At 40.4% G+C, this 72089-nt stretch overlaps 1 pseudogene; it reads left to right on the top strand.

Moving 5' to 3' along the window:
* Positions 1-14093: 14093 nt before the first annotated feature.
* LOC141419475 (talin-1 pseudogene) lies at positions 14094-67671 on the top strand (annotated as a pseudogene).
* The last annotated feature ends 4418 nt before the right edge of the window (positions 67672-72089 follow it).

Genomic DNA, 72089 nt, shown 5'->3' with positions numbered 1-72089 from the left:
CTTAGAAGAAGTTGGTAAATTTTTAGGTGCATTTAATCAACCAAAATTTCATCAAGAAGATATAAAATACCTAAACAGATCTATAACAAGTAATGAGATTTAAGAACTAATACTCTCCCAACAAAAAAAAGCCCAGGACCTGAGTGATTCACTGCCATATTTTACCACACCTTTAAAGAAGAACTAGTACCAATACTTCTAAAACTATTCCATGAAATAGAAAGAGAAGGACCACTACCAAACTCATTCTATGAAATCAGTATTACACTCATTTCCCAAACTGGACAAAGATACAATAAACAAAAAAGAGAGAGAATTGTATGCCGATTTCATTAATGAACACAGATGTGTAAATTCTCAGTAAAATGCTAGCAAACCAAATTCAACAAATATCAAAAGAATCATACACCATTATCAAGTCATTTCAGTTCAGGGATGCAGCAATGCTTCAAAGTACAAAAATCAATATGTGTAATACAGCATATAAACAGAAGCAAGGACATAAATCACACGTTCATCTCTTTAGATGCAGGGGAAAAAGCATTTGATAAAATGTAACATCTTTTCATGACAAAAGCTCTGAACAAACTAGGATAAGAAGGAATGTACCTCAACATAATAATAGCTATGTACAACAAACCTATAGCTAACATCATACTAAACAGAACAATTGAAACCATTTCCTCTAAAGTCAGGAACAATTCAAAGGTGGCCTCTTTCTTCACTCTTATTCAATATAATTTTGGGATTCCAGTTAGAACTGTAAGACAGGATGAAGAAATTTTAAAAAGTGGTTCAAATAAGGAAGGAAAAAGTCAAATTATCCCTATTTGCAGCTGACATGATCTTATGCAGAAAAGACCCCCAAAACTCAGCCAAAAATCCTTTTACATCACAAATGCTTCCAGCAAAGTAGCAGGACACAAAATTAATATGCAAAAATCAGTAGGTTTTGTATACCAACAATAAAGAGAGTGAGAAAAAAACCAAGAAAACAATCCCATTTACACTAGCCTCAAAAACATGCCTAGGAATAAACTAAAGGAACTGAATAAAAAGCTCTACAATGAAAACTATAAACCAGCAAAGAAAGTAATCAAAGAAGACATCAGAAGATGGAAAGATATCTCATGCTCATGAGCTGGCAGAATTATCATCATGAAAATGGCTATAATACTAGCAAAAGCAATCTATGTTCAATGCAATCCCCATCAAAATTCCAACGACATTCTTCTTACAGATAGAAAAGTCAATCCTCAAATTCACATGGTATCAGAAAAGACCTAATGCTGTAGGTATCAGAATACCAGACCTCAAACTGTACTACAGAGCCATAGCAATAAAAACAGCATGGTACAAGCACAAAAACAGACATGAAGACCAACGGAACAGAACAGCAAACTCAAATAGAAGTCCACACAACTATCGTCATCTCATTGTTAAGAAAGGAGCCCAAAATAGACACTGGAAAAAAGAAGACAGTCACTTCAACAGATGGTGCTGGGAAAACTGGATATTTGTATATAGAAGACTGGAAATAGATTCCTGTCTTTCGGTTTGTACTAATACCAATTTGAATTGGACCAAAGATCTTAGTATAAGGTCTGAAACTGTGAAACTACCACAGGAAAGAATAGGGAAAACAATGGAACATAAAGGCATGGGAAATAACTTCCTGACTATAACTCTAATAGCTCAAAAATTAAGAGATAGAATTGACAAATGGGACTACTGCAAACTAAAAAGCTTCTGCATAACAGTGGAAATAATTACCAAACTGAAAAGATATCCCACAGAATAAGAGAAAATCTTTGCCAGCAATATATCTAACAAGGGATTAGTAACCAGAATTTATAGGGAGCTTAAAAACTAAACTCCCAAAGAATCAATGACTCAACAAAGAAATGAGCAAATGTTCTGAACATTTTTTAAAAGAAGTACAAATGTGCCATAAATGCATGAAGTAATGTTCAACATCTTTGGCAATAAGAGAAATTCAAATTAGAGCTACATTATAATTCCAGCTCACTGCAGTCAGAATGACTGTCAACACAACCACAGACAGCAAGAAATCTTGGCAAGAATGCAGAGGTAAAGGAAGTGTTACAAACTATGTTTGGTATGAAAAGCAGTATGGAGCTTCCTCAAACAACTAAAAACAGAACTACCATATGATACAGGAATGGCACTTGTAGCATACAGCTGAAGGAATGTAAATAACTGCACAAAAAATGCTTGCACACCTATTTTTACTGCATCACTATTCATAATATCCAAGCTATGGAAACAGGCCAGATGCCCTATGGCTGATGAATAGATTAACAAAATGTGGTGGAACATTATTTAGTAATAGAGAAGTATCAAATTATGTCCTTTGCAGGTAAATGGATAGAACTGGAGATTGTCATGTTAAGTCAAGCAAAATAGGTTCAGAAAAAGAAAGGTTGCATGTTCTTCTCACATATGTGGAAGGTAAATCCAAAAGATAAACATATACAAATACAAACTTGATCATATATATGTATATAGAATATGTTTGCCATAATATGACTGCTTGAGGAGTTTAGGCAGAGGTGGAAGAGGAAAAGAGAATGAAAGAGGGTGAAAAATATTGACATATAATGCATCTATGTAGGAAGAAAGTATAACAAAACACACTGAAATCTGTTGAGTAATGGGGGTAGGGAGTAGGGCATAAAGAAAGGAATAGGGGGGTATAATGTGATTATAGTACAATATATTCACAGGTGAAACACCTCCTAGACCAATGATTATACAGTTAAATTTTAAAGAAAGGAATGTAAAACAGGTTCTCTTTGGGGGGAGGGGAATGGAGAGATCAAAGGAGGGTGAATATGGTCAATGTACTATGCATACTTGTATGAAAATAGAACAATGAAACCTGTCAAAATCATTGTTAGTTTGGGGGAGGGTAATGAGGGAGAATGGTGGTGGTGTTGGGTCTGGGAACCTAAAGGACAGATGAGTGAGTCAGTATCCCATTCCTCATGGACAGCACTATGAGCCCTGTACCCTGAAAAGGAGATACATGGCCTCATAATTCTGTCATCCTGCACTCTGAGGAGGAATACATCTGCCACGGGGTTGATAGATAGGTTGTTCTCAAGGTTGTTTCACCCCAATAAGGGGCAAACAAACCAGCTCATCGAACAGAGCCTATGCGCGATTCCAAGGCCAATGGAAAGAACCCACCTAACCTTTACCCTAACCCAGAGTTAAAACATCCACAAAAAGCCCTAGCCTTCACCTGAGCAGGGAGCCACTGGTTTCTGAGCTCTTCTGCACTGCTCTAGCTGCAACTCTTTCTCTAATAAATCCTACTTTGTGTGCCAACCTTGTTGTCTCACGAGCCAATTCTTTGGCCCATGAAGGCAAGAACTCTAAACACCGACCCACAACAGTGGGGACGAACCTATCCAAGGTATATTGTAAACATATATGGAAATGTCATAATGTACAACTAATATATGCCAGTAAAATGTTTTTTAAAAGAACAGAGGAAAGGGGAAATTGGAGGAGGAGTAGACACTTTTTCCATCAAGCTCCAAGAATAAGAGTTTGGATAACAAAGAAAAGAGTACATACAGAATGCTAATGAAAGGAAGGGCACAGAGAAACACAGAAGAGTGACAAGATATCTGAAAAATATGGTAAGTTGAAAGGACAACAGAGAAACAATTGGCAGCACCAGCCCCAGCTCCCCCTGAGGAGCCAGGCAGCTGCCCCAACAGACTGGCAGACCTCGTTCTGTGACAATAATAACCAGCAAACCCTAACCTTAGTGTGGGGACATCATGGGACACTAATTTGCCCTGCATAACATATCAGCAGCAGATAAAACCATCCCTCATTCCCCATACCTCAGAGAGCTGTGGCAAGGTGCAATCTTGACAGGACCTCCTGATTGAGTTTGAAGTACTCAAGGGACCCTGAAAACAAGGAAACAATCATTCCTCATGGTGTCTTGATACACCTGGCTACAGAGAGGCTGTAACTTGCAGTGAGCTGAAAAGTTAAAGGGAGCTGAGTAGCGAATTGGTGACCCACTTAACTGCCTAGGGGAATGTCCAAAATAAAGCACATAGCTTTTCCTGGCAGAGAGGTCAGATCTCTGAAGCTCCTTGCAGGCAGGAGAGCTTGTAAATTGAGAAATTTGGGAGATTTGAAAAATCACAGCCCAGAGAGTTCTGGGCCTCCCAGGCAGTGTCAAGGTGGGAATCTGCCAGCAGAGGCAAACTTAGAGAGGGAGAGGGCTAAAAGGGGGCATTTGGAACATTCCTAGGAGGAAAACAGAAACTTGGGTGGCCTCACCCAATCCTGACACAACAGTTCCACTGAATAAGATCAATTTGAAAAAAAAATGCCCGTTCCTCACTGAGAACTCAAGTTATAGAAGCTGCTTGACTGCAAACAAGCATATAACTGAGCAACTCAGGAGATGTAAAAGGTTGCAGCCTGAGGAGTTCTAGATCTCAGAACCACAGCTCTCCTGTGGGAGACTGCAACCAGAGAGAGACTTAGAGAGGGTGACATTTTTGACTGGGGCAATCTGAAAAGCAGCAAAAAGCCCAGAGGTCTGTAGCTCCACCCTTTCAAGCTACCTGGGAACTGCTCACAGAATGAATGGCCCTGCCCCATTGGGTCTCTCTGCATTTCAGCAGGAAATAACTCAAAGGTCAAAGCTCTTTAGGAGAATTGGCCTGAAGAGTGTCAACTACCCAGTACCAGCTACCCTCCTACCCTCTTACCCTTCTCTGAGGCTAGTGCCCTAAGGTAGCAGGTACAACTCTGCCCTCCTGAAACTGTTCCTATAACAACCAGGCCAAGAAGGAGTAACTGGACGAATGTACTTCTCTCCAGCAAGAAATATGGTTTTTGTTTTGTTTTGTTTCTTTCCCTTCATTCAATGTGTTCTCATTTATCATTTTCTCTCCTTTTTTTCTTTCTTTCTTCTTCTTTAAGGTGGTTTCTAATTGTTGGAATTTTTTTTCTTTTTCTCATTTTTCCCTCTCTATCCCTCAAGCCACTCTCTATTTCCCTGTTATAAATTTATAGGGCTCTCTTAAACTACTATCTCCTACATCTATATCCATTTCTTTCCATCACCCCATACTCCCTCCTTTCCCCATACCCAACTTTATAATACTCAATTTACATTCCTTATACCTTTCAACCAGTGTTAAACTCCCAGATCATCCCCCTAGAAATCAGAGTTTTGTTCCCACACAACCTAACTAGGGAGATAGATAAAGGTTCCAGTTGTTCCTTTCTCATTCAAATATGTGGTTTATTGCTGAATTGTTTACCTTATTTCAGCAGTAGGTTCTCCACTCACTGGAGGATGTAGAAGGAAACTTAGGTCATCAGATGCATAAATTACAGCATAGAAATTTAAATATGAAAACCCAAGGCAATGTCTCACCTTCAAACTCCCACCACAACTCAACATCTGAATGGAAAGATAATGCATTGTTCAAAATGTCTGAGAGAGAATGTCTGAAAGCCTATCATCAAAAATGGTCAGAGACCTCAAAGAGGAATCAAATAAACAGATAAATGAAGTTAGGAAATTGACAGGAAAGTCAGCAATGTGGAAGAGAAATTCAGCAAGGAAATGGAAATTATGAAAAGTAGCCAAGTAAAAATGTTAGAAATGAAAATCTCAACAAATCAAATAAAAACTAAAGTGGATAGTATTATCAGCAAACAAGATCAAACAGATGAAAGAATATCAGAGATGGGGGACGAGACTGAGGAGTAATTGCATGCAAACAATCACAAGAAAAAAATGAATACACATGAATACAACATATAAGAACTTGGGAAAGAAATCAAAAGACCAAACCTAAGAATTCATGGGGGTGCTATAAGGAGCTGAAATACAAGCTAAAGGCATAGGAAACCCATTCAATGCAATCATAGCAGAAATATTCCCAAATCTATGTAACGGTATAGACACCCATGTACAGGAGGTATTTCAAATTCCAAGTAGACCAGAAAAGAACAAACTCACATCATATCAGAATTAAAATGCCAAATCTAGAGAACAAAGAAAGCATACTGAAAGTTGTAAGAGAAAAGCACCAGTTTACATACAAAGGTAAATAATCACCTCAGACCTCGTAGCATAATCCCTGAAAGCTAGGAAAGCATGGGGCAATATAATTTAAGCTCTGAGAAAGAATAACTATATGCAACAAAGCTGTCCTTCAATCTCAGTGGAGAAATAAGAACATTCCAAGACAAAGATAAGCAAAAGTCATTCATGCCCATCAAGCCTGCATTGCAAAAGATGCTCAAGGGAATAATTCACATGGAAGAGGGTGAAAAACAATCACAAATATGAGAGGCCAGGGAAAAATAAAAAAAGGAATTGATGAACTCATGAGAGCTAAAATGCAGCAAGCATGTTTCACACAGTAAACCAGAAAAACCCAAAGATGAACAAAGTTAAAGGAACAGAACAGTCAGCAGGAGGCTCAACCAGGAAAAAAAAATTAGAAACACAGGAGTCAGTAAATACCTCTCAATCATAGTAGCCCTAAATGTACACAGAGTTATCTCTCCTATCAAAAGGCACAGATTGTCTCATTGGGTCAAAGAGCAAGATATAACAATATGTTGTCTACAACAAACACACCACAACCAAAGATACACACAAATTGAGAGAGAAAGGTTGGAAAAAGATTTACCAGGCATGTGCAAACTGAAAGCAAGCAGGAGTAGTTATTCTCATATCAGAGAAAGCAGATTTCCAATCCAGCAAGAAGAACAATTCTAAATATATATGCACCAATCATCAGTGGTCCCAAGCTGATGAAATAAACACTTCTGACCTTAAAACAACAGATAGGTTCAGATGCAATAATACTGGGATATCTCAACATCCCACTCTCATCAATAGACAGAACATCCTGAGAAAAATTAACAAGCCAGAACTAAGCAATACTGTGGGTAAAATGGACTTAATAGACATTTTTAGAGTACTACTGAAAGGATGTGCCCTTTGCCCCAGCAGATCCCCATAGCAGAAACCAGTAAAACCAGCACAGGATGCCCCGTGCAGGATAAGATAAACAGGATGGGGGCAGGTGGAATGTGAGGAATGTGAGGAATGTGAGCAGATTGCGAAAGATGACTAGAAGTACGTGCAAGATGTGCCCTGCCTGCTTGCTAAATGTAACCGTGTGCGCGAATACTGACCCTTGAATCTATAGGCTAAGAAGTAATGTACTCTTAAATGGATAGGCTGGAAATGTATGTGGTGTTACAAACTCATTGGCTATGTACTGTGCGGGCTTTTGCTGTAACGGCCGGTAGGGGCCTATATAAGATCTTCCCTAAAGAGGCTCGGGGTCTTGTCTGCCCAATCGGACCTGTGTGTCTGTGTGGGAGCTTGACCCTGGCTTGCCAGCTCAATAAACTCTGCTTTGTTGATTGCATTCACACGTGACTCTCTGTCTCTCAGAGGAATAGGATTCTCGGTCCCTAACATTTGGAGGTCCCACCGAGATACCCTTTTTCGAGAAGGCAGACCGTCCACGAGAAAGCAGAGGTGATTCCAAGTCCTAGGCATTGGGAGAGTCTGAGATTCTCACTTGGATGGAACTAATTGGTAGATGATTGTTCCCGTTTGGGCCGCGGTGGGGATTTGGCCAATCCCTGGGGAGATTCATTCTGGGAATCTCGTTAAGGGGACCACGAGGTCCTGCTGGGAGAGGTTTTCCTCTCATTTGGGCTCGAGCATTTCAGGAATCCTAGCGCCAGGTGAAGAACTAGTTGAACTAGTCGACCGACCACCCGTCAAGTGGACGCCTTTCAGCCTGATATCCAAATTGGACGGTGAGGAGATTGAATGGGGTGCGCACCAGCGTGAGAGAAGGACCAGTCCAAGCGAGTGGTGGAGAGTGTTCTGTGTGTGTGGAGTTATTGTTGCTTTCACCCTTTTTGTTCTATCTCTCCTGGTGGTTGCTTCTCATCCCACAATGGGACAGGGACAAGCAACCCCAAAGTCTTTGATTCTCTCTCACTTTCCAGAAGTCAAAAAAAGGGCATTAAATGCAGGTCTGGTCATTAAGAAAGGTAAGTTCGACACCCTTTGTTCTGCAGAATGGCCCACCTTCGGAGTTGGATGGCCCATTCAAGGTTCCCTCTCCCTAGACCTGATCACTAAGGTCAAGGCTGTCGTTTTCTGATCAGGCAATCAAGGCCACCCAGATCAGGTCCCCTACATTTTGGTTTGGGAAGATTTAGCAGGGAACCCCCCCCCTTGGTTAACAGCTTTTCTGACTCACCCCTCCAGTTCGGCTCCCGGGGCTAAAACCCCAGTCACGCCTGCCTTGGTCATAAAAGAGGAAGAGAAACCTCCCCTTCCCACCCTGACCAGTCCTCAAAATAGGACACCCTCTTTACCACCCCTGATCTTACTGGAGAGTTCCCCCCTTTACCCATCCCTCGCAGGGGTAGAGGAAGATCGGCCACCCCCATACATGACTCCCCCTGGTCAGGCCAGTGCTCCGGAGGAGGAAATTTCCTCATCCTCCTCAACAGGACTGGCAGCCGGAGGAGGAATGGGTCGAAGAGTCCGCCCCCAAGGGGTATGGGAAAGGGAGGAAGAAGATGGGCCCTCCTCATCAACACATGGGGAGGAAACTGTCCCCACATTTCCAGTCTGGACGGTAGGCCAAGGAGGACCGGGAGGGGGGCAACAGTTTCAGTACTGGCCCTTCTCCTCCAGTGATCTATATAACTGGAGGATGCAGAACCCACCCTTTTCAGAAGACCCTAAGTGTCTCATAGATCTCCTGGAGTCCTTCATGCATACACACCGCCCCACATGGGATGACTGTCACCAGCTGCTCAATACTCTTTTTACGATGGAGGAGCTGGAGCGCATCCTCCACGAAGCTAGAAAGAACGTCTTGGGGGACAACGGGAGACCCACAACCCTCCAACCGGCCATAGACGAGGCCTTCCCCCTACGCCACCCTGATTGGGATTTCAGGACTGCAGAAGGTAGGGAGCGTCTCCGAATCTACCGCCAGACTCTTATGGCAGGTCTCCGAGCAGCCGCTAGGAGGCCCACCAATTTTGCAAAGGTAAAGGCAGTTGTCCAAGGGGAAAATGAAAGCCTGGCTGGTTTCTTAGAGCGCCTCTATGAGGCATACCGTCAGTACACCCCTATTGACCCCTAGGTGGAGATCCACCAGTCTGCTGTGGTATTCTCATTCATTAATCAGGCAGCTCCAGACATTAGGAGAAACTCAATAAACAGGAAAACTTAGGGGAGATGACCATTAGGGAAATGTTACAGATAGCGGAGAAGGTCTTTACCGCAAGGGAAACTCCAGAAGAAAGGGAGGAAAGGTGGAGAAAGGAAGACAGGGAAGCCCAGGAGAAATTGAGAAAGGAGGACAGGGAGTTCCAGGCTAAGGAGAACCGAAAGCAACAAAGAGAAATGGCCCGTATTTTCCTAGCGGGTGTCTGGGACCAACCCAGGGAAGGGGGACATGCCAGGACCCCGGAGAAGGAACAGTTTTTACTGTAAGGAGACTGGGCATTGGAAGAGAGAGTGCCCTAAGTTAAAGGGAAGAAGAGGGTTTGGCAGGAGACCGGGAGGTAACAGGGAAAGGGAACGAGCAGTGGAGCAGGCCAGAGTCCTCCTAGCTGGAGAAGAGGACTGAGGGAGACGGGGCTCGGACCCCCTCCCCGAGTCTTGGGTAACTGCATATGTGGAGGGGAAGCTGATGGGGTTCATGGTGGATACCGGTGCCCAGTATTCGGTCTTAAACAAGGCATGTGGACCTTTAAACAAGGAACGAACAAGTGTCGTTCAGGGGGCCACGGGTACACAGTTATGCTCATGGACTACCAAAAGAAAGGTAGACTTAGGAAAACACCAGGTCACACACTCCTTCCTTGTCGTCCCTGAGAGCCCCGCTCCCTTGCTCGGACGGGACCTGCTCACCAAAGTAGGGGCCCGTATCTATTTTAAACCAGATGAAATAATTGTGACTGATCGGGAGGGGAGCCCGATACACGTCCTGTCCCTATCATTGGCTGACGAATATCGACTGTTTGAGAGCCGACAGGAGCCAGGAGGGGACATAGCCCAATGGCTAAAAAGGTTTCCCACGGCCTGGGCAGAGACTGTGGGAATTGGCCTCGCCAAACACCTCCCTCCCATAGTTATACAATTGAAGTCTTCCGCTCTTCCCATTTGGGTAAAACAGTATCCTATGCCCAGAGGCTCGAAGAGGCATAGCCCCTCATATCCGCAGGCTAATAAAGGAAGGACTACTGCGGCCTTGTCGGTCCGCCTGGAATACTCCTCTGCTCCCTGTCCAAAAGCCAGGAAGTGGGGACTATAGGCCTGTGCAAGACCTGTGAAAGGTAAATGAGCGGGTGGAGGACATTCATCCCACTGTACCGAATCCCTATACCTTGCTCAGTCACCTACCGCCCTCACAAGTATGGTATACAACCCTTGATTTAAAAGATGCTTTCTTCAGCATTCCATTGTCAGAAATCAGCCAGCCGCTATTTGCATTCGAATGGCAAGAGGATGGGGGCCGGACCGGACAGCTCACTTGGACCAGACTGCCACAAGGATTTAAAAATTCTCCCACCCTGTTTAACGAGGCCCTGAGCCAGGACCTGGAGCCCTTTCGCCGGAGTCACCCGCGAGTCACTCTACTACAGTACATTGATGACTTACTGTTAGCAGCAGAAACCCGAGAGGAGTGCAGCGAGGCTACTGAACACCTGCTAACGGAGTTAGGTGAGCTGGGATATCGGATTGCAGATGGGGAAAGTTGGCTGACTGATGCCATGAAACAGACTATTTTGACTATTCCACCCCCCACATCCACTAGGGGAGTGAGAGAGTTCCTGGGCTCTGCAGGGTTCTGTAGACTCTGGATTCTGGGATTTGTGGAGATAGCCAGACCCCTATATGAGGCCACCAAAGAGGCTCTGGATTGGAGGTGGGGAGAGGAACAACAGCGGGCCTTTGACCAGCTAAAGGCCGCCCTTCTCCAGGCGCCTGCCTTGACCCTACCAGACCCCACAAAATCGTTCACTCTGTTTGTGGATGAAAAAAAGGGGGTAGCCAAAGGAGTCCTGAACCAACAGTTAGGTCCCTGGAAGAGACCCGTGGCATATCTTTCCAAAAAATTAGACGCAGTAGCATCAGGATGGCCCCCCTGCCTCCTCATCATAGCGGCCGTTGCCATGTTAGTGAGAGAAGCAGACAAATTAACCTTTGGACAGGCCCTCTGGGTCACGGCCCCTCACCCAGTGGAGGGAGTCCTTAAACAACCCCCTGGGAAATGGATGACGAATGCCAGGCTCACCCACTACCAGGGGCTCTTGCTGGATTCCCCTCGGATCACCTTCACAGATCCCGTAACTCTGAACCCTGCCACCCTGTTGCCCAACCCGGAACTACAGGCACCTGTCCATGACTGCAAGGAGTTCCTCTCCGAAGTTACCCAGGTACGGGTTGACCTAAAGGACACCCCACTGTCCGGCTGTAAATTAAACTGGTACACTGATGGAAGCAGTTTTGTCCAAGATGGAGTCCGAAGGGCAGGAGCAGCAGTGGTGGACCAAGAAGGGAACACAGCATGGAGCAGTGCCCTCCCACCCGGAACCTCAGCCCAAAAGGCAGAATTAATTGCCTTGGCCGAGGCCCTGAAAAGGGCAAAAGGAAAGCGAGTCAATATCTACACCGATAGCCGCTATGCTTTTGGTACCATCCACGTCCACGGAGCCATCTATCGCGAAAGGGGATTTCGCACAGCAGAAGGGAAAGGCTTAAAAAACCTGGCCAAAGTCCAGCGTCTATTAATAGCAGTGAAAAAACCGAAGGCAGTGGCAGTGATGTATGTCCCAGGCCATCAGTCTGCCAAGACTCCGAAAGCTGTCGGTAACAACAGGGTGGATCAAGAAGCTAGGAGAGCAGCAATGGTGAGTCCCTCCATGGTTGCGGCTATAGATGTGCCTGTCCCCGAGCTCCCTTCGCTACCTCCCCAGCCAGAGTACTCCTCGGAGGATTTCACTTGGATGAGAGCCCACTCCCTCACTAGAAAAAGGGAGGATGAGTGGAGAAGTGACTTGAAAGACAAGCTAATCCTGCCCGAGAAACTCGGCCAATTCCTGTTAGCTAACTTACATAAGTCCACCCACTTGGGGCGGAGAAAGTTGCTAGACTTGCTGACATCTACACAACTCCGATTTCCGAACCAGACCATGGCTGTCCGTCAAATTGTGGAGGATTGTGCTAGCTGTACAGCTATGAAACCAGGACGAAGGGAGGGGCACCACACAGGTATTCGGGAACGGGGGAGGGCCCCGGGAAGAAGCTGGGAAGTGGATTTTACCAAAGTAAAACCAGGGAAGTTTGGGTACAAATATTTGCTAGTGTTCATAGATACCTTTTCGGGCTGGGTGGAGGTATTTCCTACAAAGAGGGAGACGAGTCAGGTAGTGGCAAAAGCCTTACTAGAAAAAATCATACCCAGGCACGGGGTGCCTGAGGCAATTGGGTCAGATAATGGTCCGGCTTTCGTTAGTAAAGTCCTGCAGGGACTAGCCCAGGCTATGGGGGCCAATTGGAAACTACATTGTGAATATAACCCCCAGAGCTCAGGGCAAGTAGAAAGGATGAATAGGACACTAAAGGAGACTTTAGCCAAATTGGCCCTGGAGACTGGCGGTGATTGGGTGACACTCCTTCCCTTGGCCATCTTCCGAGTCCGGAACTCCCCTTATGTCCATGGGCTAACCCCCTTTGAGATCCTGTATGGGGCTCCACCCCCCATCATTCAAAGGACCTTAAGCCCAGGACTAGGTGATCTGGCCCCAAATTACCTGACTATGCTACAGGCTCTAGCTAAGGTGCAACAACAAATATGGCCCTTAATTCAAGCGTACCATACTACTGAGAGGGTCCCAACTCCGGAACATGGCATAGTCCCAGGTGACATGGTATGGGTTAAAAGGCATCAGTCCAAAACCCTAGAGCCTAGATGGAAAGGACCTTATGTTGTACTGCTTACTACCCCCACTGCCCTCAAGGTCGATGGAATTGCACCATGGGTACACCACTCCCATGTGAGATGGGCACTTCCTCAGGAGGAGCAGGGAAATTGGACTGCACGAAAGCATCCCACAAATCCACTCAAGCTCCGGCTGATATGAGATGCTCCGGAAAACGAAAACACCCCAGATGCTCCATAGCCCTCCTAGAATGGGATCATCACCTGGGTCCACTACACCCACATCAGGCCGGCAGACCCGGTAGCTGTGAAGGAAGACTTCCTGCCAACAAGAAGGGTGTCCCACCACAAGGACAATTCCTTCAAACTGAAACTTCAGCAAACTGGACCTCGGTAACCTTATTCCTTTTTCTAACCCTGTCCACCACTTGCTTGGGGCATACAAATCCACATCAGCCTTTTAACCTGACCTGGATGATTGTAGATGTATCCACAGGAGACATTCTTAACCAGACCTCCAAGGTGACCCCTCCCAGCACCTGGTTCTCAGAATTATACTTTGACTTAAGGGCCTTATTCACTGGCAGGGGACAATGGGATTTGCGCCAAAGTTACTTCTATGTCTGCCCCTCTCCCCAACCCAAACACAGAAAAAAATGTGGAGAAATCGCAGACTATTATTGTAAGTCATGGGGTTGTGAGAGCTCAGGGGACATATGGTGGCCACCCCCCAAACAGGGGGACCTTATTCAGTTAAGTAGAGTCTCTCAATCTGGTATTACATACCACCAACCTAGACCTATAAATAAGGGATGCCCAACTCCCCCCAATTGTAATCCCATTATGATAAATTTCACTGATTTAGGAAAAAAGGCGACAAATTGGTAATTGGGTAAATCCTGGGGAGTCAGACTCTACAAAACAAATCATCCAGGAGCCCTTTTTACCTTGCGGCGTGTGCGACAACCAGTCTCTACTCTAACAATAGGACCTAATCTCGTGTTAAGGCCTAATCCTGTGTTAAAGCCAGAGTTGTCTGAGGCAAAATTGGTTCCACGCACAACTCCCCGGATGCCCCAGAACACCACTCCCAATGACTCTCAGAGTCCCAAAGTGACACCCCCAGAACCCACAACCACCGTTCCCTTCACTGTACCACCTAGCCCCCTGGAGACCTTGCTGTTTGCTACATTTGAGACCTTGAATAGGACAGCCCCTAATCTAACTGAGGCTTGCTGGCTTTGCTACAGCCCTTCGCCCCCTTTCTACGAGGCTATTGGAATCAATTCCTCTTTTGTAGTTAACACTACTACTCCAACGGGTTGGGAGGCCCGACCCGCCGGCCTGACCATGGCTCAGGTCAGTGGCCAAGGGACTTGTGTAGGGCAGGTCCCAAAAGGAAATAAAAAATTGTGCCCTACTATAATTGAGCGCCCAAACTGGAATGCCTCCCATTGGATAACCCCGGCTGGAGGTGCCTGGTGGGCATGCTCGCTGAACGGGCTGACCCCCCACTTGGCTGGATCGGTCTTTAATGCCTCCCGGGAATTCTGCCTGATGGTGATAGTGGTGCCTAGAATCCTCTACCATCCAGCTGAATGTCCCATTCTTTACTGGTCCGACCGCCCCCGGGCAAAAAGTGAGCCCATTACCACCCTAACCATCACTACCCTATTTGAAATAGGTCTGGCAGGGGCAGGTACCGGCATAGCCTCTCTGGCCACTCAGCACTCCAGCCTCACCTCCCTCAGGGCGGCCATCAATGAGGACCTAGACCGTATTAAAAAATCCATTAGCCACCTTGAAAAATCCCTAACTTCCCTATCCGAGGTAGTCCTCCAGAACCGGAGGGGACTGGACCTACTGTTCCTTAAGAATGGTGACCTCTGTGCAGCTCTAGGGGAGGAATGTTGCTTTTACGCCGACCACACCGGGGTTGTTCGCGACTCTATGTCCAAACTTTGGGAAGGTCTAGAGCAACAAAAAAGGGAAAGAGAGGCCAGGGAAGGCTGGTTCGAATCTTGGTTCAACCAGTCCTCTTGGTTAGCTACCCTCCTGTCTGCACTAGCAGGGCCAATAGTAATCCTCCTGTTATTGGTCACCATAGGACCTTGTATTCTAAACCGACTTGTGACTTTCATCAAAAACCGAATTAACACTGTTCAACTTCTGGTCCTCCGCCAACAATACCAGGCTCTTCATCCCCTTGAGAATGATTCCTCAATATAGCCCCCCCCCAAAAAAAGGGGGGGGGAATGAAAGGATGTGCCCTTTGCCCCAGCAGATCCCCATAGCAGAAACCAGTAAAACCAGCACAGGATGCCCCGTGCAGGATAAGATAAACAGGATGGGGGCAGGTGGAATGTGAGGAATGTGAGGAATGTGAGCAGATTGCGAAAGATGACTAGAAGTACGTGCAAGATGTGCCCTGCCTGCTTGCTAAATGTAACCGTGTGCGCGAATACTGACCCTTGAATCTATAGGCTAAGAAGTAATGTACTCTTAAATGGATAGGCTGGAAATGTATGTGGTGTTACAAACTCATTGGCTATGTACTGTGCGGGCTTTTGCTGTAACGGCCGGTAGGGGCCTATATAAGATCTTCCCTAAAGAGGCTCGGGGTCTTGTCTGCCCAATCGGACCTGTGTGTCTGTGTGGGAGCTTGACCCTGGCTTGCCAGCTCAATAAACTCTGCTTTGTTGATTGCATTCACACGTGACTCTCTGTCTCTCGGAGGAATAGGATTCTCGGACCCTAACACTACTTTCTACAGCAGCAGATTACACATTTTTCTCAGCAGCCCATGGAACTTTCTCCAAGAGAGATCACATCCTAGGTCATAAAGCAAACCTCAATAAATTTTTAAAAAATCACCATAATTGCCTGTATCCTACTAGAACATAATGGAATAAAATTAGAAATCAATAGCAAGGAAAACCACAAAAATCATTCAAACTCATGGAGATTGAACAACATATCTTTTTAAATGTTTTTATTAGTATATACAGGGGTTTAGTATGTTAGTATATACGGGGGTTTTATTGTGATATTTCCATTTATACATATATTTTAACCCTATTTGGTTCATGGCTTCTATAAATATCTCTCTTCTCCTACTTCCCTAATTGAAATAACTTTGACTGGTTTCCATGTTCCATTTTCATACACGCATAGAAAATACTTCAAGCATGATCCCTGTCTTTCATGCTCTTCATTTACCCTCCCCCTCTCGCTAGTAACAAACCCTAAACATGACCTGTTTTAATTCCTGTCCTTAATTATTTTAAAGTTTTTTCAGTAAGTGGTGTTTGCCTTGATATTTTATCTGTAAATATATTATACCTTTGTCAGTCAAATCTTCTCTACTATTCTTCCTTACCCTTTCTCCCCACCCTGTATTTTTCAGTAGTTTTCAGTGCATTTCATTGTGACCTGTTCCTACACAGGTGTGACATATTTTGATATTACTCATTTTCTATCATCTTTTCTTCTTTTCCTTGTCACTTAGTTTCCTCTAAAAGGCACCATTTGTGGAAACATGTTTTAGATATATTTATATTTACATATATGAATATATAATCTATATTGTAGAGAAAATATATCATGTGTGTCAAATATATAATATATCACATATGTGATAATGCATGTAATCATTTTTTTGTATTCTTCCCAAATTTTCTAAGCGCTCACTTTATTTATTTATTTATTTATTTATATTTTCGTTGTTGTGCTGGGTGGGGGTACATTGTGGCATTTACAAAAGTTCTTACAATGTATCAAATATATCATACTTGAATTCACTGCCTCTGTCACTCTCCTTTATCCCCCTTTCCCTCATTCCTTGAATAGTTTCAACAAGTATCACATTTTTGCATTTACGTACACATGTCCACCTCCCCCCATTCCACTAGTACAAACTCCCTCCACCCATGGCAGGACCTATTCCACCCTCCTATTCTCCAATTTTGTAGAAGAAAATACAAGACAGAAAAAAATGACATATTTTCTTGTTTGTGATAAAGGTAGCTATACAGGGAGTTTCCTTGTGATATTTCCATGTATTATAACCCCAAGGGGTTCATCTTGTCTATTTTTCTTCATTCTTCATTCTACCTGAGTCCCTTTCTTATGGTGGTTTCAGACAGTTTAAGAATTCTATATTTATTCTTGTATAGAGAGCATATCAACCATAGCATCTTCTTAGTTTCTTTCTTTTATCCCGCCTCTCTCATATGTTACTTCATCTTAGTGTGACCAGGATTTTACAATATTGCTGTATTGGTATTAGGTCTGTATTCCACATATGAGAGCCTTCTGAGCCTGGCTAAATTCACTTAAGAGGATGTTTTCCAGTTCCATCCACTTACCTGTAAATGACAAAATTTAATTTTTTGTGGCTAAGTAAAATTCCATTGTGTATTAATACCACATTTTCTTAAACCATTTGTCGGTAGTGGGGCACCTTGGCATTTTCCATAGCTTAGCTATTATGAATAGTGCTGCAATAAACATTGGTGTGATGTGCCTTTGTTGTGAACTGACTCACATTCCTTTTATGGTTATGCTTGTTTTTATCTTCTCACTGTTGGGTTCTTGTAGCACCTACTGTTGTGTTGGTTTGGTGGTTATATACTCTTTTTGTTTCTGTTTATCACAGAAGACTTTTACTCCTCCATCAAATTTGAATGATAGCTTTGTTTGGGTAAAATACCTGAGGACTGAAATTGTTGTCTTTCTGTGCTCAAAATACCTCACTCCATGCCTTTTCTGCTTTTAAGGTTTCTGTTCAAAAATCTGCTGTCATCTTGATGGGTTTGCCTTTATATGTTGTTTGATTTTTCTCTTTTACAGCCTTATTCTTGGTACTAGTTGTGTTAATGATATGTCATGAAGAGATTCTATTTTGGTCATGTCTGTTTGGTGTCCTGGAGGGTTCCTGTACCTGAATGGGCATCTCTATCTTAAGAGTTGGGAAATTTTCTGTTATTATTTTGCTGACTATATTACATACAGCTTTGACTTGCACCTCTTCTCCTTCTTCTATGCCCATGATTCATAGGTTTGGACTGTTGATAGAATTGCTGAGTTCTTGCATATTCCTTTTGCAGCTCTTGAGTCTTTTTGTGTAAGAATTCTGTTTTTCCTTTAATATCTATTTTGCCTTCAACTCTTGAAATTATCCTCCCACTTGTTCTAGTCTACTTGAGTGGCTTTCAACTCTGTTTTTTATTTACTTAAAGGAAAGTTTTACTTCCAGAATTTCTGTTTGATTCTTTTATCTGAGATTTTCCATATCTCTGTTAAGCACCTCTTTCATATCTTGTGCTGTCTTCTTTATTTTATATATCCTTTTTAAAAAAAAGTCTCCTTTGTTTCATTTTGGAGTTTGTTGTACTCCTCTCTGAGTTCATCTAGTTTTTTCTGTGTCTTCTCAAGTTTTTTAATTGTGTTGTCTTGATATTCTTTGAGTTGTTTTAGTATGTTCTTCTTTAGCTTCTGTTCCAAGTCCTCCATAATTTCCTCTTTGATCTCCTTTTGGAGGTCCTCTTTGAACACTTCTTTAAGGTCCTCACTAAGCTCATTATACATACTTATCATCATTCTACTTTGGTCAGCAACTGGGTATTAATTTCCTTCACTTTCCACTAAATCCTCTATTGAATTATTGTTAGTCTTTTTAGGCATTGTATTCCACTACCTTCTTCTTCTCCCTCTGTTTCTATTTTGTGCCATGCTCCTGTGTTATTAATTGGCTAATTGGAGGTTTTAATCACCTGTTATCTGTCCCTTGACTTAATTACTAGGCTGTGACTGGTTCAGTCATTAGCTAGGTTGATGTGCTATTTCTGTTCACTGACCTGGTAATAACAAATTTACAGATTCAGTGTGAGACCAGTTATTTACATATGTATAGAGAACCTCTTGGTGATAAACAGTGGGTATCATGGGGTGACAATTGTTTGGATAGAGATAGATACTTAGGTATTTAAAGAGATGGCACTAAAGGGGGCAGAGAGGAGAAGATGGGGTGGGGGTGTAAGGGTGTGAGGTATGTGGGTGTTGGAATTAATAACCCTCCAGTGGTGAAAAGAGACACACAAGGGACAGGGAAAATCTGGATAAGGCAATTTCTTTTGATCAAAAGGGTGCAAGCATGTGCTCACTCCAGCTTAGCAAACACTCAAGCACAAAATGGCTGACCGTGGATCTTCCTTATATCCCTGACACAGTTGTACCTGCCCCTAACCTAAGATCTGTCCAGGTCAAAGGTTCACAATCTCACTCGATTGGTTAAAAGGCTTGGGGGATGGGTTAGGGCATACAGTTTGGCAGGCAATGAAGCTGTGCAAGAATCCAGAAGAAGAAGCAGGGACCCTTTAAACATGCAAGTCACTAAGATGGTGATCTGAGGAATTTTTGAGTAATCTAAAAGGGTAACAAATACTTTTATAGAAGAGACCATTTTCTTACAGGGGCTATATGGTAATAAGGCTCTAATGTGTTAAAGTGTAGTTCAGTTATTGTGGGGGAGGGTTCTTTTGTCAGTAATTGTGGAGGGATAGGATGCTTGGGGTGATGTATGAAATTGAGATAGTAGACTCTTCAGTGAGTGGTGAATGTGGAGGAGGTAGAGGAAGTGTGGGGAAAAGTAGGGGAAGGAGAGGTGGGGAAGGTAGAGAAGAGGGCAGAAAAAATAGTTGGGGGAGAGAAAAGAAAGTGGGATAAGAGAGTGCTAAGCAGATTGATATTTGGACAGTAAGGAAGAGGGAGATAGGTAACAATGCATTGTAGCACAAAAAGAGAAAATGAAGAGAATAAGAATAAAGATAACAAAATAATAGTAATAAAATTAAAAATGCTAAATAAAAAAGTGGAAAAATCAGTTCTCTGAAAGCTCTGGGCTTACTTTTTTTTTTACATCAAATCCAGGTGCTGGTACATTTGACAAGGGCTTTCTCAGGGTCCTTGTCCCTTCTCAAGGTTGGTATGCTGGGCTTTGTGGCAATGGATGTTGCCCTTACATGCCAGACAGCTTTGGGGAAAGTCAACAGAGGGTATTTTAGCCCAGGTGCTTCCTTGGTGTGATGGACCATCTGGTCCCATCAGGATTTCTGAAGTGGTCCTGCCAGGAGGCTAGTTTGCAAGCAGTCACTCATCCCTTATGCTCACAGGGTGAATTGCCAGTGAGCTTTATGAGTGCTCACTTTTCAGCTCACAACCAGATTCTCCAAGGTGGTCAAATATGTTTCTGGTTTCACCAGGCAGCAGCTGTGTTGCTCCACTGCCACTTTGGCTCTGGCAAGTCAGCCCCTCCCCCTGCAAGGTAAAGCAACTTGGCATTGTGCCCTGCCCCAGTCCCTTGAGTGAAGCTCAGAGGTCTGCTCTGCCCCCACTCTGGGAGTTATATCCCACGTTTTGCCCCATCCCCACCAGGAAGAAGTGAATTATGTTCTCCTTCTATGGCATTCAGTTTTGTTCCTGCGTGTTGGGGGGAGATGCAATCTGCCTATCAGCTGCACTGGATTATGCGGTTCCCTTGAGGGTAGGTGATCTATGGCACTTACGTGTTAGGGTTGCAAATTCACTGCAGCAGAGTTGGATCTGGGACTGCAAGGTGCAGGCAGGCTGTGTCCACCTGATACAGGTTCTGTACGTCGCAGAATCTATTTCATTTTGATCCACAGTTCTCTGCGTTTTCCAAGAAAAAGAAAGAAAAAAATAAAAAAGGGAAAAACAGCCAGCAGCGGCAGATTTCCCTTAGGCAGACTGGCAGCCATGGTGGTCCCAGCCCACACCAGCAGCTTTGCTGGGTCCAGCGTGAGCCGAGGCTTTCCCAACTGTAATGTGAAATTAAAAACTGTTTTATGAGTGAGTTGTTGAGCTTTATGTGCACCGTATGTGTTGGCCGTAACATAGTTGTCTAAAAAATCAGAATTACTGAAGTCTAGCTTCCATGAATCTGAAGTGTTTTTCTGAAATCATGGAGCTCAGTTTCTGCTTCCTTCAGCTATCTGCCATCTTGGATCTCCCCTAATGCTTATATTTGTATTTGAATCGATCTTCCACATATGAGAGAAAACATATTTTACTTAACATGTTGTTCTCCAGTTCCATCCATTTACTCGCAAATGACAAAATTTCCTTCTTCTATATGGCTGAATAATATTCCATGGTAAGGATGTGCTATTTTTTTTAAATCCATACATCACTTGCACAGCCATTGTTAGTAATGCTGCACTAAACATGGGCATGCAAGTGTCTTTATTGTGTCCTGAATTACATTCCCTTGGATATATGCCCAGGAGGAGTATTGCTAGATCATATGTAGCTCTATTTTTAGTTTTATGAGGAGCCTCCATACTGCTTTCCATAGTGGTTTTGCTAATTTACATTTCCACCAACAATGTCTAAGGGTTCCTTTTTCCGTGCATCCTCGCAAACATTTATTGGTGGTGGTGGTGTTCTTGATGATAACCATTCTAGCAGGAATGAGGTGGAATCTTAATGTGGTTTTGATTTGGATTTCCTTTATGGCAAGTGATGTTGAGCGTTTCTTCATGTGTATTTTGGCCATTTGTACTTCTTCCTTTGAAAAAAATTCTGCTCTGTTCATTTCCCCTTTAGTTCATTGAGTCATTGATTTTATGGGTGTTTAGGTTTTTTAGCTCCTTGTAAACTGTGGTTTTTAATCACTTCTCAGATGTATAGCTGGTAAAGATTTTCTCCGATTCTGTGGGCTATCTCTTTAGTCTGGTTACCTCTTCCTTTATTGTGCAGAAGCTTTTAGTTTCATGTAGGCCCATTTGTTAATGCTTCCTCTTAATTTCTGAGCCACTGGAGTTCTATTTAGGAAGTTATTGCCTATGACTATATGTTCGAGTATATTCACTACTCTTTCCTGCAGTAGTTTCAAAGTTTCAGGTCTTACATTAAGGTATGTGATCCAGTTTGATTTTATATTTTTGCAGATGAAAGACATGGGTCCATCTTCAGTCTTCTACATGCAGATATTCCATTTTCTCGGCTGTCTTTTCTTCATCATATGTTTTGGACACCTTTGTCAAAAACCAGGTGGACAAAAAACCAGGTGGCTGTGTGGATTTCTGTCTGGGTCTTCTGTTATGTTCCATTGGTCTTTGTGTCTATTTTTTTTTTTGCCAGTACCATTCTGCTTTTATTACTATGCCTCTGTAGTATGGCTTGAAGTTGGGAATTGTGATATCTCCAGTGTTGCTCTTTCTGCTCAGTGTTACCTTGGCTATTCGTGGTCTTTTGTGCTTCCCCATGAACTTTAGGATTGATTTTTCAATCTCTCTGAGGAATGTCATGGGAATTTTGATGGAGATTGCATTGAATATATATGTTACTTTCACTAATACATATTAATTCACTGATATATATTAATATTTTCACAATATTAATTCTGTCAATCCATGATCATGGAGGGGTGTTTCCATCTTATGATGTCTTCTTCAATTTCTTTGTATAAAGGTTTGTAGTTTTTCTTGTAGAGGTCTTTTATTGCCTTCATTAAGTTTATGCCTAGGTACTTTTTTGAGGTTATTAGAAATAGAATTGTTTTCCTAAATTCTTTCTCAGCCTGTCCCTTGTTTTTATTTAGCAATGCTAGTGAATTTTGAATATTGATTTTGTATCCTGTTAACTTGCTGAAGGTGCTTATTGATATCAGGGAGGTTTGTGGTGGAGTTTTTCAGGTCTTTTAGGTTTGAGATCGTGTCATCTGGAATTAGGGATAACTTGACTTCTTCCTTCCCTATTTGAATTCCTTTTATTTCTTCTTTCTCTCTTAATGGTGTGGCTAGGGATTACAAAACTATGTTGAATAAGAGTGGAGAGAGTGAACACCCTTTTCTCATTTCTGACTTTAGTAGAAATGGTTTCAGTTTTCCCCTAGTTAGTATGATGTTAGCTAAAGGATTTTCATATACAGCATATAGTATGTTGAGGTACATTCCTTCTATTCTTAGTTTCATCAGAACTTTTATGAAGAAATGCTATTGAAATTTGTCAAATGCCTTTTCTGTATCTATTGACACGATCGTGTGATTTTTGTCCTTGTTTCTGTTTATATGCGATATTACATTCATGGATTTGCATATGTTGAAACATCCCTCCATCCTGGAATGAAACCAACTGGATTGTGGTGTATGCTCTTTTTGATATGTTCTTGAATTCAGGTTGCCCGTATTTTATTGAGCATTTTTTGTGGTACTGGGATTTGAAGTCTGGGCCTCCTGCTAGGTAAGCAGGCACTCTACCACTTAGGCACCCTTCCAGCCCTATTGAGAATTCTTGCATCCATGTTCATGAAGGAGATTGACCTACAATTTTTTTTTGTGATGAGTGCAATACTGGCTACATAAAATGAATGTGATAGTGTTACTTCTGTTTCCATTAGGTCTGATAGAATTCAGCAGTAAACCCATCAGGCCCTGGCCTTATGTTTTTTCAGAGACTGTTGCTGCTTCTATTTCACTGCTTGCTGTAGATCCATTTATGTGGTTTGTACCCTCTTGGTTCACATTTGGTTGGCCATATGCACCTAGAAATTTATCCATTTCTTCGAGATTTTCCAATTTCTTTGAGTATAGTTTTTCAAATTATTCCCTAATGATCCTATGGATTTCATTGTATTTGCTGTGGTATCTCCTTTTTCATCTCTAATTTTATTGATTTGGATCATTCACATACTCCTTTTGTTTAGATTCACTGAGGGTTTATCAATCTTGCTGATTTTCTTGAAGAAACATCATTTTGTTTCATTGATTCTTTGTATAGTTCTTTTCATCTCTATTTCATTGATTTTAGCCCTTACTTTTATGATCTCTGTCCTTTTCTTCTGGGGAGTTCATCTTGTTCTTGTTATTTTAGGAATTTGAGATGCTGCATTATGTTATTTGTTTGAGACCCCTCTGCACCTTTTAATGTAGGCATTCATAGCTATAAACATCCCCCTTAGTGCTGTGTCCCATAGATTCTTGTAGGTTGTGCTTTCATTTTCATGAGATTCTAAGCACTTTTTAATTTTCTCCTTTATTTCTTCACATGCAATGCATTCATCAGTATCCAGGTGTTTGTGTATTTTTTGTTGTTTCTTTTGTTTTTGAGTTCTAGTTTTATTTCATTGTGTTCAGACAGTAGGCAGTGGGTTATTTTAATTTCCTTATATTTGTGAAGACTTGCCTTGTGTCATAAAATAAGACCTACTTTGAAGAAATTTCCATGGACTTTTGAGAAAAATATGTATTCCCTGCTGCTGGATGAAATACTCTGTAGATGTCTGTTAAGTTCATTTGGTGTATGGTGTCATTTAACTCTGAAGTTTCTTTGTTGAATTATTTTGCATGTGATGACCTTTCTATTGGTAGCAGATGGGTATTGAAGTCTCCCGCTGTCATTGTGTAGGATCCATCTATGCTTTTAAGTGCAGTAATGTTTGTTTAATGCAGTTGGATGCACTGATACTAAGTGCTTACAAGTTAATAATTGTTTTTTTCTTAATTAGTATGGATTAGCCTTCTGACCAATTTAAGTTTGAAGCCTACTTTATCAAATATAAGTAGAGCTTCTACTGCCTGATTTGGGGGTCCACTTTCTTGGGAAATCTATTTCTACTCTATCACCAAAAGTCCCTGTTGTCTTTGTCAGTGAGATGCAATCATTGTAGGCAATAAATCATTGGGTCTTCCTTTTTAATCCAGTTCACAAACCCATGTTTCGATTGGGGAGTTGAGACCATTGACATTCAGCATTAATATTGAAAGGCATGTGGTAATTTCTGCCATTTTGTTGCTCTGAGTGTGTGTGTGTGTGTGTGTTTGATTCTTTCCTACTCTTCATTTGTTTATCTACATATCTTTTGAGATTTATTTATTCTCATACTTTCATGGCTATGTTTATGCTCATATTCTTTGTGTAGAATTCCATTCAGTGTCTTCTGGAGTGCTGGTTTAGTGGTCACAAATTGCTTTAGCTTGTATATATCATGGAAGAATTTTATTTCACCTTCAATGATGAATGATAGGTTTGCTGGGTTGAGTAATCTATGTTTCAAATTAGTTTCTTTGAGTGGTCAAAACACTTCATTTTATTTCCCTCCTTGGTTTTAAGGTTTCTGTTGAGAAATCTGCGGTTATTTTGATGGTTTGCTGTTATATGTGTTTTGACATCTCTTCCTTGCATCTTTCAATAGTATTTCCTTGTTTTATTATACTTAATTTTTTAACTCTTATATGCCGTGGAGAGGCTGTGCTTTGGTCATATCTGTTTGGTGTTCTAGAGGCCATCTGGATGGGCATCTCTTTATCAGGAATTGGTAAATTCTCTGCTATTGTTGTTACTACTACTACTACTACTACTACTACTACTACAGTATTAGGATCAAATCTAGAGCCTTCTGCTATTATTTTGTTGAATATATTCCCTATACCTTTAACTTGCACCTCTTCTCCTTCTTCAGTGTTCATGAGTCAAAGGTTTGATCTTTTGATGAAGTCAGAGTGTCTTTGTCTGGTTCATTTGTACACTTCGTTCTTTTTTATATGCAGTCATCTCTTTTTCCTTACTATACTTTGTCTTCTAGCCCCAAAATTCTGTCTTCCATTTGATTCATTCTGCTGAGGGGACTTCCAACTGCATTTTAATTTTGATTTATGGAGCTTTTTACTTCCAGAGATTGAATTTTTTCAGGCTTTCTATATCTTTCTTGAATTCCCCTTTCATGTCTCGTATTGTCTTCCATAGTTCACTTAGGTGTTTATTTGTACCTTCCTTGAATTCACTCAGATGTTTATTTGTAGCTTGAGTTCATTCAGTTTCTTTGCATTACCATTGAATTTATTTAGCTGTTTATTCATATTCTTTTTAATTTCATTGACTTGTTTTTGAAAGTCATTAGTCATCAGCATCCTTATGAAGTTGAAAATTGAGATTTCATCCCTTTCACTATCCATCAGATCCTCATTTTTTTAGTGCTTGCTGACCATTGAAGGGTCATTCCCCATTTCTTTTCATATTTCTTATGCCTCTATTTTGAGATTTGTTCCTCTACAGTCAATTAGTTGGTTGGGGTTTTAGTCACCTGAAGTCTTTCCCTAGAGTTAATGTCTATGATCTTTCAGAACTGGTCATTGGCTAGATTGTTGTGTTACTTCTGACCACTGTGCTAGGTATATAACTTCGCATTGACAAATTTACCAATTAAATATCAAACCAGGTATTTACATGAAGTGGAATACTTTTGGTATATTATCTATATTCAGTAGGGGGTTAGAAAAATCAAAGCTGTTGGCATACAAGTTGAAATTTAGGAAGTATAAATAATGGGAGCAGGGGAGGAAATAAGGAAGAAGGAAGATGGGGGTTGGGAAGAAGTGGTGTGAAGTGTGAAGGCTGCAGGTAAGCAAGACCCTAGTGTGGAGAGATATAGTTCAATTGTTGTGGAAAAGAGTGCTATTATTATGGATTGCAGAAGGATAGAAATGTTGGGAGTAATACAAAGAGACAGACTAAACCACCAGGTAAATGGTTTGTAAATGAGAGCAGAAGAGAAGAAAATTTTTAAGAAAAAGAAGAAAACATTGCCAATATAAGATACACCATTTTTTATTATTATTCATTTATTCACATATGCATACATTGTTTGGGGTATTTCTTCCTCCTGCCCATGCACTCAGCCCCTCTCCCATCCTCCCCCCTCCCTTCCAGGCAGAACCTGTTCTGCAGTTTTCTCCAGTTCCATTGAAGAGTAGCAATAATCAATAATAAGAAAGACATAACATTTTGCTTGTTGAGATAAGGACAGCTACACAGAGAGATTCCTAGCATTGTTTTCATGTACAAATGTGTTACAACTCAGGTTGATTCATCTCTGACTGATCTTTACACCAGTTCCTGATCCCCTTCTCACGTTGACCTCTGTCACTTTAAGGTTTCTGTGTTAATTCCTCTGGAGTGGGGATATCAAATGCTTTCTTGTTTTGAGTTTTCTATCTAAACCCGTACCTCCCGTATATGTGCTCCCCTTATCATGTAACCCAAGTGCTACAACATTGCTATATTTGCCCTAGATGTAAAGACCACATATGAGGGAGAACATATGATTTTTGGTCTTCTGGGCCTGGCTAACCTCACTGAGAATGATGTTCTCCAGTTCCATCCATTTACTTGCAAATGATAAGATTTCATTTTTTTTCATGGCTGAGTAAAATTCCAGTGTGCATAAATATCACATTTTCTTGATCCATTTGTCAGTAGCGGGGCATCTTGGTTGTTTCCATAACTCATGTATTGCAAATAGTGCTGCAATAAACATGGGTGTGTAGGTGCCTTTGGGGTAACCTGTGTCGCATTCCTTTGTTTATATCCCCAGGAATGGGATTGCGGGACCATATGGCACATCTATGTTTAGATTTTTAAGAAGCCTCCAAATGTTTTTCCAGACTGGTTGCACCAGCTTGCATTTCCACCAGCAGTTTACAAGGGTTTCTTTTCCCCCACATCCTCGCCAACACCTGTTGTTGGTGGTGTTTCTATTCTAACAGGGGTGAGGTGGAATCTTAGTGTGGTTTTGATTTGCATTTTCTTTATGGCTACAGATGGTGAGAATTTTTTCATGTGTTTTTTGGCCATTTGAATTTCTTCTTTTGAGAAAGTTCTACTTAGTTCAGTTGCCCATTTTGTAATGGGTTCATTGATTTTGGGAGATTTTAGTTTCTTATGTTCCCTGTATATTCTGGTTATCAGTCCTTTGTCTGATGTTTACCTAGCAAATATTTTCTCCCACTCTCTGTGTGATCTCTTTAGTTTAGAGACCATTTCTTTTGTTGTGCAGAATCTTTTGAATTTTATGAAATCCTATTTGTCTATTCTTTCTCTTAGTTGTTGGGCTGCTGGGGTTCTATTGAGGAAGTCCTTGTCTATACCTGTTAGTTCCAGAGTGTTTCTTGCTCCTTCTTGTGCTAACTTCAGAGTTTCGGGTCTAATATTAAGGTCCCTGATTCATTTACTAGTAGAGGGTGATAGCATTGGATCTAGTTTTAGTTTCTTGCAGATGGATAACCACTTTTCCCAGAAGCATTTGTTGAAGAGGCTATCTTTTCTCCATCATATATTTTTGGCCCCTTTGTCAAAAATAAGGTGGGTATAGTTGTATGGATTCATATCGGTGTTCTCTATTCTGTTCCACTGGTCTTCATGTCTGTTTTTGTGCCAGTTCCATGCTGTTTTTATTGCTATTGCTTTGTAATATAGTTTGAAGTCAGGTATTGTGATACCGCCAGCACTGCTCTTTTTGCTGAGTATTGCCTTGGCTGTTCATGATCTCTTGTGTTTCCAAATGAACTTTAGGGTAGACTTTTCAATCTCTGTGATGAATGTCATTGGGATTTTGATGGGAATTGCATTAAACATGTACATTGCTTTTGGTAGTATAGCCATTTTTACTATGTTGATTCTTCCAATCCATGAGCATGGGAGATCTTTCCATCTTCTGTAGTCTTCCTTGATCTCTTTCTTCAGGGGTTTGTAATTCTCCTTGTAGAAGTCATTCACATCTTTTGTTAGGTTTACTCCTAGGTATTTGATTTTTTTTGAGGCTATTGTAAATGGAACTGTTTCCATGCATTCCTCCTCAGTTTGTTCATTGTTGGTGTATAGAAAAGTTAATGATTTTTGTAAGTTGATTTTGTATCCTGCCACCTTGCTATACCGGTTTATGGTGTCTAACAGTTTTTGGGTAGAATTTTTTGGGTCTTTAAGGCATAGGATCATATCATCTGCAAATAGGGATATTTTGACAGTTTCTTTACCTATTTGTATTCCTTTTATTCCCTGTTCTTGCCTAATTGCTCTGGCTAGAAATTCCAATACTGTGTTGAAAAGGAGTGGCGATAGCAGGCACCTTTGTCTCATTCCTGATTTTAGGGGAAATGGTTTCAGTTTTTCCCCATTAAGTATGATGTTGGCTATAGGTCTGTCATATATAGCCTTTACAATGTTGAGGTACTTTCCTTCTGCTCTTAGTTTTCTTAGAGCTTTTATCATGAAGTGGTGTTGGATTGGTGAAGGCTTTCTCTGCGTCCATTGAGATGATCAAGCAGTCTTTGTCTTGGCTTCTATTAATGTCCTGTATTACATGTATAGATTTGCATATGTTGAACCACCCCTGCACACTGGGGATGAAGCCAACTTGGTCGTGGTGTGTGCTCTTTCTGATGTGTTCTTGGATTCAGTTTGCCATTATTTTATTGAGGATTTTTGCATCGATATTCATTAAGGAGATTGGCCTATAGTTCTCCTTTTTGGAGGTGTCTTTGTCTGGTTTTGGGATGAGAGTAATGTTGGCTTCATAAAACAAGTTAGGCAGTGTTCCTTCCCTTTCTATTTCATGGAACCATTTAAGGAGGATTGGTATTATTTCTTCTTTAAACATCTGATAGAATTCAGCAGTGAATCCATCAGGTCCTGGACTTTTCTTTTTGAGGAGACTCTTAATTTCTGCTTCAATTTCATTTTGTATTATAGATCTATTCAGGCTCTTAATGTCCTCTTGGTTCAGGTTTGGATGTTCCTAAGTATCTAGAAATCTGTATATTTCTTCAAAATTTTCAAATTTATTACAGTATAGGCTCTCAAAGTAGTCTCTGATGATTTCCTTGGATTTCTGTGGTGTTTGTTGTTATCTCCCCTTTTGCATTTCTGATTTTACTGATTTGAGTTTTTTCTTTCCTCATTTTAGTCAGGTTTGCCAAAGGTCTGTGAATCTTATTTATTTTTTCAAAGAACCAGCTTTTTGTTTCATTAATTCTTTGTATGTTTTTTTGTGTCTATTTCATTGATTTCAGAAATATTTTTATTATTTCTGTCCTTTTCTTGTTTTGAGGTTTGCTTGTTCTTGTTTTCCTAGGAGTTTGAGCTGTAGTATTAGATCATTGATTTGAGAGCTTTCTGACCTTTTAATATATGCACTCGTGGCTATCAACTTTCCTCTTAGAACAGCCTTTGCTGTGTCCTGTAGGTCCTGATAGGTTGTGTTTTCAGTTTCATTAACTTCCAGGAACTTTTTAATTGCCTCTTTGGTTCATCAATGACCCACTGATCACTGAGCAATATGTTGTTGAGCTTCCAGTTGTTTGCATGCTTTTTACTGCTGTTTTAGTTGTTGATTTCTAGTTTTAATGCATTGTGTTCAGATAGAATGCATGGGATTATTTCCATTTTCTTATGTTTGCTGAGGCATGCTTTGTGCCCTAAGATGTGACCAATTTTAGAGAAGGTTCCATGAGATGCTGAGAAGAATGTATATTGTGCTGCGGTTGGGTGAAATGTTCTGTAGCCATCAGCTAGGTCCATTTGGTCTGTGGTGTGATTTAGTTCTAGAATTTCTTTATTGATTTTTTGTTTGGATGACCTATCTATTGGTGATAGGCGGGTATTAAGGTCTCCCACTATCACTGTGCTGGAATTTATATATGTTTTTAGATTCTTCAGAGTATGTTTGATGAAATTGGGTGCATTGACATTCGGTGCATATGGGTTGATAATTGTTGTTTCCTTTTGGTGTATTTCCCCTTTTATTAGTATAGAGTGTCCTTCTTTATCTCATTTGATCAATGTATGCTTGAAGTCTACTTTATTTGAGATAATTATTGCTTCTCTGCCCATTTATGGGGGCCTTTGGCTTGGTAGATCTTCTTCCAGCCTTTCACTCTCAGTCAGTGCTTGTTTCTTTCGATGCAGTGGGTCTCTTGTAGGCAGTAACTTGTTGGATCTTTCCTTTTAATCCAGTTTGCCAATTGGTGTCTTTTGATGGGGGAATTAAGTCCATTAATGTTTAGCATTAGTATTGATAGGTATTGCTGATATCTGTCATTTAGTTGTTTTGTTGTTTAAGGGTTTGATTGTGTGTAGCTGAATCAGTGTTACTGTCTACTTTCTTGTCTTTTCTTCTCCTGTGGTTTGATATTGCCTCCCTTTTCATGGTTTTGTTTGCTTTCACTTTCTGTGTGCAGAATTCCTAGGAGAATCTTCTGTAGTCATGGCTTGGTGGTCATAGATTTTTAGTTTCTGCTTATTATGGAGGACTTATTGCTCCATCTATTTTGAATGATAGTTTTGCTGGGTAGAGTACCCTAGGGTTGAACTTATTTTCATTTAGTGCCTGGAAGACCTCACTCCATGCTCTTCTTGCTTTGAAGGTTTCTATGGAGAAATCTACTGTGATTTTGATGGGTTTACCTTTGTATGTTATTTGTTTTTTCTCTCATACAGCCTTTAATATTCTTTCTCTTGTCTCTGTGCTTGTTGTTTAAATAATAATATGTTGTGTGCTCGTTTTATTTTGGTCAAGTCTGTTTGGTGTTCTTGAGGCTTCCTGTATCTGGATGGGCATAGTTTTCTCTAGACTTGGGAAATTTTCTGTTATTATTTTATTCAATATGTTATGCATTCCTTTTGCTTGCACCTATTCTCCTTCTTCCGTGCCCATGATTCTCAGGTTTTGGTCTTTTAATGTAGTCTGTGAGTTCTTGCGTGTTTCTTTCACAGGTCTTGAGTTGTTTGACCAATAGGTCTTTTATTTTTCCTTTAATTGCCTTTTCATCTTTGAGTTCTGAGATTCTGTCTTCTGTTTTTTTAATTCTGCTGGAATGGCCTTCCGTTTTGTTTTGTACTTCTGTTTCATTATTTTTTCTGAGGTTTTCCATGTCATGGGTTACTTCCTCTTTAATGCTGTCAATTTTCGTCCTTAATTTATTTATCTCTCTATTTATGGTATTTTTTGTTTCATTTTGGTTTTTATTTAGGGCTCGTATGATTTCATTTATTTGTTTTTCTGTTTTCTCATATTCTTTATTTTTGTCCTCTTGGAATTTCTTGAGTGCCTTTTGTGTGTTTTGGTCGACCATGTCTAGTAACATCTCCATGATATTGTCAGTGACTACTTGCAGGATTTCTTCCTTCAGGATGTACTTTGGGTTCTTTGGCATAGTTTTCTTTGTTTTGTTGAAGTCTGGATCTGGGTATCTGTTTTCTTCATTTCCCTTTGAATCCTGTACTAACTTATTTTTGGGGGGAGAATTGTTTCCAATCATTTTTCGTTTTCCCATATTTCCACTTGGTGCCATTTCTGTCCCTGGACTATGTGTAATTTAGTGTCAGCTGAGTTACAATAGTGAAACTAACACAATCAAGGAAGAAGGAGAATATAGAGAAAGCAAGAGAAGTAGAAGGAAAAAAACAGAAAAAAGAAAAAAAAAGCGAGTACCAACGAAATCAGCAGGGAGAGATGGTGGACGATCAAAGAGCAAACCAGACAGCCAAACCTTTAAAGGAAGGGAAATAAAAAAAATTTTTAAATGAAAAATTATATTAAAAAATAGAAAAAAAATTCACCAATTCAGGAACAGTGGAATGTCAGTCTTAGTAGTTCTTTTCTTACTCCTTTAGCATCTAGACCTGTCTGTGTCCCCTAGGCAGGTTTGGAGCCCTCCTGTGGCAGGTGACAGGTGAGTGGGGTCCTACAGGCCTGCGGGTGGAGGCCTGTCATTGAGGTGATCTAGCAGGCCTTTGGAGCATGGGCCTGGCGTGCCTGAAGGTCACAGGCCCGGTGGAGTGGAGATTGTGCGTGCCTGTGGATCACTGGCTTAGCTGGCCTTAGGTCATGGTCCTGGCAGAGATCGTGCTGTGCCTGTGGATCGCCAGCCCACTGAAGATCATGCCGGCCTGTGCAGACGTGTGAGACACTGCCCGGTGGAGATCGTGAATCTCTGTGGCGGAGATCATGCTGTGCCTGTGGGCACAGCCCACTGAAGATCATGCCGGCCTGTGCATAAGTGTGAGGCACTGCCCGGCGGAGATCGTGAATCTCTGTGGATCTCCAGCTTGGCAGGCCTGAGGGATGCGACCAAGCGGAGATCGTGCAGGCCTGTGCAGGTGTGAGGGTCACTGCCTGGCGGAGATTTGTGAATGTCTGTAGATCACCGGCTTGGCAGGCCTGGGAGGTGCAGCCAAGTGGAGATCGTGAAATGCCTGTGGATCACCGACTTGGCAGGACTTAGGGGAGTGCCCCGGCTGAGGGGAGATCATGCATGCCAGTGGATCCCCAGCTTGGTAGGCCTTAGGGGCTTGGTCCAGTGGAGATTGTGCAGGTCTGAGGGGTGGGAGTTTGGGGGAGCGTGGCCCTGGTGGGGCTGAGTAGTGGGCCCAAAGATCGGAGATCCCACGGCCTGAGGAGCAGCAGCTCCGCAGGAATATGGGGCAGGGTTTTGCGTGCAGTGCTGGCTGTTCTTTTAGTAAATTGTGGCATGGAGAAGACTTCCACGAGCTAGGGGTTCAGAGTGGTGATGTTTCAGCTCTCCTTGGTGCTTTGCCTCAGCCAAGCATGTCTCCAGTGTCTCAGCAAAGTCCTTGGTTCACGGAGCTCACGTGGGCTGCAGCTGTGTCCCAGTCACCATCTTGGATCCACCTCTAATCTTGTTTTACTTCTATTATTAAGCTTACTTTTAAAAATCTTAGATGAGAATAAAACTTTTGTGCTACAAGTTTTCCTTAAGAAACCTTTTTGGTGCATCTATGGGCAGGAGACTGGGGCTTGGAGAGGACGGGAACAGCGTGGATTCTGTTTAGTCATCCATTATCCAGGAGATCTGTCTCGGGATAGACAAATTAAATCTTTTAAAAATTCAGTATTTTCTCCATATTGAGGAGAAAATTGGATGTCTTCTGTGCTTTGTCCGTACACTGGATACTCCCCTCCAATCTCTAGTCCTCAGGTTTTTGTCTGTAGTTCTCCTGATTTATTTACTCACATGTCCCCTCAGGACCCTAGATTGCTTAGGAGTAATCTGGATTGGGGGTCTCTGAATTTGGGCAGCTGCTAGAGTGAGGTGGGGCAGTTCCAGGTGTGTGAATTAGGCATTGTGGGTTGACTGTGGTTTGTCAAAACACAGCTAGTGGGTTATATAGCACTCTACTTTTGGAGCCTTCACTTTTCCCTACTCAGGGAATTCAATGGCTGTTCTGGCATGTCCATGACAAGCTTTTTCTCTTTTTCCCAATTTCCACCCTGGCCTCCAATTAATATTTCATTTGGAGAGTGAAGGTTAATTGCTCCTGTCACTTGTTTATATGTGTATACTGCTGGGTTGATGGTAGGTTAAGGTTTCTAGCTAGCTAGCTAGCTCACCTAGGTGTACTCATTATTTTGGGTAGTCATCTGGGTGCTGAACTCCAGCCAGCAGGCCTGCTGGCTCCCCACCTCTACTTTGGATAGAGATGCTGAACTGAATGGATTCAGCACTCCCCTTTTGGTCTTGTCTGAGAGCCTTCTATCAGTCAGCTTAGCCAAAGGTTTTCTCAGAGGAGGGGTTCAGATGGATTATTTTCTGAGAGCTAAGCTGGCCTGTGCAGTAACCTGCTGGCTCCCTCTCTCTCCTATGGATAGAGATGCTGGGCTGAGTGGCTTCAACTCTGGCTGGGCCAGTCTGGAAGTGGAGCCTCCTTCAATCTGCTTAGGCAAAGGTTTTCTCAGGGGAGAAGTGTTCAGATTCAGCCTATTTAGCCACAAGATGTCTTGGGGATTGGAGAATTACCTCTTATGAGCTGAGCTGTCCTGTGCAGTAACCCTCAGGACTGAAAGCAGTTAAGTCACCTAACTCATTCACAGATCCATTTCTGTGGTATCAGAGAAAACACAAGTCAGTGGTTGGATACTGTTCCAAGGGCAAGGCTCTTTGCTCTCTATGTCATTGTTTTGCATGCAAGGTGGTTCTTGTGAGTGGGAAGCAAGTCAGGTCCAGGCAGGAAAAAAGCAAATAAAACAAAAACAACCAACAGAACTCAGGCAGGGGTGCAGGATGAAGCAGGTCTGAGTTCTGCCCATGTACCTGCAGAGGATTTGCACTTTTAGAGGCTTAGTTACAAGTTGGTAACTCTAGCTATGATCTGTTACTATATTGGCATCCTCTTTTTTTCTCAAGCATACTATTGTGCCCATCAAACCTTGAAGCCATGAACCTGAGGTTTTCTTTCAAGTTCCTGGAGAATTGGGGAAGGGATGACTGTCGACAATCCTCTATTTTGTGTCTCCTCATGTGTTCTCTTGAAATTTATTGTTTTCTGACCTCACATGTTTGTGTCTGTCTTTCTTCCTTTTGTCTATGTGTAGGATTCCTTTAAATGTCACCTGAAATGCTGGATTAGTGGCATTTAGTTTTTGCTTACTTTGGAAAGGCCTTCTCTGTCAATTTTAAAGGATAAATTGGTGAATATAATATTCTCACTTGGCAATTATTTCCTCTTGGGGCTTGAATTACATCATTTTAGCCTTTCCTGGCTTTCAGGGTTTCTGCTCAGAGGTCTGATATAAATCTGAATTTCCCTCTGTAAGTAAGTTGGCAATTTTTCTTACAGCTTTCATTATACTTTCTTTGTTCTCTAGTTTCTGTTTTACCCTCTCATCAAGTCTATTTGAGGGATGGTAGGGAGATGGGGGCAAGATGGTGGATCGGTGGCATCTATAAATCCCTGCAGCATCTAACTACCTTGAAGAAGGAAGACACTGGATACCCCAAAGGACACCTAAGAGGTCTCATAACCAGCAAGAAGCAGACCGCTCTTTGAATCCTCAAAGAGAGAAGCAACTAACTACATGAATAAATTACTCACAGGTCAAAATTACAGATTCCTTGCCCCTGAAGTCTCTGCGGTTCCACTCCTCCATGCTTCATGGTAAGTCCTGCTTCCTAGCACACAGAGACACCCTGAGCTCACCTCCCTTGTGCTCCATGACTTGTCACACCATGCCCTCAAATGCTGAAGAAATCTCACCCCTACACAAGCAGACCCCAGAACCCTTGCTTCTCTGCAGGCACCAGAAGGCACACACATGCCAGCTTTGTTTTCCTATGTCCCACAGCAGCTGCTTTGCTCAGCACCTGGAAGCCTTCTCCCCCACACAAACAGGCACTGGCCCCTGCTGACCCACGGGTGCCAGAAGGCACACACCAGCCGGCTTTGCTGCCCTACAGGTACCTGACAACTTGCTACTCAGTGCCGGGAACCCATTGCCACATGCAAGTGTACCAACACTACACACTTTGCTACTCTGAGGGGACTAGGAGGCCTGCTTCCTCACAGTGCACAGAGGCCAGCACTCCCCACTATGCCTGCCTGAGAGGTTCCACTCCCTCCTCACTTAGTAGGAGTGTCAGCTCCTCCACTGAGGGGAGGAAAGCAGTAATCTGCACCACAAGAACCTTGTGCAGTGTAAGGTGTCCAGCATGCCTCTCTCTGAGGAGTGTTGATGGAACCCCATAAGAAAAAACTGGTGAGGTACACGTGGCTGCCTTTGAACAAAGACCTTCCTGGGCTGTGTGAACACAGGACCCTCTACAGTGAAGCCCTGCAAGGAACTGCTGATGTGGGAGTCTTCTGTCCATGAGGACACCTAGCAAAAGCTTGCCTCTGAGCATAACTATAGACTGTAAGTACTGGGGATCTGGGATAGGGGAAAGCTGTGACAGATGATGTCTTTGAGACTGGCTACTTGACAAGAGAGCCAGCTTATATCTCCAAACACCCCCTTCTCCCCGCCAACAGGCACCACACGGCTCCAGAGACAAATATCCAATTAGAGTGGACTGAAAGACCCAGTCACGAAGGAGGAGGGGCATAAGTCACTCTCAAGAGCACCAGAAAATTTGCACTCTTTTGTTTGACCTGTTAAGACTGTGATGTAGATTTTATATTCATCTACTTGTATCTTCTCATGCTGTGTACTCCAACAACAGCTATGCATTTTTGCACCCCAATTTTCTCTCAAGCCCTGTCCTTCACCCTTCCCACTCTGGACCATCATCACAGGAGAGAATTTCAGTCACTAACCTTAAACCACATCGTCTCCCCCTTTCTATCATCCTCCCCAACTCACACTTTCCACCAAACGACAACCACGATCTCTCCTTAGGTCTTCATTTCCTCTTCTATTTTTCACTCACCCATAATCTTCCTTCACTATTAGTGGTTAAAACTGAATCCCACATCAATCTTTCAGTTTTGTTGTGTCCATATGTGTCTGTTTGTCTGTCCAACTTTCCCTATTGTTATCCCCTCCTTCTCACCAATTTCAGCATCTACTGACTCTCTTCATCATATCCCTGCCTCTTTATTCATCGCCTTCTGATACACAAGCTACCATCCTTTCCTGCTACATAAACATTTCATCTTATATAACCTTTCCCTCTGTCTCCCTCTGATCACCATCCCTACTACCTTTAGCCTTTCTGGACCATGGAGACACATACTTCCTCTAATTCACAATCAAGAGCCTGGAACAGCAGCGATAACTGATCTTCATGAGGGATTACTGTAATTTCAAGGCTGCAGTTTAACAACTGTAGCAGCTTTAATAGCTAACCCTCCCTACCCTAAGTGGAACAAGGGGTAGAGTCCAGCACCACAATAATAATAATAATAAGAGAATACTATCAAGCCTCTACCTCACCATTTACAGAAAAGAAAACACATCAGAGCTCAACCATGTCCAGTCCTGTACAATCGTTCATAAAACCCCAGCCACCAGGCACAAGTGACTGGCACCCCAATCACTTACTCATTTACCATATGAGTAAATCTCAATGCAGAAACGTGAAGCAGCAAGACAACAGCTCTCCCTCAAAAGCTAACTCTACAACTAGGGATGTAAATATCTGTGAAGAAGAAAAAATATCAAATACTGAATTCCAAAAAATAATGGTAAGAATGATTAATGAGCTCAAAGAAGAGACACAAAAACTAGTGACTGATTTCAAAGAGGAGATGAGTAAACAACTAAATGAGCTCAAAGAGAATACAAACAAACAGATGAATGAAATTAAGAAGACTATGCAGGATATGAAAGAAAAAATCAATAAAGATATGGAAGTCCTGAAAAATAATCAATCTGAAATAAACAGCACAATATCCAAAATAAAAATCTCAATAGAAAGCTTGGCAAACAGAGTGGAGCAAGTTGAAAATAGAATATGAGGAAAAGAAGACAAACTAGAGGAAGTAGATCAAACAGGAAAATGTCTCAAAAACATGCTAAGAAAATATGAACGGAACATGCAAGACATCAGAGACACCATGAAAAGAACAAACCTATGAATCATGGCTATAGAAGTAGGAGAAGAGATAGCCATCAACAGCCTATTCAATGTAATAATAGCTAAAAACTTCCCTAATCTCAAGAAAGAGAGAGTCATCCAGGTGCAGGAAGCTTACAGAACACCAAACCATCAGGGCCAAAAAAGAAATACCCCCAGACATATCATAATCAAAACACTCAACATTCAGAACAAAGAAAGAATACAGAAAGTTGCAAAAGACAAAAAACAAGTCACATACAAGGGCAAACCCATTAGAACAACAGCAGGTTTCTCAACACAAACTCTAAACACAAGAAGGTCATGGAAAGACAACCTAGAATGGTCTACCAGCAAAACTCTCCTTCCTAATTGAAGGAGAAACTAAAACCTTCCACAACAAGCAAAAACTGAGGGAATTCATGGCCAGCAAACCAGCACTGCTGAAAATACTTAATGAACTCTTACACACAGAAGAAGAAAGTAGAGTGAGACAGAAGAAAGAACAAACCCTTTGACCAAGCAGACCAGTAAGCAAGGAATAGGTAAAAAGTAAACAACAGGGGAATAACAATGACTGGAAACAGTACACACCCCTCAATACTAGCACTACATGTCAATGGTCTCAATGCCCCAATCAAAAGACATAGAATAGCAAACTGGGTTAAAAAAACAAGGCCCAACTATATGTTGCTTACAAAAGACTCATCTCGTTAAAAAAAAAAAAAAAACACTGCCTTCAAGTCAAAGGGTGGAAAAAGATTTTCCAAGCAAATGGACTCCATTAAAAGGCAGGAGTGGCTATACTCATATCTCACAAAATAGACTTCAGACTAAAATCAGTCAGAAGAGACAATGTAGGTCACTTCATATTAATTAAAGGAACAATTCATCAAGAGGAAATATCAATTCTTAACATACGTGCACCTAACTTAGAGGTACTCACCTACATTTTTAAAAAACACTAATAGACCTAAGCACACAGATAGACCCAAACACAGTGATAGTGAGAGACCTGAATACCTCACTGTCACCAATAAATAGGTCATCCAGGGCAAAGATCAACAAAGAAACTTCAGAGCTATGGAACACATAAGACCAAATGGAGATAGTAGACATCTGCAGAGTATTTCACCCAACAACCAGAAAATGCACATTCTTTTATGTAGCTCATGGAAACTTCTCCAAACTAGATCATATTTTAGGGCACAAAGTAAGTCTGGAAGAATTCAAGAAAATGGAAATTACACCCTGTAACATATCAGATCATGATGGAATAAAACCAGACCTCAACAACAAAAGAAACCATAGAAAGTATTCAAACACAAGGAAACTGAACAACACACAGCTGAATGACCATTGGTTGATTAAAAAAAAAAAGTTTGAAGTCTAAAAGTGCTTAGGTTCTAATGAAAATGAAAACACAACCTACCAGAATCTGTGGGACACAGCAAAGGCTGTGTTATGGGGAAAGTTTATAGCTATAAGTGCCTACATTAAAAAAACAGAGACTTCTCAAATAAAGAACCTAATGATGCACCTTAAACTTCTAGAAAAGCAAGAACAAATCCAACCTCAAACCAGCAGATGGAGAGAAATAATAAAGATCAGGGCTGAGATCAATGAGATCAAGACCAAAAGGTATACAAAGAATCAATGAAATAAAAAGTTGGTTCTTTGAGAAGATTAACAAGATCAACAAACCCTCAGTCAACATGAGAAAACAGAGGAGGGAAAAGACACAAATCAATAAAATCAGATATGAAAAGGGTGACATAAACACAAATACTAACAAAATCCAGAGGATCATTAGAGGATACTTTGGAAACCTCTATTAAGTAAACTGGAAAATCTAGACGAAGTGGATACATTCCTAGTTGCATATAACCAACCGAAATTGAACCAAGAAGATATTAACCACCTAAATTGACCTGTTACAAGCAATGAAAGTAAAGCAGTAATAAAGAGCCTCCCAACAAAAGGAGCCCAGGACTTGGTGGACTGACAGCTGAATGTTAACAAACCTTTACAGAAGAACTAATACCAATAATCCTCAAACTTCTCCAGTAAATAGAAAGGGAAGGAGCACTACCAAACTCATTCTATCAAGCCAGCAATACGCTCATTCCCAACCCCAATAGAGATGCAACAAAAAAGAGAATTATAGACCAATATCTTTAATGAATATAGACAGAACGATTCTCAACAAAATACTGGCAACAGAATTCAACAACACATAACAGCATACAAAACAGCCAAATCAATTTCATTCCAGGGATACAAGGATGGTTCAACATATGTAAATCTATAAATGCAATACAACATATAAATAAAAGCAAAGACAAAACACATGTGATTCTTTCAATGACTGTAGATTTTCTGGATTTCAACAAAATCCAGCATCCTCTCATGATAAAAGCTCTGAAGAAACTAGGAATTGAAGGAATGCTCCTCAACATAATAAAGGCTATGACAAACCTATGGCCAACATTATACTAAAATGGAGAACAACTGAAACCATTCCCGTTAAAGTCAGGAATGAGACAGGGATGCCCAACTCCTATTCAGTATAGTTTTGGAATTCCTTGCCAGAGCAATAAGACAAGAACAAGAAATAAAACAGATTCAGATAGGGAAGGAAGAAGTCGAACTATCCCTATTTGCAGATGAGTTGATCCTAAACTTAAAAGACCCTAAAAACTCTACCAAAAATGATTAGAAATCATAAACTCTTTCGGCAAAGTAGCAGGATACAAAATTAACATACAAAAATCCGCAGCCTTCCTATACACCAACAATGAACATACTGAGAAAGAAATCAAGGAAACCATCCCATCTACAATAGACTCAAAAATAGTAAAGTAATCTGGAGTAAATATAATAAAGGAAACTGAAGACCTTTTAGATGCAAACTATAAACCACTGAGGAGAGAAATCAAAGAAGACATCAGAGGATGGAAAGATCTCCCATGTTCATAGATTGGTACAATCAACATTGTGAAAATGGTCATACTACCAAAAGCAATCTACACAATTCCAATCAAAATTCCAATGACATTCTGCACAGAAACAGACAAATCAATCCTGAAAAACGTATGGAAACACAAAAGACCTCAAATAGCCAAAGCAATTCTGAGCAAAAGGTCAGATGCTGGATGTATCACAATACCCAACTTCAAACTATACTACAGAGCCATAAAAATGAAAGCAGCATGGCATTGGCACAAGAACAGACAGCAAGACCAAAGGATTAGAAGAGAAGTCCCAGACATAAGCACACGCATCTACAGCCAACTGATCTTTGACAGAATCGCCCATAACACACAATGGAGAAAGACAGCTTCTTCAACAAACATTGCTGGGAAAACTGGATATTCACATGTACAAAACTGAAACTAGATCCATGCCTTTCACCCTGTATGAAAATCAACTCAAAGTGGATCAAGGACCTTAAGATAAAGCCTGAAACCTTGAACCAATTACAGGAAGTAGCAGGAAATACACTGGAATATATAGGCATAGGCAATGACTTCCTAAATAGAACTCTGATGGGTCAGCAACTAAGACAAAGATTGAAAAAAATGGGACTGCATCAAACTAAAAAGCTTCTTCACAGAAAAAGAAACCGTCACTAAACTCAAGAGAATACCCACACAGAATGCTAAGCTGCCCAAGCATGAGTGGCCACAGAGTGACACAGCTGCCATCTGGTGAAATCAGCAACATATTAGACCACCTTGGAGCAACTGGTAGTGAGCTGAAAAGTGAGTGATCAGTAAGCTCAATTTCAGCTTGCCCTGTGGGCAGAAGGGATTGGTGACTGTTCACAAACCAGCTCCTGGCAGCACCACTTCAGGGAACCCACCTGCACCAGACAGCCCACCCCACCAATAAAAGCCTCAAACACACAGAGCCAACTCCCTCCAAAAGTATCTGATAAGGAGGGGCAACATCCATTGCCACATAGCCCAGCATACCAGCCTTAAAAAGGGACAGAGACACTGACAAAGCCCCTGTCAAAACTGTCAGCACCTGGATTTGAAATCAGAGGAAAATGTCTAGAACTTTCAGCAAACTAATTTTTTCTTTTTATTTACCATTTTTATTTTCATGGTTATTGTTTTTTACCTTTATTTTACTTTCTTCATTTTCTTACTTTTTCTACAATCTAGTGTTACCTATCTCCCTCTTCCATTCTGTCCAAACATTAATTTTCCTTAGCCCTCTCTTGCCCCACTTCCCTTTCTCTCCCCCAACTTTCTTTTTTCTTCTATTCTCTCCTCCTGTCTTCTCCTTTCCCTCTTCTCCTCCCTCTACCTTTCTCCCCACTGCCCCTACCTCCTCCACACTAACCACTCACTGAGTAGTCTACAGTACTAACTTTGCCAATTACCCACATCCTTCCTATCTCTCTGGAATCCCTGTCAATGGCACCTTCCCCTCCAATGACTGAACTACACCTTTACACACACTTGGACCTAATTACCCTACAGCCCCCACACCTCACACTTCTTTTGACCTTTGTCCCATCCCCCTTTCTGCCTCCTCTCCTAGCACTATCTTTTCAACTACCCAAGTATCTACCTCTATCCACACAGCTGTTATCTTCCCAATATCTGCTGTTGATAGACAATATTGCCAAGGCATTTCTCATGTATTATGTAAATAAAATAACTGGTTTGGCATTGAATTTGTGAATTTGTTATTGTGTAGTTATACATCCAAAATAGGGAGCAGAAATATTACGTCAAATTAGCTAACAACTATGCTATTCAGAATATAGAAATTAAGTCAAGGGAAAGAAAACAGGTGATTGAAACCCTAAACAAACTAATCAACAGCACACGAGCAAAGCATAAAGTAGTAATGTGGGGAGAAAAAGGAGAGGGGACCATGACTCCTCAAAAGGCTAATAATAACATAATAGAAGATCTAATGGAAAGAGAAGGGAATGAATCCCCAGATGCTCACCTCAAAAGAATTATGATAAGAAAGTTCAACAAGATTGAAGAGGAGCTTAAAGAAAACATGCAAAACATTCTATGACTATCAAGAGAACATGGATAAACAACTCAAGAAGGCACAAAAACAAGTAAATGAACTCAGAGAGAATTTCAACAAACTCCAAAATGAACTAAGGACACTATTAAAAAAAGGTATATGAAATAATGGAGACAACACAAGATACAAAAGAGGAGTATAACAAAGATATAGAAAGTCTCAGAAAAAAAATCAAACAGAAATCCTGGAAATAACAATCCCTTAAATCAACTAAAAAATACATTTGAAAGCCACTCCAGCAGACTGGAAAATGTAGAAGACAGAATTCAGGGCTTGAAGACAATATATATATATATATATATATATATATATATATATATATATAGCCAGAAGAATCCTTAGGTAAAATACTTGAGAGCTGTGAAAGAACACACAAGAATTCTGCAACTCCATCAAAAGAATAAACCTGCGAATCATGGGCACTGAAGAAGGAGAGGAGGTCCAAGTCAAAGGTATACATAATGTATTCAACAAGGTAATAGCAGAAAATTTCCCAAATCTTGAGAAAGAGAGGCCCATTCAGGTACAGGAGGCCCCCAGAACACCAAAATGGAACCACTCTACAGCATATTATAGTTCAAACAATTAGCACAGAGCATAAGGAAAGAATATTAAAGGCTGTAAGAGAGAAAAATCAAATAGCATATTATGGGAAACCCCTCAAAATAACAGCAGAGTTCTCCACAGAAACATTAAAAGCAAGAAGGGTATGGACTGTGGTATTTTGTGCACTGAAAGAAAACAATTTCAGTCCACTCTACCCAGCAAAGCTATCATTCAAAATTAAAGGAGAAATAAATACTTTTCATGATAAACAGAAATTAAACTGATACATGACCACTAAACCACCACTACAGAAGATTCTGAATGGAATACTATACACAGAAGATGAAAACAAACATAGCCATGAAAGGATGGGAATTATTAAACCTCAATAGAAGACCAGATAAGTAATCAGAGTAGCATACATTTAGTTACACACACACAAACCCTTACACAACAATAACAACAACAAAAAACCCAAAATGACATACCTCACAATATTAATACTGAATGTTATTGGATTCAATTCCCCTATCAAAAGACACTGATTGGCAAACTGAATTAAAAAGGAAGACCTGACTATCTGTTGTTTACAAGAAACCCACCTTACAGATAGAAACAAACATTGCCTTAGAGTGAAAGGACAGAAGAAGATTTACCAAGCCAATGGCTCCCCAAAACACGCAGGAGTAGCAATACTTACATCAGGTAAAGTAGACTTCAAACCTAAATTAGTCAGATGAGACAAAGACGGTCAATTCATACTAATAAAAGGAGCAATATATCAAGAAGAAATAACAATTGTTAACTTATGTGTCCAATGTCAGTGCATCCAACTTCATTAAACATACACTAATGGACTTAAAAACAGAGATAGACCCCAACATAGTGGTGGTGGGAGACTTCAATACTCCTCTATCGCCAATAGATAGGACAGCCAGACAAAAAAGTCAACAAAGAAACTCTAGAATCAAATGACCCCATAGATCTAATGAACCTAACAGATGTCTACAGAGTATTCCATCCTGCAACAGCACAATATACATTCTTCTCAGCACTCCAAGGGATGTTCTCCAAAATAGACCAGATTTCAGGACACAAACCAAGACTTAACAAATATAAGAAAATTGAAATAACCTGCTGCATACTGTCTGACCACAATGCAATAAAACTAGAACTCAGCAACAAAAGAAACAGCAGAAAATGCTCAGACAACTGGAGGATGAACAACACATTGATTTATGAGGAGTGGGTCATTGAAAAAATAAGGGAAGAAATAAAAAATTCCTGAAACTTAATGAGAATGAAAGTGCAACGTATCAGAACCTGTGGGACACAGCAAAGGCAGTCCTAAGGGGAAAGTTTATAGCCACGAGTCATACATTAAAAACACAAAGAGATCTCAAAAAAATGACATAATGCTACACCCCAAACTCCCAGAAAAACAAGAAGCTAAACCCAAAACAGACAGGAGAAAAAATAATAAAAACAAGGGCTGAAATCAATGAAACAGAGACCAATATGTATATATAATATATATATATATAAAGAATTAACAAAACAAAAAGCTGGTTCTTTAAAAATATAAACAAGATTGACCAATCCCTGGCAAATCTGACTAAAATGAGTAGGGAAAAGACCCAAATTAATAAAATTATTAATGAAAAAGAGGAGATAACAACAAACACCAAGGAAATCATCAGGGACATTGAAAAGCTATATTCAATTAAATTGGAAAATCTAGAAGAAATGGATAAATTTCTAGATACATATGACCATCCAAAACTGAACCAAGAGGATATTAAGCACCTAAACAGATCTATAACACATGCTGAAATCAAGGCATCAATAAAGAGTCTCCAAAAAAAGAAAAGTCAAGGAACTGACAGATTCACTGCTGAATTCTACCAGACCTTTAAAGAAGAACTAATAGCAACACTCCTTAAAAAATTTCCATGAAATAAAAAGGGAACATGGCCAAACACATTCTATGAAGCCAGTATTACACTCATCCTTAAGCCGGACAAGGAAATAACAATAAAAGAGAACTACAGGCAATCTTTTTAATGAACATAGATGCAAAAATCCTCAATAAAATATTGGCAAACTGAATTCAACAGCATATCAAAAAGATCATACACCATGAATAAGTTGTTTCATTCCAGGGATGCAGGGCTGGTTTGACATATGCAAATCATTAAATGTAATACAGCATATTAACAGAAGCAAAGACAAAAACCACTTAATGATCTCGATAGATGCAGAAAAAGCCCTCGATAAGATTCAACTTCCTTTCATGATAAAGCTGTAATGAAACTAGGGACAGAAGGAATGTACCTCAATATAATAAAGGCTATATAGGACAAGTCTATAGCCAACATCATACAAACAGGGAAAAACAGAAAACATTCCCCCTAAAGTCAAGAACAAGACAAGGGTGTTGACCCTCTTCACTCTTATTCAACAGTCTTGGAATTCCTAGCAAGAGCAATAAGATAGGAAGAAGAAATAAAATGAATACAAATTGGAAAAGCGGTAGTCAAACTATCCCTATTTGCAGATGACATGACCTTATATCTAAAATCTCCAAAAACTCCTTTATACCATAAACAGTTTCAGCAGGGTTGCAGGATAGAAACTCAATCCACAAAAATCAGTAGGATATCTATACACCAATAATGAACAGATTGAGAAAGAATACAGGCAAATCTTTCCATTTACCGCAGCCTTGAAAGAATACCTAGCAATAAACTTAACAAAGGATGTGAAAGACCTCTACAAGAAAAACTATAAATTATTAAAGAAAGCAACTGAAGAAGACTATGGAAGGTGGAAAGATCACCCATGCACATGGATGGGAAGAATCAACATAGTGAAAATGGCTATATTACCAAAAGCAATTCACATGTGCAACACAATTCCCATCACAATCCCAATTGCATTCATCACAGAGCTAGAAAAATCAACCCCCAAAGTTCATTTGGAAGCACAAAAGATGACGAATACCCAAAGCAATACTGAGCAAAAAGAGCAGTGCTGGAGGTATCACAATACACGTCTTCACACTATACTACAGAGCCACAGCAATGAAAACAGCAGAGTACTGGCACAAAACAGACATGAATAGCAGCCATGGATAGAAGGATAGAAGATCCAGATACGGATCCACGCAGCTATGCCCACCTGATTTTTGACAAGGGTGCCAAAAATATACCATGGAGAAAAGACAGCCTCTTTAACAATGCTGTTGGGAAAACTGGATATCTGCATGAAACTATAGCCATGTTTGTCACCCTGTACAAGTACCAACTCAAAGTGCATTAAGGACCTTAATATAAGACCTGAAACTTTAAAGGTAGTGCAGGAAAGAGCAGGGAATACACTGGAATTAATAGGCATAGGCAATGACTTCCTCAATAAGATTCAAATGGCTCAGCAACTAAGGGAATGGATTGAGAAATTGGTCTATGACAAATTAAAAAGGTTCTGCCCAACAAAAGAAACGGTCTCTACATTGAAGAGGCTGCCCACAGAATGGGGGGAAGTCATTAGCAGCTGTTCATCTGACAAGGGTTTGATAACCAGAATATACAAGAAGCTCAAAAAAGTAAACTCCCCAAAATTCAATGACCCAATGAAGAAATGGGCAAAAGAACTGAACAGAACTCTCTTAAAGGAAGACGCCCAAATGGCTAAAACCCACTCGAAGAAATGCCCTCACCATCCCTGGCCATCAAGGAAATGCAATTTAAATCCATGTTAAGATTCCACCTCACTCCTGTTAGAATGGCGAGGATGTGGAGAAAACGGAACCCTCATTCACGGCTGGTCAGAATGTAAATTAGCAATCCACTATGGAAAACAGTATGGAGGTGCCTCAAAAAACTAAAAATAGAACTGCCATATGATCCAGGAATTCCATGGTTAGGGATATACCTGAAGGAATGTAAGTCAGGTTACAACAAAGGCACCTGCACACCCATGTTTATTGCAGCATTATTCACAATACCTAAGCTATGGAAACAGCCATGATGCTCCACTACTGATGAATGGATTAACAAAATGTGGTCCTTATACACAGTGGAATTCTATTCAGCCACAAAGAACAAAACTTTACCATTTCCAGGTAAATGGATGGAACTGGAGAACATCATCCTAATTGAAATTAGTCAGGCTCAGAAGGCAAAAAGTCACATGTTTTCTCTCATATGTCCAAAATAGACATAATAGAAATGCAGCAATATTATGAAAATGGACATGTGAATGGGAGGTCACACACAAGAGTGGAAGGGTATGAGAAGGAAGGTAAGGTGAATATGGTTGATGTCACGTTTATACAAGAATGAATATAGACTATTTAAAGTGGTTGAAACAACTATCGGAAAAGTACTAAAGTAGAAAGAAGAAAAATAGAGGAAATGAACCAAATTGGGCTATAATACATATATACATGGAAGTGCCACAAGGAAATTCCCTGTGTAACTATGTGAAACAAGCAAAAATGTCATTCCCTTTTTCTTTTGTTTGCAAAATTGAAAACAGGAAGGGAGACCAGGTCCTACTTGGGAGGGTTGATACCAGTGGGAAGGGGGAGGATGTGGAGAATGGGTGTAAGAGGGTCACTATGGTGGAAATACTGTCTACACATGAATGGAAATGAAAAAAGATACCTCTTGATAGTATTTATCAAGTGGGGGGAGAGGGGAGAAAAAGGCGAATGGTGGAGGGGGCAAATTCAAGTATGATACATTTGATATATTGTAAAAACCTTTGTAAATGCCACAAGGTACCACTATACAGCACAACAATAAAAATTTAAAAAGAGACTGCCCAAAGAATGGGACAGAATCTTTGCCAGCTCTTCAACAGATACAGGACTAATATCCAGAATCTATACGGAACTCAAAAAACTTAACTCCCAAAGAATCAACATCCCAATGAAGAAATGGGTACATGAATTAAACTGGGAAGTCTTAAAGGTAGAGGTACAAATGGCCAGTAAATACATGAAGAAATGTTCAACTTCACTGGTTATAAAAGAGATGCACATCAAAACTACACTATGATTTCATCTCACTCCAGTTAGAATGGCCATATTCAAGGGCAATAACAACAACAAATGCTGGCAAGGATGTGGTGAAACAGGAACCCTTATACACTGTTGGTGGGAATGCACATTAGTACAGCCATTATGGAAAGCAGTATTGACATTCCTCAAAAAGGCAATGATAGAATTGCCATATGATCCAGTAACCTCTCTTGGGCATCTACCCAAAGGAACGTAAGTCAGGATTCAATAGAGACATCTGTACATCAATGTTCATTGCAGCACTATTCACAATAGCCAAGCTATGGAAACAACCAAGATGCCACAAAATTGATGCATGGATCAAGAAATTGTGGTATACAGTAGATGCAGAAAAAGCCTTTGATAAGATCCAACACCACTTCCTGATAAAAGCGCTAAAAAAACTAAGAACAGAAGGAAAGTACCTCAACATTGTAAAGGCTATATATGACAGACCTATAGCCAACATCATACTTAATGGAGAAAAGCTGAAACCTTTTCCCTCAAAATCAGAAATGAGACAAGTGTGTCCACTATCCCCATTCCTATTCAACATAGTACTGGAATTCCTAGCCAGAACAATTAGGCAAGAAGAAGAAATAAAAGGAATACAAATAGGAAGAGAAACTGTCAAAATATCCCTATTTGCAGATGATATGATCCTACTTAAAGACCCAAAAAACTCTACCCCAAAAGTCCTAGACACCATAAACAGCTACAGCAAGGTTGCAGGACACAAAATCAACTTACAAAACTCATTAGCTTTTCTATACACCAATAATGAAAAAACTGAGAAAGAATATTTGAAAATAATTCCATTTCCAATAGACTAAAAAAAAAAATCAAATACTTAGGAGTAAACTAAACAAAGGATGTGAATGACCTCTACTGGGAGGACTACAAATCCTGAAAAAAGAGATCGAGGAAGGCTACAGAAGGTTGGAAGATCTCCTGTGCTCATGGATTGGTAGAATCAACAGAGTAAAAATGGCTATACTACCAAAAGCAATCTACATGTTTAATGCAATTCCCATAAAAATCCCAATGACATTCATCACAGAGATTGAAAAATCTACCCTAAAGTTTATTGTGAGACACAAGAGACCGTGAATATCAAAGGCAATACTCATCAAAAAGAGCAATTCTGGAGGTACCACAACACCTGACTTCAAACTATATTACAAAGCAATAGCAATAAAAACAGCATGGTACTGGTACAAAAACAGACATGAAGACCAGTGGAACAGAATAGAGGACACGGATATGAATCCACACATCTATGCCTACCTCAGTTTTGACAAAGGTGCCAAAACCATACGATGGAGAAAAGATAGTCTCTTCAACAAATGTTGCTGGGAAAAGTGGTTATCCATCTGCAGAAAACTGAAACTAGATCCATGTTTACCACCCTATACCAAGATCAACTCAAAATGGGTCAAGGACTTTAATATCAGAAGCAAAACCCTGACATTAATACTGGAAAGAGCAGGGAATAAAGGAAGTAATAGGTGTAGGCAAGGACTTCCACAGTAGAACCCAAGCAGCTCAGCAACTAAGAAAAAGGATGTACAAATGGGACTTCATAAAGTTTAAAAGCTTCTGCACAACAAAAAATAATGGTCTCTAAACTGAAGAGACCACCCACAGAGTGAGAGAAAATATTTGCCAGCTATATGTCAGACAAAGGACTGATAATCAGCATATGCAGGGAACTTAAAAAATGGAACACTCCCCAAATCAATGAACCAATAAAGAAATGGGCAGCTGAATTAAACAGAACTTTTTCAAAAGAAGAAATTCGAATGGGCAAAAAACACATGGAATAATGCTCACCAGCTCTAACCATAAAGGAAATGCAAGTCAAAACCACACTAAAATTCCACCTCACCCCATTAGAATAGCTATCATCAAAAACACCACCACCAACAGGTGTTGGCGAGGATGTGGGGACAAAGGAACCCTTGTACAGTGCTGGTGGGAATGCAAGCTTGTGCAACCACTCTGGAAAAATATATGGAGGCTTCTCAAAAATCTAAACATAGATCTGCCATATGATCCAGCAATTCCACTCCTGGGGATACACCCAAAAGAATGAGACACAGGTTACTGCAGAGGCACATGCACACCCATGTTTATTGCAGTGCTATTCACAATAGCCAAGTTATGGAAACAGCCAAGATGCCCCACAACTGATGAATGGATTAAGAAAATGTTGTACTTATATACAATGGAGTTTTACTTAGCCATGAAGAAGAATGAAATCTTATCATTCTCAAGTAAATGGATGGAACTGGAGAACGTCATTCTGAGCGAGGTTAGCCAGGCCCAGAAGACCAAAATCGTATGTTCTTCCTCATATGTGGACTTTAGATCTAGGGCAAATACAGCAATGTTTCTGGACTTGGGTCACATGCCAAAGGGAGAGCACATATGGGAGGAATGGGGATAGGTAGGCAACCCAAAACGTGAAAGTGTTTGATGTCCCCACTGCAAAGAAGATAATACAGAAACCTTAAAGCGACAGCCGTCAATATGGGAAGGTGATTAGGAACTAGTGAAAAGGTCAGGTGGAGATGGATCAGTTTGGGTTGTAACACACTTGTGCATGGAAGCAATGCTAGGAATCTCTCTGTATAGCTGTCCTTATCTCAACTAGCAAAAACGCTTTGTCTTTCTTATTATTGCTTATATCGTCTCTTCAAAAAATTTGGAGTTAAGGGAAGAACAGGTTCTGCCTGGAAGTGAGGGAGGGTGGGTGGATTGGGAAGAGGTGTGGGGCAGGCGTTAGAAATGGCCCAAACAATGTATGCACATATAAATAAATGAATAAAAAAAGAAATTGTGGTATATATACAAAATAGAGTTTTACTTAGCCATAAGGAATAATGACATGTGGTTTGAAGATAAATGGTTGCAATTGGAGGACCTCATATTAAGTGAAGTAAGGCAGGCTCAGAAAGGCAAAGACCACATGTTTTCTCTCATCCATGGAAGATAGAGCCGAAAGTAAACATATACACAAAACCAAACATGATCATATACAAACGCATATGTAGAACATGTGTGTAATAGTGGAACTACTCTATGGAACTCATGAAGGAGGGAAAGGAAAAGAGAATGATAGAACACCAACAATTTCGTAAAGCATAACATCTGTGAAGGTAGAGGATATAGGGATAGGTACTGAAAGCTATTGAAAAATGGGGGTTTGGTGGTAAAAGGGTAAGGGAGAGCAATGGAAGAGATTGAACTGACCAAAGTAAAATATACTCACAGTGGGGATACAGTGAGAAACCCCTTTGAACATATACTTAAATATTAATAACAAAAGACAGGACTGTAAAATGGGTACAGTGGGGGGATACATGTGAAAGGGGAGTGCATATAAAGGAGATTAAGGTGAGAGTATATGGTTAATGGACTTCATATACTTATTTAAAATAGTACAAAGGTACAAGGAAACCTCTCACAATTGCTTTAAGTGGGGCGGGAAGGGGGTTGAGGCGGAGACATGGTGGGGGTGATCTAACCAATGTACAATATAAGCACAACAAAGGAAACACTAGCATGCAGAGACAGCCTACAGAGGGGAGAATATCCAGGATCCAGGTATTCATTTGACAGCGAATTAATAACCATAATATATAAAGAGCTAAAAAAAAAAACCACCCTAATTCCTGAAATTACTAGTAATCCAATTAAAATGGGCAAATAAATGAAGTCGGTTCTGAAAAGAAGAAGTACAAATGGCTAATACATACATGAGGAAATGTTCAGTATCCCAAGCCATGAAAAGACTACAAATCAAATTGACACTGAGATTCTATCCCTCCCCAGTAAGACTAGCTATCATCATGAAAACAAAAAACAATTGCTGCTGAGGATTCTTGGGAAAAAGAACCCTTTACAGTGGGGTAGGAATGCTAATTAGGACAACCACTATGGAAATCAGTATGGAGGTTCATCAAAAAACTAAAAATAGAACTATTGTATGATCCTGCTATACCACTCTGGGGTATATATCCAAAGGAATGCATGTCAGGATACAATACAGCCTCTGACACACATGTTTATTTCATAATTATTCACAACAACCAAGCTATGGAAACAGCCTAAGTGCCCATCAACAGATGAATGGATAAAGAAAATATGTTATGTATAGGTCAAGTATTATTGAGGCATAAGGAAGGATGATATTATGTCATTTGTAGGAAAAAATTGATGGAACTGGAGGTCACGTGTTAATCAAAATAAGCCAGGTTCAGAAACACAGTTATCACATGTTACTCTCATAATGGGAATGTAGAACCTAATTGATCGATAGATAGATAGATAAATAGATATAGAAAGATACAGGTATATGACAGAAATGTATTCAATGAAATGTGAAACGCGTTGTAGGGTAATAAGGAGTAAGGAGGAGAAGGAAAGGGGAGGGTAATGGGGTGAATAATATTGAAGAATATTACATCTGTGTATTAAAATAGCATAATGAAATGCACTGTAAAAAAAGAATAGAGGGAAGAGGGATGGTCTGGAATGGGGTAAGAAAGAGTAATAGGGTTAATTTAATCAAAGTACAATACATGCATATACTCATAGGCCTTTAAACATTGACTTAGATATTAATAATGAAAGACAGGACTGTAAAATAGGTACAGTGTGGGGGTACTAGTGGGAGGGGGAACAGTCAATGAAGGAGATTAAAGTGAGGGTATAGGGTTGATGGACATCATATACTTATATTAAATAGAACAAAGAAACCTCTTGCAATTGCTTTAAGTGGGGGCAGGGAGTGGGGTAAGTAGGAGAGAGGATGGGGTGATCTAACCAATGTACAATATGAACCTAGCCAGAATTGTCACTGGGAATCAACTCCTGTATAATGAATATATCCTAATAAAAATTATAATTTAAAAAGTCTATTTGAAGTTTCTAAATGCCTTATATATTCACATGACCATATGTTTCCCTAGATTTGTGAATTTATCTGCTATCATTTTGTCAAAAATGTTTCCTATGCCTTTAGTTTGTATCTCAGCTCCTTCCTCTACCCCATGGGTTCTTAGGTTTGATCTTTTTTATCATGTCCTAGAAACTTGTATTCATGCTTGTTTATTTTCTCTTTATTATTGTCTGAATGTAGTATTCCCTTGACTTTGACTTCAGTCCATGGTATTCTTTCATTTTGTTAAAGTATGGTTGATGATTTCCACTGTGTTTTACATTTGGTTTATTGAGTTTTTCATTTCTAACATTTCTGTTTTTTAATGCTAATCACAATTTTCTTTGCTCAATTTCTCATCCAGATTGCTGAGAATTTCTTGTCCAGGTTTTGAGTTGAGTTTCTGACTTCACTCAGCTGTTTTAATCCTCTTTGATGTCACTGCTCACTTTAAAAGTAGACTTTTGAACTCCTTATCTGGAATTTCAGTCCTTTCAATACCTCTTGATTCAGCTTTTAAAAAGTTTGAGCATTTGGAGGAGTCATTTTGCCTTGGGTTTTCACATATCTTGTGTTTCTACATTGAAATTTGCACATCTGTTGGGAAGGATGTCTGGATTTATTTATGTATTTAAGTTCTGTTTATTTACTTATTTTATTTAGTTTTGGAATCTTCTTAGGGGAGATTCTTAACTTGTAACAATCTCTACTATTGCTTAAAGGAGACAAAGCAGGCAGCAGAGGCACAAACAACTCAGAAATACATCAGATATTTAAATGCAGTTGAAAAGAATTGGGAGCATCAACTACACCCCCCCTTATTAGTCATAAAGCAAAAGAACTAGAAAAATTACAGCATACGCTAGGAGTTTACTAGAGGTATTAATAATTAAGTACTAAAAAGGAACAGAGATGGTCAAGGAAAAAGAAGAGAAAAAGCATAGTGGGGAGAACCCAAGGATCGTCTTGAGGTTGAAAGTTTTCAAATTAAACTGCGGACACCACTTGGCTACTACAACCGGAGTGAGGATGCCCACAGGTAGCATTCCCACTTCACTTTAAATGGAGTAACCAGGAGGGCTCTCGCACTGCCACCAGATGCCAGCACCCAGACCATTTGGGAAGACGCAGAGCACAAGGTGAGCTAAGTGGCATGCAGTTCTCCCACAGACAACCCTGGGCCAGATCAGTATAGCCCCCTGGACAGACTGACCCCAACCCAGGGAAAAAAGAAAAAAAACTGAATAATAAGCAGTAACAACAAAAAAGACATGTAACAAAGATGGCTGTGCACCCTGAGCTTCAAAGAGAGAGGGGGAAGGGCAATCCCTCACGGGACTGTAAATAAACAAGCCAGCCAGAGAAGGCAGGAGCAGCAGCACACGCCCAGCAACCAGGTGCGGGAAGGCTTGTAAACATGGTGGTGGGAGGAAAACTCCACAGGAGAGGGGGAAAGGCCCACTTCCCATCTGAACTGTAAATAAACATGCAGGCCTGAGAAAGCTGGTGCAGTGTCACCTCCCCCAGTGTGCTTGCAAAGGGGAAAGCTTGTAGCAGTGGTGGTCGTGCCAAGGCAAACTCTAAGTAAACAAAGCCTGAGGGGCTAGGTGAGTGTTAAGCTCACTCCTGAGATCTGAATAAATAAAGCCTCCAGCAACAGCAGGCTGACAGCAGTGGGCAGGTGAGCCACAGCCTCAGATAGCCATTCACAGAACTGTCTCGAGACTCTTTTTTCTCTCCCTTTTGATGAGACAACAACTGAACTACACCTGCATGCTGAAAAACTTCCTGAAACTGTATTGCATTTGAACATGGGACACTTTATGGTGTTTTTGTTTTGTTTTGGTTTTTTTCCCCTTTGATGAGACAATGACAGAATTACTTCTGAGACACCATCTCCAGGATTGGAGGCTGAGGGACTAACACAAAAATTATTAAGACTGAAACTTTATTGTATTTGAACTTGGAGATTTTTTTTTCAATCCCCTCTCTGTCTCTAATGCCTGTTCAGCTTACTGTTGATTAGTACACTATCTCTCCCTGTTTATATCTTTGAAACTTCTGTTTGTCGGTTAATTGCACACAGTACAGGGACAATAACAACACCAAGGGCAATGACGGGAAGACAGCAAAAACAGGGAAACCAGTTTCCCCACAGCAAAAAATTAGTACAGGAACCAGAGGGAAATGAAGAAAACAGATACTCAGATCCAGACTAATAAAATGAAGATAAACTATGCTAAAGAACCCAGTGAAGCTCACAAGAATAATCTAAAAGAAGAAATGCTACAGGTAATCAATGAGAACTTTATAGAGATGATACTGGATATGGCCAACCAAAATGTACAGGAGACACTCAAGAAATTCCTAGACAACAAAAAGAGAGAATTTGAAAAAGCACAAGAAGAAATAAAAGAAAGCATAGAAGCACTGAATAAACACCAAAGTGAATCAAAGAACATGATTAATAAAGAGATCAATGAACTCAGGATGAAAATAGACAACATTAAAGAAGGGACTCAGGATATGGAAAACCTCAGAAAGAAGAATGAAACAGAATTACAAAACAAAATGGAAGGCCAATCCAGCAGAAAAGAACAAACAGAAGACAGAATCTCAGAACTCAAAGATGAAATGGCAATTAAAGGAAAAACCTAAGAACTATTAGTTAAACAACTCAAGACCTGTGAAAAGAAAACGCAAGAACTCACTGACTCCATCAAAAGACCAAACTTGAGAATCATGGGCATTGAAGAAGGAGAAGAGGTGCAAGCAAAGGGAATGCGTAATATATTCAACAAAATAACAGAAAATTTCCCAAATCTAGAGAAATCTATTCCCATACAGATGCAAGAGGCCTCCAGAACACCAAACAGACCAGACCAAAATAGATCTACCCCACGGCGTATTATCATTAAAACAACAAATACAGAGACCTGAGAAAGAATACTGAAGACTGTAAGAGAGAAAAAACAAATAACATACAAAGGCAAACCCATCAAAATCACAGCAGACTTCTCAACAGAGACATTAAAAGCAAGAAGAGCTTGGGGTGAGACCTTCTGGGCACTGAATGAAAATAACTTCAACCCTAGAATACTCTACCAGCAAAATTATCATTCAAAATAAATGGGGCAATAAAAGTCTTCCATGATAAGCAGAAACTAAAACAATATGTGACCACAAAGCCACCACTACAAAAGATTCTTCAAGGGATTCTGCACACAGAAAGTGAAACCCAACGTAACCATGAAAGGGCAGGCAGCACCAAACTACAGGAAAAGAAAAAAATAAGAAAGTAGAGAGTAACCTCAACTTAGGTACACACAGTCAAACCTTCAAACAACTAAGACAACTAAATGACAGGAATCACCACATAACTATCAGTACTAACACTTAATGTTAATGGACTTAACACCCCATCAAAAGGCACCATTTGGTGAACTGGATTAAAAAGGAAGATCCAACAAATTTTTCCTTACAGAAGACTCATCTCACCAACAGAAATAAGCATGGGTTTAGGATGAAAGGCGAGAAGATTTCCCAAGCCAATGGCCCCTGAAAACAGACAGGAGTAGCAATACTTATCTCTGACAAAGTAGATTTCAAACCTACATTGATCAAACGAGATAAAGAAGGACATTCCATACTAATAAAAGGGGAAATAGACCAAAAGGAAATAACAATCATAAACCTAAATGCACCCAATGTCAATTTCATCCCAATTTCATCAAACATACCCTGAAGGACCTAAAAGCATATATCAACTCCAGCACAGTGGTGGTGGGAGACTTTAACACCCCATTATCATCAATAGATAGGTCATCCAAACAAAAAATCAATAAAGAAATCCTAGATCTAAAATATACCATAGATGAAACGGACCTAGTTGATGTCTACAGAACATTTCATCCAACTTCTACACAATATACATTCTACTCAGCAGCCCACAGAACCTTCTCTAAAATAGATCATATCCTCAGGCACAAAGCAAGCCTCAGTAAATATAAGAAAATAGAAATTATACCATGCATTCTATCTGATCACTATGCAATAAAACTAGAACTCAACAACAAAATAAAGACAAAAAACATGCAAACAGCTAGAAACTGAATAACTCATTACTTAATGAACAATGGGTCATTGATGAAATAAAAGAGGAAATTAAAAAGTTCCTGGCAGTCAATGAAAATGAAAACACAATCTACTGGAACCTATGGGACACAAAAGGCAGTTCAGAGAGGAAAATTTGTAGCCATGAGTGCACATATTAAAAAGACTGAAAGATCACAAGTCAATGACCTAATGATACATCTCAAACTCCTAGAAAAACAAGAACAAGCAAATCCCAAAACAAATAGAAGGAGAGAAATATTAAAATAAGATCTGAAATCAATGAAATAGAAAATATAAAAACCATACAAAGAATTAATGAAACAAAAAGTTGGTTCTTTGAAAAAATAAACAAGATGGACAGATCCCTGGCAAACCTGACTAAAATGAGGAGAGAAAAAACCCAAATTAGTGGAATCAAGAATGCAAAAGGGGAGATCACAACAAACACCACGGAAGTCCAGGAAATCATCAGAGACTACTTCGAGAACCTATATTCAAATAAATTCAAAAATCTTAAAGAAATGGACAAATTTCTAGATACATATGATCATCCAAAACTGAACCAAGAGGATATTAATCACTGGAATAGATCTATAACACAAAATGAAATTGAAGCAGCAATCAAGAGTCTCCCCAAAAAGAAAAGTCCAGGACCTGATGGATTCTCTGCTGAATTCTATCAGACCTTTAAAGAAGAACTAATGGCAACCCTCCTTAAAATGTTCCATGAAATAGAAAGGGAAGGAAATCCACCTAACACATTTTATGAAGACAGCATTACACTTATCCCAAAACCAGGCAAAGACACCTCCAAAAAGGAGAACTATACGTCAATCTCCTTAATGAACATTGATACAAAAATCCTTAATAAAATGATGGCAAACCGAACTCAACAACACATCAAAAAGATCATTCACCACGACCAAGTAGGTTTCGTCCCAGGAATGCAGGGGTGGTTCAACGTATGAAAACCAATAAAAATAAAAAACCACATTAACAGAGCAAAGACAAAAACCACTTGATCATCTCAATAGATGCAGAAAAATCCTTTGACAAGATCCAACACCATTTCCTTATAAAAGCCCTAAGAAAACTAGGAATAGAAGGAAAGTACCTCAACATTATGAAAGCTATATATGATAAACCTATAGCCAGCATTATACTTAATGGAGAAAAACTGAAAACATTCACACTAAAAACAGGAACTAGACAGGATGCCCACTATCTCCACTCCTATTTAACATAGTACTGGAATTCCTAGCCAGAGCAATTAGGCAAGAAGAAGGAACAAAAGAATACAAATAGGTAAAGAAACTGGCAAAATATCCCTATTTGAAGATGATATGATCCTATACCTTAAAGACCCAAAAAACTCTACTCAGAAGCTCCTAGACACCATCAATAGCTATAGCAAGGTAGCAGGATATAAAATCAACATAGAAAAATCATTAGCATTTCTATACACTAATAGTGAACAAACTGAGAAAGCATATATGAAAACAATTCCATTTACAATAGCCTTTAAAAAAATCAAATACCTAGGTGTAAACCTAACAAAGGATGTGAACGACCTCTACAAGGAAAACTATAAACTTCTGAAGAAAGAGATTGAGGAAGACTATAGAAAGTGGAGAGATCTCCCATACTCATGGATTGGTAGAATCAGCATAGTAAAAATGTCTATACTCCCAAACGTAATCTACATGTTTAATGCAATTCCCATCAAAATTCCAATGACATTCATTAAAGAGATTGAAAAATCTACCTTTAAACTTATTTGGAAACACAAGAGGCCACGAGTAGCCAAGGCAATACTCAGTCAAAAGAACAATGCTGGAAGTATCACAATACCCGACTTCAAACTATATTACAAAGCAATAACAATAAAAACAGCATGGTACCTGAACAAAAACAGACATGAAGAGCAGTGGAACAGAATAGAGGGCCAAGATATGAAGCCACACAACTATAACCAACTTGTCTTTGACAAAGGAGCTAAAAATATAAGATGGAGAAAAGACAGCCTCTTCAACAAAAACTGCTGGGAAAACTGGTTAGCAGTCTGCAAAAAACTGAAACTAGATCCATGTATATCACCCTGTACCAATATTAACTCAAAATGGATGAAGGATCTTAATATCAGACCCCAAACTCTAAAGTTGATACAGGAAAGAGTAGGAAATAGTCTGGAATTAATAGGTTTAGGCAAGAACTCTCTCAATGGAAACCCAGCAGCACACCAACTAAGGGATATCATAGATAAATGGGACTTCAAAAAACTAAAAAGCTTCTGCTCAACAAAAGAAATGGTCTCCAAACTGAAGAGAACACCCACAGAGTGGGAGAAAATATTTGCCAGCTACACATCAGACAAAGGACTGATAACCAGAATATATAGGGAACTTAACAAATTAAATTCTCCCGAAATTAATGAACCAATGAAGAAATGGGCAAGTGAACTAAACAGAACTTTCTCAAAAGAAGAAATTCAAATGGCCAGAAAACGCATGAAAAAATGCTCACCATCTCTAGCAATAAAGGAAATGCAAATTAAAACCACGCTAAGATTCCACCTCACCCCTGTAAGAATAGCCATCATCAGCAACACCACCACCAACAGGTGTTGGCGAGGATGCGGGGAAAAAGGAACCCTCTTACACTGTTGGTGGAAATGTAAACTAGTACAACCACTCTGAAAAAAAATTTGGAGGCTACTTAAAAAGCTAGACATTGATCTACCATTTGATCCAGCAATACCACTCTTGGGGATATACCCAAAAGACTGTGACACAGGTTACTCCAGAGGCACCTGCACATCCATGTTTATTGCAGCACTATTCACAATAGCCAAGTTATGGAAACAGCCAAGATGCCCCACCACTGACGAATGGATTAAGAAAATGTGGTATCTATACACAATGGAATTTTATGCAGCCATGAAGAAGAACGAAATGTTATCATTTGCCGGTAAATGGATGGAAGTGGAGAACTTCATTCTGAGTGAGGTTAGCCTGGCCCAAAAGACCAAAAATCATATGTTCTCCCTCATATGTGAACATTAGATCAAGGGCAAACACAACAATGGGATTGGACTTTGAGCACATGATAAAAGCGAGAGCACACAAGGGAGGGGTGAGGATAGGTAAGACACCTAAAAAACTAGCTAGCATTTGTTGCCCTTAACGCAGAGAAACCAAAGCAGATACCTTAAAAGCAACTGAGGCCAATAGGAAAAGGGGACCAAGAACTAGAGAAAAGGTTAGATCAAAAAGAATTAACCTAGAAAGTAACACCCACGCACAGGAAATCAATGTGGGTCAATGCCCCGTATAGCTTTCCTTATCTCAACCAGCAAAAACCCTTGTTCCTTCCTATTATTGCTGATACTCTTTCTACAACAAAATTAGAAATAAGGGCAAAATAGTTTCTGCTGGTTATTGAGGAGGTGGGGGGGAGATGGAGAGGGCAGAGTGGGTGGTAAGGGAGGAGGTGGGGGCAGGGGGGAGACATGACCCAAGCCTTGTATGCACATATGAATAATAAAAGAAAAAAAAAACAAAAAAAATTCTTTGTACGGTTTTTTTTGCTTCTATTTCATTGATTTCAGCTCTTATTTCTATTATTTCTCTCCTTCTACTTGTTTTGGGATTTCCTTGTTCTTATTTTTCTAGGAGTTTGAGATGTATCATTAGGTCATTGATTTGAGCTCTTTCAGTCTTTTTAGTATATGCACTCATGGCTCTAAACTTTCCTCTTGGACTGCCTTTGCTGTGTCTCATAGGTTCTGGTAGGTTGTGTTTTCATTTTCATTGACTTCCAGGAACCTCTTAATTTCCTCTTTTTTTCATCAATGACCCATTGTTCGTTAAGCAATGAGTTGTTCAGTTTAGCTGTTTGCATGTTTTTTTGTCTTTATTTTTGTTGTTGAGTTCTAGTTTTAATGCATTGTGATCAGATAGAATGCATGGTATAATTTCTATTTTCTTATATTTGCTGAGGCTTGCTTTGCACCCTAGGATATGATCTATTTTGGAGAAGGTTCTGTGGGCTGCTGAGAAAAATGTATATTGTGCAGAAGTTGGATGAAATGTTCTGTAGACATCAACTAGGTCCATTTGATCTATGGTATGTTTTAGTTCTAGGATCTCTTTATTGATTTTTTGTTTGGATGACCATCTATTGATGATAGTGGGGTGTTAAAGTCTCCCTCGGCCACTATGTTGGAGTTAATATATGCTTTTAGGTCCTTCAGGGTATGTTTGATGAAATTGGGTGCGTTGACATTGGGTGCATATAGGTTGATAATTGTTATTTCCTTTTGGTCTATTTCCCCTTTTATTAGTACGGAATGTCCTTCTTTATCTCATTTGATGGATGTAGGTTTGAAGTCTCCTTTGTCTGAGATAAGTAGTGCTACTCCTGCCTGTTTTCGGGGGCCACTGGCTTGGTAAATCTTCTTCCAACCTTTCATCCTAAGCCTGTGCTTATTTCAATCAATGAGATGAGTCTCCTGTAAGCAACAAATTGTTGCATCTTCCTTTTTAATCCAGTTTGTCAGATGGTGCCTTTTGATGGGGGAGTTGAGTCCGTTAGCATTAAGTGTTAGTACTGGTAGGTATGTGGTGATTCCTGTCATTTAGTTGTCTTCGTTGTTTGAGGGTTTGATTGTGTGGGTAGCTAAATCGATGTTACTGTCTACTTTCTTGCTTTTTCTTTTCCTGCAGTTTGGTACTACCTGCCCTTTCATGGTTATGTTGGATTTTACTTTCTGTGTGCAAAATCCCTTGAAGAATCTTTTGCAGTGGTGGCTTTGTGGTCATATATTGTTTTAGTTTCTGCTTATCATGGAAGACCTCTATTGCTCCATCTGTTTTGAATGATAGTTTTGCTGGTAGAGTATTCTAGGGTTGAAGTTATTTTCATTCAGTGCCTGGAAGACTTCACCCTAAGCTCTTCTTGTGCTTAATGTTTCTGTTGAGTAGTCTGCTGTGATTTTGATGGGTTTACCTTTGTATGTTATTTGGTTTTTCTCTCCTACAGCCTTCAATATTCTTTCTCAAGTCTCTGTACTTGTTTTTTAATGATAATATGCCTTGGGGTAGTTCTATTTTGGTCAGGTCTTTTTGGTTTTCTGGAGGCCTCTTGCACCTGTATGGGCATAGATTTCTCTAGATTTGGGAAATTGTCTGTTATTATTTTGTTGAATATATTACACATTCCTTTTGCTTGCACCTCTTCTCCTCTTCAATGCCCATGATTCTCAGGTTTGGTCTTTTGATGGAGTCAGTAAGTTCTTGCATTTTCTTTTCATAGGTCTTGAGTTGTTTAACTAATAGTTCTTCATTTGTTTCTTTAATTACCATTTCATCTTTGAGTTCTGAGATTCTCTCTTCCGCTTATTCTAGTCTGCTGCACTGGCCTTTCATTTTGTTTTACATTTCTGTTTCATTCTTTTTTCTGAGGTTTTCCATATCCTGAGTTGCTTCCTCTTTAATTTCATCTATTTTCATCCTGATTTCATTTATCTCTTTATTTATCGTGTACTTTGTTTCACTTTGGTGTTTATGCAGTGCTTCTATATTTTCTTTTATTTGTTCTTGTGCTTTATAAAATCTCTATTTTTGTTGTTTTGGAATTACTTGAGTGTCCCTTGTACATTTTGGTTGACCATATCCAGTATCATCTCTATAAAATTGCAGGATTTCTTCTTTCAGGGTGTTCTTGTGGGCTTCATTGGGTTCTTTGTCATAGTTTATCTATGTTTTGTTGGAGTCTGGATGTGGGCATCTCTTTTCCTCATTTCCCTCTGCTTCCTGTACCCATTTATTATTGGGGGAAAAATGGTTTCCCTCTTTCTTCCATCTTCCCATCATTGCCCTTGGTACTGTTACTGTCCCTGTACTGTGTGTAATTCAGTATTGTCTAGCTTCTAATAGTTATGATGATGATAACTAGAATGGAATGGTGAGAGGAGAGGGAAAGCAAAGAAGGTAAAGAAAAAGGGAGAAAAACAAAACAAAACAAAATATAAAAACAGAGCCGAGGAAATAAAGAGGGAGAGATAGTGTACTAATCAACAGTGAGTTAAACAGGCATTAGAAAGACAGAGAGAGGATTAAAAAAAAATAAAATAAACATTAAAAATAAATAAGTAAATAAACTTTCCCATGTTCAAATACAATAAAGTCTCAGTCTTACTAGGTTTTGTGTTAGTCCTTCAGCTTCCAGTCCTGGTGTTGGTACCTGAGTAGTAGTTCTGACATTGTCTCATCAAAGGGAAAAAAAAAATCCCAAGTTCAAATGCAATACAGTTTCAGTCTCATCAAATGAAAAAAAAATGGAATCTGGATACAGCTTTGTGAATGTCTATCTGAGGCTGCAGCTCACCTGCCACCTACTGTCAGCCAGATGCTGCTGCAGGCTTTATTTATTGCAGATCTCAGGAATGAGGTTTACACTCACCTAGCCCTGCAGGGTTTGTTTATTTAGAGTTCTCCTGGACACATGCTCCTTTTGTCTTCTCCAGCGTACAGCCCTACCAGCCTGTTGCAATTGCAGTCCTTTTTTATTTAGAGTTCGCATGGGGAGGTGCCCACCCCCACACTCTGGTGGATCATGCCACACTTTAGCCACTGTTGGACGCCTTCTCTTCTCCAAGCATACCGGGGGAAGTGGCGCCACACCTGCCTTCTCTGGCTGGCTTGATTATTTACAGTTCACGTGGAGGAGTGCACCTCCCCCCCTCCGGTGGAGCTTTCCACAGGACAGCCACTGTTACAAGCTTTCCCTGCTCCAAGGTTGCTGGGCGGGGGCCGCCACTCCTGCCTTCTCTGCCTGGGTTGTTTATCTGTAGTTCACGTGAGGGAGTGCCTCTCCCTTCTCTCTGGAGCTCAGGGTGCCCCACCCTCTTTGTTATGTGTCTTGTTTTTCAACTGCTTGTTTATTATTCAGTTTTTTTTCTTTTTTCCCTGGGCAGGGGTCAGTCTGTCCAGGGGGCTATGCTGCTTTGTCCCAGGGAGTACCGTGTGCCACTTATTTGCTCACCTTGCGGTCTCCCAAGCAGTGTAGGAACTGGCATCTGGCAGGAGAAACCCTCCTGGTTTCTCCGTTTAATGTGGCAGGGGGATGCTATGCACAGGCTGGGGGTGTGGAGGTATCAGAGTTTTGCTTCTTCTTGGTGGTTTTTCTTGCCAGGTGTATCTCCAGCATCTCTCCAAGAGTTTACTTTAGGAAGCACGCTTTCTGCTTCCTCCCTCTAGTCGCCATCTTGGAATCCTCCGAGTATGCTTTATTAATGGAGATGAAATTTTCTTAAACCTAATCAAAAGCAAAGATTGGTAGAATAGGTTTTTTAACTGATCCAATTATATGCTATATAGAGGAAGCACACTTTACTGTCAAAGACATCAATAACATGAAGAAACAAACAAACAAACAAACAAAGCTGGAAAACCCATGCTATATAAACAATAATGGAAAGAGATCCGTAGTGGCTCTACTAATATTCTTTAAGACAAAAATAGACTTTAAAAACATGTTGTAAGAGTAAAAATTATGTTAGAGACAGAGGACAGTTTATTATGATAAAACAACCCATCACAGACATAATAAAGGATAGATGCAGATAACAATACTGTGCCATGATGAATAAAAAACTGAAGTAATTCTCACCCAGACCATCAACCAGTGAGATGAAGGACCAATGAGTGAGCCAGAAGGTTCCTTTTTGTATTACCAGACAACCATGACACGGAGAGCCAAGGCCATTGTGGTCACTGCTCAGGAGATGGTAGCCAAGTCAAACACCGGCCCCAAGGATCTGGGCCCTCTCGCCAACCAGTTGACCAGTGACTATGGCTGATTGGCTTCAGAAAACAAGCCTGCAGCTGTGGCTGCTGAAAATGAAGATTTAGGTGCCCACATCAAGCACTGAGTATAGGAGCTGGGCCATGGCTGTGCTGCTCTGGTCACCAAGGCAGGTGCTCTGCAGTGCAGCCCCAGTGATGCCTAGACCAAGAAGGAGGTCATAGAGTGTGCCCAGAGAGTCTCAGAGAAGGTCTCCCATGTCCAGGCTGCACTCCAAGCTGGAAATGGTGATACCCAGGCCTGCATCACAGCAGCCTGTGCTGTGTCTGGTATCATCGCTGACTTGACACCACCATCATGTTTGCTACTGCTGGCACCCTCAACATTGAGGGCGCTGAAACTTTTGCAGACTGGGAGGGCATTCTGAAGACTGCAAAAGTGCCGGTGGAGGACACGAAGGTCCTGGTGCTGAATGCAGCTGGGAGCCAGGAGAAGTTGACATAGGCTGTCCAATCTTCTGTGACCACCAGTACCCACTTGTCAACGTGGTCAAGCTTGGTGCAGCCAGACTGGGAGTTGAGGACCCTGAGACCTAGGTGGTGATGCCCTGGGTGACCTCTTCATTGCGATGAACGTTGCAGCTGGCAAAGTTGGGAATGACCCTCCAGTGTGGCAGCTCAAGAACTCTGCAATGTGACCAATGTGACATCATTGCTCAAGACAACAAAGGCTGTGGAAGATGAGGCCACCAAAGGCACACGGGCCCTGGAGGCAACTACGGAACACATGTGGCAAGAAATGGGTGGTTTTCTGTTCCCCAGAGTCACCTGCCAAGACCTCTACCCCAGAAGATTTCATCCAAATGACCAAAAGTGCCACCATGGCAACATCCAAAGCTGTTGCTGCTGGCAATTCCTGTCACCAGGAAGATGGTATTGCCACAGCCAATCTGAGCCACAGTGCTATCACAGATATGATGCAGGCTTGCAAGAAAGCAGCTTACCACCCAGAAGTGGCCTGTGATGTACAGCCTTGAACCCTGCACTATGGCCGAGAATGTGCCAGTGGCTACCAGGAACTGCTGGACCATGCGCTACTGACTCTGCAGAAGCCACACCCAGAACTGAAGCAACAATTAACAGGAAACTCAAAGCTGGTGACTGGCTCAGTCACTGAGCTCATCCAGGCTGCTGAAGCTATGAAGGGAACAGACTGGGTAGATCCGGAGGACCCCACAGTCATTGCAGAGAAATGAGCTCCTGGGAGCTGTGGCTGACATTGAGGCTGCAGCCAAAAACCCAGAGCAGCTGAAGCCCTGAGCTAAACCCAAGGAGGCAGATGAGTTCTTGAACTTTGAGGAACAGATTCTGGAAGCTGCAAAGTCCATTGCACTGGTAAAGGCTGCCTCAGCTGCCCAGAGGGAATGAACTGGTGGCACAAGAGAAGGTGGAAACTGTTGGCACAAGAGAAGGTGGGTACCATTCCAGCCAATGCATTGGATGATGGACAGTGGTCCCAGGGCCTTATTTCTGGTGGCTGCAGCTACCAACAATCTGTGTGAGGCAGCCAATGCAGCTGTCCAAGGCCACACCAGCCAGAAGAAGCTCATCTCCTCAGCCAAGCAAGGAGCTAACTCCACAGCCCAACTCCCTGTGGCCTGTAAGGTCAAGGCTGACCAGGACTCTGAGGCAATGAAAGGGCTTCAGGCTGCTGGAAATGCAGTAAAAAGAGCCTCGCGGAACCTGGTGAGGGCAGCCCAGAAGGCTACAGCCTTTGAAGACCAGGAGAATGAGACAGTGGTAGTGAAGGACAAGATGGTCAGGGGCACTTCCCAGATAATTGCATCTCTTACAGGAAGAGATGTCTAGGAAGGAACGGGAATTGGAGGAGGTGCTTAAGAAACTAGCCCAGATCCTGCAGCAGCAGTACAAGTTCCTGCCTTCAGAGCTTTGAGATGAGCACTAGGGAAGCTGCTTCTATTTAATGCAGACCCAGCCCAGAGACTGTGCCTGCCACTACCAAAGCCTTCTGGGCTGTCAGGGCCAATCTACCCAACCCCAGCACTCCCCAAAGTGCCTGCCAAACCTGGAGCCTGGCCTTACCCAGTCCCACTGCACAGCCCCTGTGCCCTCCACAACTCAATTGTCTTCATGCCCTGTGGACCCTAAATGCCTGCCCTTTCAGAGTATTAATGCTCCAAGAGTATTATTGATGCCACTGTACCTGTCTGAACCTGTCAGGGCCTCGGCCAGTGCCACACTGCCAGCAGCTTCCAGCCAGTCCCCACAGCCTCATAGCTCAACTCGTCCTTTTTTGATACTATCTGTCCCTCATCCCAGCTACCAAAGGGGCTGCAGGGTTGTTAGCTCCAAACAGGTCATGCTCTAATTAATTCGATTCTACCAAAAACAAACAAACAAACAAACAAAAAAAACCCTAGAATAATTCAAGGGAGAAAGAGGCAACTCAACGAAAATAATTGGGGAATTCAACACTTCACTTTCAGTAATATTAGAACAACTAGGTAAAAGACAGAAAGGAAAGAGAGCACATTAACACCAGTATATTTTTTAAAATGAAACTGGAACTAACAGATATCTGTAGAATATTCTACCCGACAACAGCAAAATACACCTTCACCTCAATTGCACATGCTTCAAGATAGATCATGATATGCCATTCCATATGTCTCAAAAAATATTGAAAAGACTGAAATAATTCAATGTAGGGATGCAAATAGGAAAGGAAGAAGTTAAATTATCCCTCTTTGCAGATTATATGACCCTTTACTTAAAAGTAAAAACTCCACCAGAAAACTCTTCAATTTGATAAACACTTTCAGCCAAGAAGCATGATACAAAATAAACGTAGCATTTCTACATACTAATAACAAACATACGGAAACATAATGAGGAAAAATCCCATTCACAGTGCAATAGAATAGAAGATCCAGATATAAGCCCACATAGCTACAGCCATATGATATTTGACAAAGATGACCAAAATGTATGGTAGAAAAAAGACAATGTCTTCAAAAAATGGTGATAGGAAAACTGGACACTCACAAGTAGAAGACTGAAACTAGAGCCCTGTCTCTCACCTTCCATAAAAATTAATCAAATGAGTCAACGATCTAAACATAAGACCTAAAACTTTGAAGCTGCTACCATAGGAAAGCATATCTGCAAAGGAATTCCCTTGTAGATATAGGTATGGCAATGACTTTATCAATAGGACTCCATTCTCTCCACTCTTATTCACCATAGTCTTGGAAGAAGAAATGGAAGAAAATAAAAGTTGGAAAGGAAGTAGTCAAACTATCCCTACTTGCAGAGGACATGATTTTATAAGTAAAAGACCCGAAAAACTCCACCAAAATGCTCCTAGACGTCATAAACAGCTTCAGCAAAGGAGCAGGGTACAAAACTAACTTGCAAAAATCAGTAGCATTGCTATACAACAACAATGAGCAGATTGAGAAAGAATATAGAAATAAACTTAACAAAAGAAATGAAAAACCTCTACAGGAAAAACTATAAACCATTGAAGAAAGAAATCGAAGAAGACTACAGAAGATGGAAAGATCTCCCATGCTTATGGATCGGGAGAACCCACATAGTGAAAATGGCTATACTACCAAAAGCAATCTACATGTTCAACACAACTCCCATCAAAAGTCCAATGACGTTCATCGCAGAGACTGAAAAATCTACCCTACATTTCATTAGGAAGCACAAAAGACCATCAATAGCCAAGGCAATGCTGAGCAAAAAGAGCAACACTGAAAGTATCACAATACCTGACTTCAAACTATACTACAAAGCCATAACAATAAGAACAGCATGGTACTGGCACAAAAGCAGGTAGGAAGACCAATGGAACAGAATAGAAGACCCGGATATGAATTCACGCAGCTACGCCCACCTGATTTTTGCCAAATTCTCCAAAAACATAAGCTGGAGAAATGACAGCCTCTTCAACCAACATTGCTGGGAAAACAGAGCATCTGCATGAAGAAAACTGAAGTTAGATCATTACCTATATTTTAAAAGAAGAAAATTTTCAATTATCTTAATTTTCATGTTAAGACACTGGAAAAAGAAGTATAAAGCAAACCAAAACAAACAAAAAGAAAGAAATATGGAATATTAAAGTGAATGTAAGAAAATAGAAAATAATAGGGAAAGTCAATAAAACAAAAAGTTGGTTCTTTGAAAAGATTTTAAAATTTGACAAGTCTTTAGTTAGACTAAGAAAACTAGAAAAGATGTAAATCACAAAATTCAGAAATGTAAGATGGAGTATTGATACAACACTACAGAAATTTTTAAAACTTGGGGAATGGTATGAACAACTGCATGCCAACGAACTAGAAATCCTAGTTGTGATGGGCAGGTCTGTGAAAGACACAGATTTGCTGAAACTGCCTCAAGGAAAAACAGAAAATCTGATTAGGTTTATAGCAAGAAAAGGAAGGCAATGAATTAAAAAAAAATCCAACAAAGAGAAGTCCAGGCATGGCTGGTGAATCATATCAAATATGTAAAGAAGACTTAGCATCAAATTCCCACAAGCTTGCTCCACAAATAGAAGAGGAGACCATTCCTAAGTAATTTTATGAGCCTAACTTTAAGCAAATCCTAAAATCAGACAAAGCACCAGCAGAAAAAAAATTTAAATCATACATCAATATCCTTAGGAATATAACCCCCCCAAATTACACATATACTGAATCCAGCAACAAATGAAGGAGGGAGGGAGGAAGGGAAGGAGGGAAGGTGGGAGAGAGGAAGGAGGGAGGGACAGGAGAGAAAGATACAGAGCTAGAGACAAGAGAGAGAAGGATCGAGTGGGATTTACTCCAGAAATATCAGGTTGGTTCACCATGCAAAACTCAATCAAGGTAATGTACTGTATCAACTTGTATTATCATTTAAACAGACACAGAAGAAACACTTGCCAAATCAAAGAACATTTCATGATGCGTTAAAAAAAGATGAATGCTAGTGCTAGGGAAGCTGAGGCAGGAGAATTGCAAATTCAAAAGTGGCCTGAGCTACATGGAGAGTTCTAGGCCAGCCTGAGCTACATAGTGAGACCCCTCATCTCAATAAACTAACAAACAAAGAAAACAAGTAAACAAGAAAAAAAAACAATGAGGAAACTAGGAAAAGCTGGACACTTGTTCAACTTGGTAAAAATACTACTAAAAACCCACAGTTGTTATTACTCAGTAACAGTGAAAGGCTAAAAACTTTCACACTGAACAATCAACAATCTCTACTTTCACCATTTCTATTCAACATGACATTGAAACTTTATTTCTTAGCTAATGTATTTCAATAGAAATAAAAGACCTCCAGTTTAGGAAAGAGTAAGGAAAATTATTTTGATTCACAGTTGACATGATCTTGTATATAGAAAACACTATGGAAGGCAGAAAAGAAAGTAATATCTAATCATTGAGTTTAGCAAGATTACAATATAAAAATACAATACTATTTCTGTACACCAGCAATGAATAACCCAAAACAGAAATTTTAAAAGCAATTCCATTTATGAAAACATCTAAATAAACAAAATACTTACAAATATATTTAATTAAAGAAGTTCAATACTTGTATACTGAGAAGTATAACACATTGTTGAAATTAATTAGAGTAAATTAAATGTAAAGGCACTATGGATTGGAAGGCTGTGGTTACAATGGTAATACTCCACTAATTGATCTACAGATACAATGTAATCTCTAATAAAATTTCCACAAGACATTGTTTTTGGCCAAACTGGCAAAATGATCCAAAAATTCCCATGGAGATGCAAGGAACCCAGAAAAGCCAAAACAATCTCGAAAAAGAGCAAAGTAGTTGGAGGACTCACACTTGCCAATATCAAAACCTACTACAAAGCTATAATAATCAAGATGTTGTACTACTGGCATTTCATATAGGCACACATATCAATGTAATAAAATTGAAATTCCAGAAATAAATCTTTGCATTTAAAGGTGAGTTTTGGCAAGTATATCAAGATAACTCAAGGCGGGAAATAATATTTAAGAAATGTTTCTGAGATAACTGGATGTGCATGTGCAAAAGAATCATCCACTATCTGTCACTATGCCTAAAACTTATACCTAAAAATTTATCTCTTAGATGAAAGTCTGTATACAGTAAGAAGAAAATAAAACCCTGAGTTAATATTCAGGACTTTGAAAGAAGAAATAGTTTATTAAATAAGGAATCAAACTGTATGTGAAAAAAAAGACGCAATAAATTGTACTTCATTAAAATGAAAAAACTTTGTATTTCAAAGCCCACCATTGAATACAAGGAATACAGCCCATGGGATGGGAGAACATATTTTCAAGTCATACATCTGAT

This window comes from Castor canadensis, chromosome X, assembly GCF_047511655.1.
Source record: "Castor canadensis chromosome X, mCasCan1.hap1v2, whole genome shotgun sequence".
Taxonomy (NCBI): Eukaryota; Metazoa; Chordata; class Mammalia; order Rodentia; family Castoridae; genus Castor; species Castor canadensis.
The sequence above is the reverse complement of the archived record's forward strand: the minus strand, read 5'-3'. Positions and strand labels throughout refer to the sequence as shown.